Source organism: Anopheles marshallii, chromosome 3 (genome assembly GCF_943734725.1).
Source record: "Anopheles marshallii chromosome 3, idAnoMarsDA_429_01, whole genome shotgun sequence".
Lineage (NCBI taxonomy): Eukaryota > Metazoa > Arthropoda > Insecta > Diptera > Culicidae > Anopheles > Anopheles marshallii.
The window spans coordinates 57,853,393-57,925,481 of record NC_071327.1 but is presented as its reverse complement, the minus strand read 5'-3'; the positions used below and the strand labels follow the sequence as shown (position 1 = coordinate 57,925,481).

At 43.1% G+C, this 72,089-nt stretch overlaps 5 protein-coding genes across 5 annotated transcripts; 3 read left to right on the top strand and 2 right to left on the bottom strand.

The window, feature by feature from the left end:
* Positions 1-12,615: 12,615 nt before the first annotated feature.
* Positions 12,616-14,681, top strand: LOC128715249 (gram-negative bacteria-binding protein 1). The gene is made up of 6 exons (XM_053810130.1): positions 12,616-12,724; positions 12,809-13,239; positions 13,319-13,461; positions 13,778-13,947; positions 14,024-14,412; positions 14,478-14,681. Exons 1-6 carry the CDS (start codon positions 12,616-12,618, stop codon positions 14,679-14,681), a joined length of 1,446 nt encoding a protein of 481 aa, XP_053666105.1.
* Positions 14,682-15,020: 339 nt separating this feature from the next.
* On the top strand, positions 15,021-15,762 carry LOC128715189 (uncharacterized). The gene is made up of 4 exons (XM_053810071.1): positions 15,021-15,155; positions 15,230-15,391; positions 15,481-15,585; positions 15,658-15,762. Exons 1-4 carry the CDS (start codon positions 15,060-15,062, stop codon positions 15,760-15,762), a joined length of 468 nt encoding a protein of 155 aa, XP_053666046.1. The 5' UTR covers positions 15,021-15,059.
* A 2,407-nt stretch (positions 15,763-18,169) lies between these two features.
* On the bottom strand, positions 18,170-22,311 carry LOC128713814 (transcription factor Sp4-like). The gene is made up of 7 exons (XM_053808683.1): positions 22,171-22,311; positions 21,806-22,078; positions 21,153-21,676; positions 20,960-21,044; positions 19,239-20,824; positions 19,023-19,155; positions 18,170-18,766 (listed from the first exon to the last, which is right to left on the bottom strand). The coding sequence occupies exons 1-7, from the start codon at positions 22,309-22,311 to the stop codon at positions 18,170-18,172; spliced, it is 3,339 nt and encodes a 1,112-aa protein (XP_053664658.1).
* A 2,006-nt stretch (positions 22,312-24,317) lies between these two features.
* On the bottom strand, positions 24,318-39,912 carry LOC128714785 (uncharacterized). Its single transcript, XM_053809665.1, has 8 exons — positions 38,564-39,912; positions 30,302-30,482; positions 25,970-26,099; positions 25,547-25,687; positions 25,354-25,423; positions 25,121-25,278; positions 24,829-25,033; positions 24,318-24,495 (listed from the first exon to the last, which is right to left on the bottom strand). Exons 1-8 carry the CDS (start codon positions 39,910-39,912, stop codon positions 24,318-24,320), a joined length of 2,412 nt encoding a protein of 803 aa, XP_053665640.1.
* A 14,817-nt stretch (positions 39,913-54,729) lies between these two features.
* LOC128712904 (DE-cadherin-like) lies at positions 54,730-58,722 on the top strand. The gene is made up of 2 exons (XM_053807770.1): positions 54,730-58,519; positions 58,610-58,722. Exons 1-2 carry the CDS (start codon positions 54,730-54,732, stop codon positions 58,720-58,722), a joined length of 3,903 nt encoding a protein of 1,300 aa, XP_053663745.1.
* Positions 58,723-72,089: the final 13,367 nt, after the last annotated feature.

Below are 72,089 nucleotides of genomic sequence, written 5' to 3'. Positions count from 1 at the left end.
ACCAGTCGAGTTATCAGCTCGTTTTAAGTGACGGTAAACAATAAACACTGTCTGCAGTGTAGTAAAACCGGCGCGGTCTTTGCGTGGTTTCTTTTTTTTCCATGGGACACGAATCTCCACTTTATCTTGGCGTCCGACCCTCAAGATCAAGACGGTAAAAACTTGGCGCTCTAAAATGGGTGGAACTTTACATAATGTTTAGGACACTTTATAAGACTCCAAAATTACCTACCTTCTATTAGTTGCTGCTACGCTGGACAAACTTCCTTGAGTTATCCTCAATCGGATGGGAAGGAAGAACTTAAACTTTATAGCTGTCTACTGCGCTCCCAGCAGGTAAAGCTTCATGCGGGCCTGGCAACCACTAGCACGCTTTTCCACACGCAAAAATATCGGCCAGCAACCAGCGGGCTCATGGTTTGCCTCGACTACACGCGCTGAGCACACTTTGGCGAGGAAACTTTTCAAACAATAAATTGCACGAATCTTGCGCACACGGCATGAAATGGCTGCTGGGAAACTGGTCGGGAAATGCGCGCGGGGGTGCCAATTCTGGCCGACGTATGTCACAAACATCCATGCAACATTTACACACGCGCGGGGTCGCGCTCGTTTCTTTTTTTTAAAGCCACCAAAATACACTTCTTTTACCGGTGTTCCGGAATTTAGCCAATGTTTACTTTAACTCGTGGCGGTGTAGCCGTTGAAGTGAAATACTACACTGAAATGCTAGTGAAGAGATGGCGAAAGATGGAATATATAGAGAGCTAGAATGAACCAAAAACGATAATTGCATGCAGCATCGAGCTCGGGCTCGAGATAATCAAGTGTCAAATCATTCATCTCTAGTTTCTCCTTTTTGTCTTCTATTAATTTGCAGGCATTCGAAGTATTTTTGGCGCACTATCTCATGAAAATTGACCATTTTTTCGTAGATATTACTTAACGCAACTCCGTACGGAGAGGAGTTTTAATTTTACCCCGAAAAAGTTAGAGTGTTTGTGTTCGAACCGTTCGCGAAACTGGACACCGTTGATTTCATACGGGTCCCGGAGCACTTAAATACCGCGAAGGATTCGTTTGGGCAGAGGCGAGAAAAAAACAACACGGATGAGTAAGTAATCTGGTACGGGTAAGGAAACGCCCGAGCGCATTCGTGACGTCGCTGTTCCCGAGGTCAACCCTGGCAGGGTTCGGGATGATCGGGTTTTAGCTTACGGTACACGAAAGAAGAGGAAGAAAAAACCTCAACCCGATATAAACAATGTGTGAAACGGGTTAAATCGGGGTGTTGGAAAACCTTTCCCTATTTTCCCCACCGCGTTTTCCATCATTCGCGCTTCCACTCGAAAGCGGAGATGAAATATTGTCTGCTCTCACCCGATGCCCGAGACCACCATCGTTTGATGTTAGCTGTTCGATGCCGTAGCCATGGCGGCAACCATCATATTCGAAACGTTCGATTCGATCATGTTATACGGTAGCCCGTACTTTGGCACACTTGTTTTGCTTGTTTTACGGGGCACTTGGCCAATTCCGAGAACGGATGCGCATTCGGTTCACCGTATCACCGTAATACCATATCACAACGGCAACGATCATTCACGACGGAAGAGAGAGAGAGAGCGAGAAAAAGAACCCGCTTAAAAGAATTGTATGGATAGAGGTGTTGCGCCCCCAGCAAAAGGGTTGCGTTTGAAGCAATTGAAATGGAACACCTGATCCACGAGCTGCGAGATGGTGCGGTGGACGCCTACTAAGATGGATTGCATATTTTCATACCAACACAACACCGACCCGGTGTGATGCGTAGATGAAGAGCACAGCAGAATGGAAGAAGCAAGACGGAAGAAATGAAAGGTTAAAAACTACGGACGCGGTAGGCTTAAATCCGGCACGATCGGCGCTTCTGTGTTGCGTTGCGGGACGCGTTTGAGGGGCCGACACCAACACGCGCGTAGCGCGTATACACGGCGGCAACCAGAATGGTAGAATCAATCCATATGGTAACTGTCCCACACAGCGATACACTGGGGCCCGGCGTGAAGCGTAGCGCGTTGGTGTGCCGTTTGATCTGAAATTCGAGCAGCAAATCGGTTGCAGATGTTCCGTTCCGTGTACCACCGTCACCATAGACAACCATTGCCGGAATACACACATTAAAAAAAAAAATAGTTAAACACGCGCCAACGTACACATATGCACACTGTACAGATAGCAGAATGGAGTGAAGAGAAGTCGGTTTAATGTTAAAAAAAACACCTAAATTTGAAAAAAAATCCTTCGAACAATTAATAGATGAATTGTTTGCAAAAGGGCACCACCACCGAACACATTTGCACATATTGCAATCACGGCCGATTTGCTTGTAACGGTTGCCAAGCAAAACACAAGCACCAGTATTCCCTCTTTTTTATTTAGCAACAACACTACAAAAGACACCAATGTCTTGGGATCGTAACGATAGAGCAGGCCGTCCACCGTAGTACCGCACACGCAACACTAAACCAACCTGTCCCGGTTGACTGATGACGTGCGGTGGAACCGTGTTTTTTTCTGCCCTCTCCGTCGTAAGGACCCTGCCGCCGACGCGTACCACGGCACATCCGAAATTCCGTTCCACCGTGTGAATGCAGCGAAATCTATCCAACAAATGACCGGACACACGACGACACGACGCACCGCCCAGAAGCGCAACCGATCGCGGCAACCATTCGTAGTAAACTGGAAGAGCGAGAGCGTGGCACGGCTACTAGATTACTATACGCGGAGCGTTTCGCCAAAACTGCTCGAATGCCTCGAACTGCCCGAACGTGCGTTCTCCTCGTTTCACACCGAATGCTGCTCCGCTACAAAAGTGCGTGAGAATCGACGGCACACTTGCTCGCGCTCTCTCATACGCTCGCCCCATGTTGCCCGAGTCGGGTTTCGCTGGTGTGTACGTGTGAGTAACAACGTGAGGCAAAACACACATACCCGGTGTGGCATCGTGACGGTGCTTCCTGCCCAAGGATTCGGCAGTATCGGCCAGAATGGCGTATGGTTTGTTTGTCTGTTCCTGGGACGAGGCGTGAAACAAATCAACAACAAAAAAAACACACACACAAACGAATATCGGCGTGCGCGCGCGCTCTCACACATCCACCACGATATGCTCACCACGGTGAACTCTCGTACGCTTTCGGGATTTTCACGTGCTTCTCGACCGTCTGTTGTCGGTTTTTGTGTGTGCCACATTTCTGTTTACACACGCTGATATGATGGCGGAAACCGAACGTGACGCGCTTGGGGTGACCATTCAAGGCGGTTCCGGCTCGCGGTAGGTGGATCACCGGAGGGTGATACCAACCCGGCACGAAACCAATAGACGTACAGTGCCGCTTGGAGCTTATCAGTGACATACTGTACGTTCGATATCGGAACCAGTCCCTGCAGGGGGAAGATATTGGCTGCACGGTGTTGGGTGTATTTTTGGTGGATGTTGGACCGGGAGGGGGTAAATAATGGAGAGGAGAATTAAACAAAAATGTATGCAAAGTAGTTGTGCGCAGAGGTGTTTGCAAATGCCCTTACGGTAGCCGCCAGCAAAACCATCATTATCCACTTGAAGTGTGACAGAGCAAGATAGAGCCCCATGCGTCAATCTTTTTTTTTTTAATGAACAAAAAAGTAGATAAAATGTTTGATTTGTTATGCCATTACCAAAAGTATTATCAACTTAAAAAAAAATAATATTAATTTGTAGACTTTATAAGAATACTTACTATTTAGTGCAATTTTAATTTTCATATTAATTTATATTACTCCCAAAATTCGGTTCCTGTTAAAAGCGTTACGACACGTTACACCATGTAAATACTTACTACCAGCTCTCCCATATGGTACCGATTGTACAACCATAAGCAACCGAATTCAGGAACTTGAGGTTAGCCAAAACAAACCACAACTTTAACTCACCCGTTATTGGAACTTTTACGAGAATAATTCCCTGGTGCCAGCGTTTTGTGGCAGTTGCCACACCGATCCGCTAAGCGTCTATTACAACACACGCTAGTGACGTCATCGTCCTAGAAGCGTTACACGCCATTTCCGCGATCACCCCACTCGTATCGCACGCTTTTTCCATCGTTTCGCAATAAAATACACACAGACAGACACGGCGAGAGCGTACTGGTGTGAAGTTTGTACCGTGTCCGGAAGTTCCGCGTCAGGACATTCCGGTCCACCACACGAAACGTCCGCACATTTGCCATTTCCGACCACGTTCGACCACGATGGTTCCATTCGGGCCGTTCGGCGGTAGTGGCGCTGAACTGATGGCGTAATAAATTGTGCTTCCAGCGCGCCCCGCCGCTCCACGCCTTCCCCGATTGCAGTCCGCCGGTTTCATCCGCGGTGTGGCGCCTCCATCGGCAGCCCGGTGAGGGTGAAGCATGCTGGCGTCAATGTGTGTATGCATGTGGATGGCATAACGAACCGCCCGAAGGTAAATCGAATAGTGTACTAGAAAGGACACGATGGACCAAAAAAAAACGGTGCTTTGGGTAGATAATTTGGAAGGTTCTGTCTTTTACACATCAAACGATAGACGATGGTATGTGATGCAATAAAGAATAACGAGTGTTTTTAACATTTTGTGGAAGAAAATATAGTCAATATACTTTTTTAAATGATCAATAGCAGTTCCACAAATCTAACGCATTAAAGAACGAAGTAAGAACAGAAAATTTAGAAGACATTAACATTAAGTATTGGGAACATTATTAGCCAATTAAGGCGGATTAGTTGGATTACACTTAATGCATGTGGTTTTCTTTGATTAATGCATGGTCAATGTAATTTAATTCCCAAAATCATTTAAAAACCTAACTAAAATGTATAAAAAAAAATACTAAATGTTTAAAATTTATATTTAAAAATCAAAGTTTATCGCTTGCTTTTAATGGTAGAAGATATTTTAAGAGTGCCTTTAGTGTCAGAAACACTTCGTTGGTTAATTTTGGTCGTTTAGGTTTCGTTTTGTAGGGTGTAAAGCTCGGCAAATATTGAGTCAAAAAAGTGGGTATTCTAAATTTCAAAAATTTACAGCTAAGTGAATTTTATTCAGGCAAATCCCGAGATTCGCGGTTCCTCTTATACGCGGATTCGGAGATACGCGGCTATTGAAAATTTGAGAGCTAAGTTAGTTTATAGCACAAAATCTAAGCAATGGTAATCTAATCTAATCTAATCTAAGCAGGTGAATAATTGGTCGAAAATACCTTCCTTTGTCATACAAAACATTTGTTTTTGTAATTTATGTTAATGTATTCTTTCAAAAGTCGCCTAATTTGCTGAATAAATTAAGTACAGAGAAGGAAATCAACTATCTAACTTTGAAGTATAAACAATTTTACTCCCTTACTTTTCTTCGACTTACGCGGGAATTCGAGATCCGCGTATATTTCCTGGGTTATAGCGGTCCGCTGTACTCATCAAACTTGTGATAAAATGATAATAGACAAGCGTTAGAGTAGCGTTTTTGAACGAAATTCAAAGAAAATATGCAAAAATTGTAAAAAGTGTAAAATTGAATATTTGTTCTTCAGTTGTCTTGAGTTCTGAACCGGATTAATGATAATAATGTTTTAGCCCTCCATGGTGGTGTATTTCTCGATGAGTTAGAAAGTTGAATGTCCATTTGGATTAAGATTTTGTATCCCTGGGATGTAATGGTTTAAATTAAGTTTAAGTAACAAGTTAATTAAATCTTAATACAATAAAATCGCAGTAAATAAGAGTGATTAAACAGCATTGTTAGCTTTTTTATAAGAGTACGCTACACAAAGCATCCTAAGCTTCGGTCAAATTCCAACACAATGTCCACTCCATCCTTCAGCTGTCCGTGAGTTGCTTCCCTTACGATTCCGTTTAGTGACATCGCCATCAATAGGTAAGCTGCTTTCGGGTGAATAATTTACAGCAAGTAAGCAAACATAATTACCGCCACAAGTTGTTGAACAGCACTTGGCCGCGCTATTGCGTGCCTCGTGTCGCGTGCAGCCGGGTGAGAGTGAAAATACAATAGAGCGCCACGCGTGCACGAATCACGGCCGTCCATTTTCGACCCCGGCTGACAGCGACGATGACAGGTCCGGCCATGACGAGACGGATCCCGGGGTCGATTGGGTGGTACGGGTCATTAGCAGTAACCCACCGGCTGCACAGCATTTAGCAATCAGCCACTGTCAACGGGCCATCATATTGTGCGGGATGATTATAAAATACCTAAACTTATTCGGGGCACCCAAGCACGCCGTCACGATCTGTGTGCTGCCGCTTCGTGAAAGACACACTTCAATCGCACCGGGTTCGATTGGAACGGTTTGCCATGGTGCGGACCGCCCTCTCGGGCTGATAAGTTGTTTGAGATCGCGTTGAATGATCTCCGAGTACCGTGCCTAATGACTAGATTTCTTCATTATCCTCCCATCACGGTTCCCTTCCCGCACGCCATCCCTGCCCTGCTGGTGACACCCGCGAAAGTAAATCTGCCACCCCCACACCACCCAAAAGGACACCAATATGACAACGATTGCCAGGACCGCCTGCCATCGCGGAGCGATGGAGTTATCGATTTTTCCACAACCGCGTTCGCTCGTGAAACCGGACGGGCATTGATCGGATGGGCATCGGTGGGTCTATATCGCTGGTGCTTTGTTTGCTTGTTGCTGGCCCCGGGTTTCTGCCGCCCCGCTTGCGACCACCGCTTCTATAACGTCATTCGGTGACGGGCGCTGGTGATAGTGAAGTTTTGCTTTCAATGAAAGAAATTAGCATTTCTATGGAAGCTGCCTGTAGAAGCACGACGACGATGAAGAAGACGACGGCAACGATGGCCGTTGGTTGCGTCTAAATTGCCATCGCATCGTGGAGCGAAATGCCGGAAGCATTGTCCTTTGACCTTCGCCTCCGCCACTCGGAGTCGGAGCGTCGTTACGGAAGAGAACCCGAGGGGAGTTTCTACCAAAAGGGAGTGAGGAGAATGGGTTGGAGTGATTGAAATCGACAACCGACAGCTGGGAGGGTTCAAGTAAAGGGTGTGGACGGGTGCGAATTATAACACGCCTCGACTGTCTGCTGAAGGGATGGGCACGAAATCGATGGGTGTATCGTGTGGATAGACCAGACCGTAGATAACTAACATGCCTTCCCAAATATAAGCCATAATTTAGGGGTAGAAACGATACAGCGACAGTTTGTATGACAGGAAATGAAGACGAGCTGGATTTTTGAAAGCTCAAACCATATACAAGGAAAGGCACGGCCACTATAGGAATGTAACATTAAGAATACGTATTGAATAAAGGTTCGATTCTCGTAAAAGTGATAACGTTTTAGGCTAAATTGTTTGATGCGTTAATCATTTCTTCCTATATTAATTTAATCCGACTAAAAAAATCGAACCGACGGCTTCCCAAAGTCTTCTGGATTGTAACTAATTTTCACGTTGGTGAGATCTCTTTAGAGTATGATCTAAGCTGTTTCGTCGTATTAGAAGATGACAGCTTCCCCAGAGGTTTGACAGACCGACTAAACTGAGAGCTGAACATTGTCTGGTTCACACTAAAAGCATAAGTATCGTTCGGTAAAATCTAAAAGGTCGTTAGTACATATTGCTTTACTCTAGATCGACACAATTTAAAGAAAGTTCCGATCCTAGATCCTACAGTCTGAGGAAACTTCTCCACTCAAAACACCTGTCGCGATGAAGGAAGCTGGGACTATGTAAAACTTATATAGTTCCTTATATAATTACTTATATAGTACGGCGATCTTACTGTCGTACAGCGAATTATACTCGCCAGGCTCCGGTGGGCTGGTCACGTCATGAGAAAGACATAGGCCGACGACTAAGCCCGTAAAGTCCTTTTAGGTCGTCCACATGGACAGAGGAGACGTGATAGGCTCAAATAGCGTTGATGCATCCCCCAGAAAGGCCTAGGTAATATATTAACAGACAAAGGCGTTTAACCGTGAGCAGTTTAGAGGACTCCTGCAACAGGTCAAGACCTCAAAGCGGTTGTAGCGCCAGATAAGTAACTAAGTAAGTAAGAGGTTTTTGCGTCACTGCTCATTTAACGTCTTACTTCAGTATTACTAGCTATAAACGGATTACAGGTTTCCATATAATTCACATATTATTTAAAGTTCCCTTGCAACAAGCACGTAGAAGATGATATATATGAGGTGACATATAAATGCTAACATGACAATCCTTTAGCTCAAATAGACATTGCGTGCTTCAAACGAACCCTGAATCTAACGAAGATTCGTTATTCGTTTCTGTCGCTTGTCAATAATAAACCTGCAGCTGAATGACGTACTCGTCGAACTCGTCATTCTCGAATTAAAATATCCTTTTGCTGAAAAGAGTTAATGATTTAGATTATGATTTTCCAAATCACACATGGATTAAACACGGTTATAGATCAGGGTTTTTGTAATCTTCATATAGTAGTTCAAAGGATTTGATTTAAAGAATTCAACAATATTTGGGTAACGTTAAGAAAATTCCCTGATTTGTATATAATTTTTGTAGTAGGGGCTGTCACGTCTTGTTTAATCCATCATTTTATTTATTTTACCAGGAACCATTTTCAATCTGATTTCTTGTATCTACATGTTTTTTTCTAAATTTTTGAATGAATTTTTCAGAATACACACATTCAATGTAATACTTCCTTTATATACAAGGTCATTTCGATACGCCACGTTTGCACCGCTTCGATTAAGGCCGGCTATTAGCACTGTTAAACGACGACCATATTTATTTTGTTTTAAATTTTTTTTTCTAACTTACACAGTTAGACTAATCTTCTGAACAATTCTTTAAAGTGATTTGTACTAATCACCAGTCAGTCCTCTAAGGAAGCTGCTAACACCCAAGATGTTATCACAAAATAGCAGATATCACACATAATCAGGAACTCAAGAGTGAGGAGATTGCCATGCTCCAGAAGACCTTTAGTGGTTTTGGGACATTTTTATAGAAAGGTTAGTGTAAACGTATCTCAATTATTGTCAAATTCTTAAAATGTCATAGTTTGTATTATTTACAACTTATTTTATTTTGTGTCTAAATACTTTGTTATCCCATGCCGGAAGTAGTGAAAAGCATTAGACGAACCAAAGCTTCGTTGTGTACTTCTTCTATGCTTTGGTTGTAGTTTTCTCAAGAATTCTCTGTTGTATGATAATTTCTATTCTTTATTACAGCTACATATCGAAAAGTTTCTTTTGCGTTTATTTTAGTGTTTACCATCTCCCATATCAAGTCAAAACCATCGTGCCAGGGGTCTCGAAGTTAACCACACTTTCACTGCTTAAAAACGTTACCAGCCTAACCGAACAGAACAGAACAAAAACACACTGAGCATCGTAAACTTTTAACACACTGTTTCGTTACTTTGTCGAGAATTCCACGGCCAGCTTTTCAGCTAACACACGGTCACAGCAGGGCACGCTACTCATTTCCGGAAATTGGACCATGTCGGATCCGTACCTTTGGCCACGGCAAACCACCACAGCTGGGGTATAGAAGCAGGCGGTAGTCAGGAAAGGTGCCGGAAGTTTTGAGACCAGCTCGTCCAAAACATTTTGCCATTTCTCTCTCGACTAATTAACATCTTGTTTACTCAACGCAAACGTGGCCGTGGCGCTACCCAAACATTTCGACAGCAGTTAGCGCCATGCTTTAAGGTTGCCGAGAGTCGGAAGATTGTTCCTGGCGAATTGACGCTGCGATGGTTGTGTTTCAGGATTACTGCCGCCGGCTTCGACCTCCACCATTTGGCCATTTGTGTTTGCTTTGGTTTGTTGTTTGGTCCTCTGCGTGGCTGGCTGTGGGGTTTTTTTTTTTCCTAATCATCTCCACTTTTTCTGCTATCTTCGTGCGTTAGCTTCCGCTTTAGTACTGCACGTGTGTCCTCGGGGGTTCTACCTCACCGGCAGGTTTACCGTTCTGGTCATTGGTAGCGAAGGGCCGGCCGAATGGTGCAGCAAAATGGTATGTACACAAATTGCGGGTCAGACCACGACTCACTTTTCAGGCCCAATGTTTGTCGAAACTGGGGCGGTTTGAACGGTTCGCGTTTCGTTGGGTAATGAATTTATGGCTTAATTCTTCGAGGACGGAATACGTACGGGCTGATAGTATTAATAAATTATATCATTGCCATACGCTTGCCTGGCTACAACCATGGGTATAACATGGGCCCTTTTGCTAGTAACCTCACTACAACCGAAGGCTACAGACTTACCAGCAATGTTTGCAGACATGCTACACACAGTTTTGCTTTGCTGTTTGACTGACGCTCTGGTATTCTCTTTTCTTCGCTGTACTTTGTTTTCGATTAACTTATCTAGACGGAATGGCTATGGCTACGGCAGATAATTGCTTTATGAGGTGAGGCGCAGTTTGCTTTCCAATGAGGTCTTGCCGCAGCAAAACATTTGTTTTAATTAACGAAATGGACAGTTAAATTTTAACTATAAAGAAAGGCTGTATAAAGAATATGTGGTCTGCGGTGTACAATGTGCCAGTTTACGGAGTACGAGGAAGCTTTTTGTTTCTTAGTCCGTTGGCATGTATTAACTGTAACGAATAATCGTTTTTTTTTCATTTCATCAGCAGCGGCACAATGTTTATGAAAATATATAAACTGATGGATGCAAAACGGAACAAACGCAACTCGACGGCAGTAGAATATATCAAAACGATCGAATGAGACAACATCAAGATCTCGTACAAGCGAACTTGCCAAAGATTCGCCATGAATGCAGGGACCAAATAATTTCAAATAATAAATCAACATTTTTGGAAGTTCCAAAACAATTTTATTTAATTGATTTACTCTTAATAAAGCTGGATTTTTCGGTGATATTTTTATGACGTGTCAGGCACACCAGATCATGGCGTGATTTACACCTAAGACAATACATCTTGTCTCTGTTAGCTAGACTTAGTTGGCATGTCTAATAGTTTGGATATTATATCTGAACAATTTGCTGCGCTACTTTGTGTCACTATTTGAACTTAATAGGAAAATAGAAATCAAATATAACATTGAAACGATTTATTGGTTATAAGATGTTACTTATTCTATTATTTGCTTATTGAATTTATTTAAAGTGTCCGCCCTTAGCCTAAACTCATCATAGCTTTAAAGCTATACTGCAATAGGTTTAACTTCTAAAGAGCTGGACAACACAGAACAACAAACTACTGTGTCTTAAACCAAAAAAGTTCGCCTATGGTTGTCACAATATTCGATTTCTTACAAACATTCCAAATTGAATGAAATGGAAAACAGAAGGATAGGGAAAATAGACAATTTAGGTAAAGATTGTGAAGAGGTAGAAGAGCTATGACCAGCTCTAGAGAAATGATTAGTGCGTAGAGAACTTAGATGGAGGTTGAAATCAAAAGGCGTATAAAGAGTTAAAGTTTCGCATATTAACAAGAAAAGGTTCGTTATTGGTGATCGGAATCAAAACGGGTCATGAGACCGAAGGGGACGAGAAGGAACAAATACGGGATAAAAGATGTGCTGCGTCAGTCACTCCTGCAAGGAGAGCACTGATAAACAACATCTGAGATCTGCCTACTCCCGACAGTGTCAAGATATTTTGCATCGAATGTCGCACGCGGAGATCACACCCCCAGACCACCTGATCGCCAATCTAACGAAGTATCACTGAACTTTTTCCTCTCAAGTATGGAGCCCAGACCCACATTAACAGTTTCCAACGTGGAACGCACTAAACTACAGTAAACAGTTGTGGGGCCAATCGGATCGTTGAAATCGGAACAGATCCTATGAAGCGTCTTCCAGGTCCTATTCATGCAGCTCTCCATGTAGAGACCAAAGGAAAATTGCGGCTCAAAAATAACCTCCAGGTCTCGCACAACTGAAACGATTACGGGATCTGTAATAGAACACTTGTCAGGACAGAGGGTTAAAAAATTTGCATCCCTGAGAAACTCCGGACATGCTGGAGAAATCGTCATGTAGACATTTATATTTGTATTTCATATCTTTGAACTCTAAAGCACGTTTTAAGATGTTTTGAGCATGTCTTAAAGATGGATGTTAAGAAGCATCTGGAACGATTTGTGGCAATAAAAATCATTCTACCTTAAGAATGCATGCTTCTCTCTGTCGTGCTAAAGATGCTCCACAGCAAGCGTACGGGAATCCCCTTTCCAGTAAGACATACCCTTGGGAGCATTCTACTTTGCATGCGTAAAAGATGTAGAGAACTCGCTCACATCACGGTCAGCGTTAACGCATCCCATTCGAGAGCAATCTGATCTACAGCTGATCGCTGTTGAGAGCAGAGAGAATAATGGGCTTAGGGATTCAATTTTAAGAAACTTCTGAACCAACAGAACTGTACGGGAGCGAACGCGACCAGAAACCTGTTTGGTGCGCCGTATTGGAGAGCCGGTGTCAACCGTCAGTTCGTGGCACTTGCTCATGCAGAGGAGATTGTACAAGCTCTAGCTCGGTTGTCAAAATCTTCCCCATTCGTGTGCGGTGATTCCCAGCGCGGTGCGTTTCAAGCCGCACAATGAGGTGGACATTAATGTTGGTGTTTGTTGGTCAAACGATGGCCTACACAATTCCTGCGGTACGCTTCGACTATACCGCAGCGCGAGGATTCCGTGCCAGCATCCCGGGTATGTACACACACGCGCCTGGGGTTCTCATTGCCGATCACTGGCCACGTAATTTACGTAATCCATCGCTTTGCGCTTCCGTAGACACTCCCGGCTTGCAGATGGTTGCCTTCCATGCGCGTCTCAATAAACCGTTCGAACGGTTCGAGGAGGGTGATTATGCGGAAGATGTTACCGAACCGGACGGGAATGGGCAGTGGACGTACGAGACAAGCAAACCACTGCTCCAAAATGGCACCATCATCTACTACTGGGTGTACGTCCAGTTTGCCGACCAAGGTTATTGGCTGACGGACAAGAAACACACCGTCCTCCGGTCCAAGGGTGCGGTGGCACCGAAGACGACCACACCGAAACCAACGACCACAACGGTGCCGCCCTGTGCCCCCACGCTCACCACATACAACGGCGGTCAGTCGACCTGTGCCGGGATGGTAATCTTCGAGGATACGTTCGAGCAGGGCAGTTTCGCACCCAAGTGGCAGCACGAAGTGCGCATTCCACTGGATACAGATGTAAGTGAAAGAAAAAAGACAAGGTTTGCCGAAATGTTTTCAAAAAAAAAAACGTCAACGTTTTTCATCACGCTTTTAGTCGGCGGAATTTGTGTCGTACCAGAGCTTACCGGACAACAGCTACATCGCGGCGGGTCGTCTTGTCATCGTGCCGACGCTTGTTAACATGAACGCGGATTACACCGATGAACGCATCCGCACGGGAGATCTCATCTTACAAGGGTAGGTGAATGCTTCTACTACACGTTATCAGCCATCTGTTCGTTTTTTGTTTGTTTCGTGTTTCTGTACAGTCAAGGGCAGTCATCAAAAAGAGCGACTTGACAGGTTGAATAGGAATTGTTTTGAAATCAAAACACCCAAGTAAATGATCGTAAATAATTGTAGATGAAAGTTGTGTTGAAAAAGTTTGATCAGAACTAAGAAATATGTCTCAGAATAACATCCTTAAACTCTCTAAAGACTACGATTTGGCAGCTAATACCATTTGTTAGACGATAGTAATTCATCTTCGATTCAATCTCTTACCCATGCTAAGATGTACCTCGCCAACCAACAACCCGTACGAATGCCAACGAAAAGCTGCCCGCTCGACGATTCTACCGCCCGTGGTGTCGGCCAAATTGAACACCAAAAATTATTTCCGCTTCCGGTACGGGCGGGTCGAGATACGTGCCAAGCTACCGAAGGGAGATTGGATTTTCCCCCGTAAGGCTATTGTCCTTCCATTCCACGTGCGTTGTTGCTAGACATTTGTACCAATTCACCTTCCCCTTCTCGCCAGAACTGTTCCTGCAGCCGTACGAAAACTATTACGGCTACGCTGACTACGCGTCCGGACAAATGTGGATCGCCCACATCCTGGCGAACCGGATGCTGGTGGCGCACGATGGCAAACAGATCGATGGCCATCGGTTGCGTGGCGGTGTGCTGATCACCAACACCGGCCCGGTCCGAGCCGACTTTCTACGCTCGAACCTGAACGACGATCACTTTGGCGATCAGTTTCACACGTACGGGTTGGTATGGACACCGGAACAAATATTGCTCACCGTCGATGGGTTTCAGTACGGTGCGCTACGCACAAACTTCCGGCAGCACGCGCAACAGCACAACCTGACCCAGGCAAACCTGTGGAATGCGACGGCACCGCTGGCACCGTTCGATCGTGAGGTATGTGTGTCCCGCCGAGTAAGAAATTCATATGCTGTCACTAAAATGTTTTAATTACCTGCTAGTTCTATGTCTCACTCGGCGTTGGTGTTGGCGGGGTAAAGGATTTTCCGGACCACTCCCAAACAGGACCGTCGAAAAGTGCCAAACCGTGGAACAACACCAGCCCGAAGGCGGAATACTTTTTCTACCAGAACCGCAACACGTGGTATCGCACATGGACCGAACCGGAACTAACGATTGATTATGTGCGTGTTCACGCCTTGTAACAACACGCGCCGTTTGCGATTAAATGATGGAAAATAAAGCACGTTAATGGGTACGATTGTACACCTGATACAGTATTAATGAGAGTTTAATTTGGCACCGTGTCGTTACTCGGCCCGCAATGCTATTGTGGTCGGTTAGGCAAAGGCCACGGATCAGTCTACGGATCTCTGCTGAAAAATGGATCGTTTCCGTCTGGTCGGAATATTAATATCGTGCACTTTACCTCTGGCAGTGCTGCAGATAGTGGTAGTGTATAGTGAAGCTACGGCTAACCAAAAGAAATTCCTTTAAGAATTTGTCTCTTTTCTCCGAAATAGTACACCAACGGCTACTGCAAACAGCTGCTGGAAGATGTCAACTTTCAAGCGTGTTGCAATATGCCTCGTCTAATACCAGCAGATGTCCTCCAGCGGTGTCAAAACCATTCTCTTCCTCCCAGCCTGCCAGGCGAACCCGATCCACTGCCCGCGAATGTATAAAGAATTCGGTACAAACGAACCCACATCCGGAGTGACATTTTACCTTTACCTTCCCCTGGTGACACCAGTGCCACGCAGAGTGCGTTCTGAACGAAGCGGGCATCCTTGTGCACAACCAGTTTCTTGTAGAGCTAGCGGTCAAGGTGCTGCTTGGACAGGTCCCGAACGATACACTCTTGTGGAAGCAGGCGTTCGAGGTGGCAGCTAGGAAGTGCTACAATATGCAAGTGGTAACCCAGATGAAAACGGCGTAGAACAGCGTGTAATCCTCCCACCCCCCTGCACCAATGCTAATAATCCGTTTCTCCATTGCATACAGGCAAACACGTTCTATCTGCAAGATATGGCCAAAAACTTAATCTCATCTCAGTGTATTCCCTCTTCTCGGCGATTTCTCGAGTGTACATTCGCGATCGCGTACAGGGTAAATAGGCCAAACATACTCTACACGAAGCTGCTGTTTTATGGTGGTTACCAATTTTACCTCTACCCACAGGATTGTCCCGACGTCTTTTGGAACTACAGCAATGATCAATGTGGTTCCGTCGTATCCACCTTGAACAACTGCCGATATTTGTTTCTGCATGTATGGGAGATTTAAATTCCGCACACGTTTTTTTTTGCCATTTCAATAAAATACACGTTTCTTCCACTGGAAATGAAGCTGAAGCAAAGTAATTTGTATTACAATAAACAAAAATAACAAACCCCGGTATCGTTACCGCTTAGTTTAACGCATTAAAAATGCCGTCAGATTGCATGGCAAATAGAAGCAAACAAAATGGAAACATTCGTTAAAAAGCATTAAATGGTCGTTAAAACTCAATTCACTCATACTCAGTTTAGATTCCCATAAATAAGCCGAAGTTGTTCATTTAGCCTAATTCACTCAAAATGTTTTATTGTCGAGCGCACTTCACTGGAACTGGCTTTATAGCAAGCGGGTACGAAACGTTGTCCTTATTTTTCGTTAGATCAGCCTGGCTGTATCGACTTATTTTACCACGTAGCCGGATAGCCAGTCCTTGCTATGGGGGATGGAATTTGGGTCCGGTTCGTTCGTGTGAAGACCGGCGCCGCCTACCATCATGTCAGTGGGCCGCCCGGAAGAAGGTAGTTCTGTTGAAAGGTTGTTCTATCGTACAGTGGAATGTTGCAACCTAATCGTTCCACCTAACTGCTGCAACAAACCCTATCTTCTCGAACCGTATTTTTTGGATCTGAAAAATTCCACTGCCTCCCGTGGCATTGACACGTGAAAATGTGAATCGTGCATGAGACATTCGGGTACGAAAGTTTATTCCAATAAGTACAACTTTATTACATCGTTTTACATGTTCCACCAAACTCCAGATTAGCGATCCAGTTTTAGCAACCGAAAGATGTTCAAAACAACCTAAATTTAATAAAGAACATCCTCCTTACTTTGACAGTTAATAGTAGCTGTATTGTCTAGAATTGTAGAATATAAAACATTTGTTAAAACTAAACTTATATACTGTAGTGTCGACTTAGATCGTCCGTGAAGCGTACTAAAATAACTTTCACATAGAGACTGCGATGAGTCAACTCACCAGTCATCATCAGTACATATAGCTAGTTTACTGAGCACATTCAGCACCCCTTCATCAAATGTGTATGGTAACCGAATGCCGCTACTTCCGGGTGTCCTCTGTGACAATGTTAAATCACCTACACCCAGACCACATTTCGGACCGTCCCGACCGTTTTTACGAACAACAAAAAATTTTGCACATTTTAATTACATGTATTTGGTTTGACTTACAAGTAATAATTATAATTTTTTTAACGCACATGGTGACCAGCCCGGTCATGCAGCATCATACACTGGGTGCTAGGGCAAGGTGTAAAGAGAATAAGCAAATGAGCACGAAACCGTGGTTCAAAGATTCACGTCACTGCAGGTTTCGTACGGTCATTTCCTGGCAATGAAACAGGCATTACGCCGATTACGGCTATAACATGTGTGACAATAAATTAATTCTACTACGTCAATTACTACCGCTGATCTTGCACCTTGTCGATCGTACGGTGATCGAGTATATTACAAAGAAATATGAGCGTACATGTTTAATAAATTACGTATTACATACAGAGAGGTTGGACTATACACGCATTCGATAAGGGGAAGCAAATATACAGTGAATGAACTAAAAACCTAAAGTAAAAGTAAATAAAATCGTTAAAATTATATTCAATAGGTATGAGCATACGTCAGTGATTTGTTAATGTTGATCTCTTATTGTACGATTCTATCCTTTTCGATACAAATTTACACACTAATGCTATTAACTGAAACAGCACACCCTACGCTTAAGCTCTTAAAATCTTGGAGGAATTTTACAACTCCAATTACTATTACACACATTATACGTACATGCTTTACGTACATTAACACGTAACACATAACGTATAACACATACATTTAAGTAAGACAAAGCCATAGGTTTTAAATGTCGAACAAAGCAATTAAGAAACTTCCGCTTGTTACTACTATGGCGTACCGATGACGGTTCATTCATGCCACTTTTGTACGCTAATGATGGCAAAAAGGTGTCGCTACTCGTTGCAAAAGAAGCTTAAGCATGGAGGCAACATCAGGTTGTTTAAAAATCCACTCAAAACATGATGGAATCCGGGTTTGAGAACCCGCTGAATATCTGCTATACTGGTATTATTATTTTATCTTTCCCTGACCAAATGCTAATGTGAAATCTTTAAAATCTCTTTGCAACTACAGCAATCTTACAAATAGTACAATAATTACAATCATTCATCGTCGAGTCGCGTACCTCAACAGCACTAGCCACATATGTTTATACCTTTTAAAACTAAAAGAAATCTATATAATATATCTATAAATAGAGAGAGAGAGCGAGCGAGCACACTCCCGTCCTAATTCATGTGCAGCGAATGCCAATTTGAGCATCAGTGTAGTAATGTGGGTCACCGTCTATTTAAACTCTGCTACAACCCGAATCGAGAAATTATGACTGACGGCTGGTGGTGATGATTTGCGACGCGTCGAAGATAAAGTTCGACGGCAGCGTAAATACCGTATTACCATCCACCGAATTGATAATCGTTGCTCGACCCAAGCTTGCCAACGTAGCACCCTGCGCATTGGTTATCGTCTGTACGGTTCCGCTGTTGGATGCGGAAGAGGACGTAGCCAGCGTTTGACCGCTGACATTGTTTGGAAGCGCTATTTGGAGATGCTGAATGATGGGTTTCCCATTAGCGGTCGGTATTTGGGCGGGGATGGTGAAAATCTGCTGCTGTGTGGTTGTGCCATTTTGATGCTGGGGTTGCTGCTGCTGTTGGATGAGCTGATGAACCTGCTGCTGAATTGGTAACTGTATGGTTGTGGTGTTAGTCGGCACATGGGTGATGGTTAGTGGTAAGGATTGCACATTTGACGGTTGCGATGGTTCCGAAGTTACCGGGTTCGGAGCAATAGCGTGAGTTAAAGGTGGAGGCTGCGAAGGTTTCGATACAACGGTCGACTCAAGGACGGTGATCGTATTTCCTGGCTCCTGTTTCGTTTCCACCTTGATCGGATGTGGTTGTTTTTTCACCGTTGGCTGCAAAAAAAAAAACATATTCTATTGGACACCTTCGAACGTTTGTTCTCGTATTGATAACATTTATACGTCTTTCGTATTGCAATTAAGTTGAAGACTAACACAACAACTGGATACAGTAACATATCCTTTGAATGTGTCGAACAATGGTTACTTCTGACTATATTAACAAAAGTGTTGTCCCTACGTGCGTACTCAACATAGCCTAAACTTCAATTGTGAATTACGACAAAATAGCTCTTATGCACATATTTACCTTTGGTGTGTCCGCGTCCTCTTCGTAACAGCCATGCGTGTCCTTATGTTTCAAAAATTGGTTCTTTGACGAAAAATCCTTGTTGCAAATGTTGCAACTGTACGGTGAAGCATTCGCCTGATCCGTGTGCGTTCTTGAAAAGAGACACATCCAAATAAATGTTCAGTAAAATCGATAGCAACACAAAATGTTACCAAATAAGGAAAAAGTACATACTTCCTGTGCTTGTTGAGATTATCCTTGCGCGAGAATAGCTTTTGGCACTTGTCGCAGTTGAACATCTTCTGCCCGGTATGTGAAACCGTGTGCCGTATCAGATGCTCCTTACGGCTAAAACTCTTATTGCAATCTGGCGCCTCACATTTAAACGGACGCAGCCCGATATGGGACTTGAGATGCTGCACCAAATGTTCCTTGCGGCCAAACGTTTTCCGACAGACATCGCACGTCGTAATGCTGACTTCGCCACCCGTACGTCCACCAGCACTCGTTCCTCTATCGCCAGGACGGCCGCCGGATGATTTCGTTTGCTGATCGGACGCAACCGAATCTTGCTTACTTGACATGGCGGAGATAGCACTCATCTGCTGCGAAGCAACCAGCGACTGGGCGGTTCTGTTTGCTTCCGACTCTGAGTTCTCGTTGCCGCTGCTATCATGATCGCTGAAGGAGCGATTCTCGGATGTGCTATTGTTGCCTAGTGATGAAACGTTGTTTCCATTCGACGACGCTACGACATGTCCAGCACGACCGGTCGTCGAGGAAGATTTAGCACCGGATGAACCGCCGGAGCCCTTGCCCTGATTGTTACTACCCTGTCCATTAATTACGATCGTTTGTTTCGGGGCCGTAGCAGCATGTGCCAGCTTCGTTGGAGTTGTTGTCGGCTGACGAGCAGGAATAACTTTGCGTGGTACGGTAACGACTCGTTGTTCTGCCTTTTGCACTGCACCGCCGGTGGAAAGCGCTACAATGGCACGTTGTTGGTTTTGTTGAATTGAAGCAGTGGAAGTCTGTTGCACCTTTTTGACGTTTTGTGGTTGTATTTGTTGCTGCTGCTGTTGTTGTTGCTGTACTGGCTGAAGCGTCGCTTGTGGAACTTGTGCCGTTGCCATGACAACGCTCGCTTGTTGCCCACTGTTATCGGCGATCGTTTGCGTTTGTGATGTTGTTTTACCCACCAACGTTACGTAGTTGCCAGCCCCAACCTGAGCCTGTACCATCGGTTGGTTTTGACCCAAAATGGTCATCGGTGGAATGGTGGTTACTGGCTGCGCAGTAGTAGCAATAGTCGCCATACCATACTGTGGCACTGCCGTTTGCTGCATCGCCAACGGTGGATGTTGAACCGGTGCTATACGCACCACACCATCTGTTCCAGTTTCGAACTTGACAAACAGCTGAACCGGCTGGTTCTGCGGTGCATTACTCACCATTGGCTGACCTACTACCGATATGTTGGGTGTACTTGTGTTGTTATTAGCACTATCATCCGTTGAGTTATCGTTTTTCAACACGATTGGTACGAGACATCTGTTATTACCGGGGATTAGCTTCACATCCGGCCCAACGGTGTACGTCTTCTGCGGTGTGGAAGTGTAGACGGTGCCTGCATTGGATACGATCATGCCAGCCGATGAAACAGGCGCAGCGTTTGTAGCGGCAGAGACGGGCGATGTCATGGTGGGACTTTCAACCGTAAAATTACCAACATTCGATGTCTTTGGCGGTGTAGTTAGGGACACACCGGGATGTTGTACGATTTGAATATACCGTTTCCGTTTCGCTTCCGTCGCATCAGTCTAAAAGATAGAATTAACAGAAATGTTTGAAGAAAATTGCAATGAATCTTAAATCATCTTGCTTCAAAATTTTGTAATCACCATCGCAGTATTGCAAATTAAACAAAGTTCATACTTTGAATATCTTCACCGTACCTTAGCATTTTGTGCAGAGTCTCGTTTAACCGCTTTTGGTGGACTCGACTTAATCTTGATAAACTCATCAACTTGCGTAAAAGTCCTGTAAAAAATAATAACAACACATTCGAGGTAAGACATATTATGAATCAACTAAACTCCTTCTTCTTCAACTGTGAAGCCCCAATCAGTTCGACAAGATCCGACTTACGTTTGTGGTTGCGATTCGGTTGGTTTCGAGATGACCGGAACGATCATGTTGTGTACCTTTCGCGCAGCCGAGGCATCGAACGTGATCGTATATTGCTGGTTTGGTTGCTGTTGATTTTGGATGGTCAGTATTTGCGGTTGGTTCATTTGCTGCTGTCCCACTGTTTGGTTCATGTCACCTTCTGTCTTTATGCCAACTGCCTGTATGATGGAGCTGAGAAAGTCTCCGCCGGTGGTATTCGCTCTTAGGGCGGGAGGTGCAGCTGCGAGCGAAACGGTTGGCGTGACATTAGCACCTGAACTGACCGTACTTATCGTACCACCATTGATCGTATGAACCACACTTTTTGGAATAGTATTGATAAGAATGGGTGTAGTACTGATTTGCTGTTGTCGCTGTTGCTGCTGCTGTTGTTGCTGCTGCTGCTGCTGCTGTTGCAGCTGCTGCTGATGCTGTTGCTGCTGCTGTTGCTGTTGCTGCTGCTGCTGCTGTTGCTGCTGCTGCAGCTGTAGCTGTTGCTGTTGCTGTTGCTGCTGCTGTTGCTGCTGCTGCATCTGCTGCTGTTGTTGTTGCTGCTGTTGTTGTTGTTGTTGTTGTTGCTGCTGCTGCTGTTGCTGCTGCTGTTGCTGTCGTTGTTGCTGTTGCGCTGATACAGATTTTCCTTGCACAGTGCGATTGGTTATCGTCGGTGCTGTGGGAGAAATGTGCACCACACTAGTCTGCGTACGATTCACTATCTGTGGCGGTTCTTTCACCTTTACATCGCGTATGTAAACTTTGCCGCCGTTCTCTACACTACGAGAATTAAGACAGCTTTCCAGCATGCTCTGCGCCTTCACAGCAGATTCGCGAAATTCTTCATGTGTTTCGACCTGTTTCAAGCAGGCCGCACATACCGATTTCGGCAAACGATCCGATTCTTTGACCTAAAAATTAACAGCAGTTACAAAATAAAGCGTCAAAATAAAGCATTAACTTCATACCGTGACTGGTTGCATATTTTCCCGCAAACACTTACATTTATTCCGAGCGATTCTGTAATCTTGCGGTGTATTCGCTTCTTACGGCCCTCGTCCGAGTAGATGCCCACCCGTGGCCCATTACTGCTCGCGCACAGGCGGCACAGTTCGGAAAAGTTCACGCACTTATACTCCGTCATTGCTGTCTGGAAATGGGTTTGACGGGGAGAGGGGCAAATGTGTGTCCTTTTCGATTCACAAACGGTAACGTGTATAGCTGCAGGCCCGATCACACAGCTCGTGTCCCTTCACTAGGAGCACGGTACTAATTCACAGTTTTCCCGCGCTAGCTCAACCTCTTTTCGCTTTGTTGTTTATCATCTTTTGCACAATTTGTACATCAACACATGCTTTTGGCGACTACCACCCCTCCGCATTTAACACACTCTCGCACACGCATGCACACACACTCTGAAAGTGGTTACTGTGGTGGAAACCTGCCGCCCGCCATCCATCAACACAGCATAGGAGTTTCCCCTATTTTCTTCGTACACAATAATCATTGGTGGATATTGTGTACTTTTCTAAGTTGATACAGAACACAAAACGGTCGATATGGTTCACTTGTGGTAGATGCCATGTTCAGTTAAAACCTTACCGTACCCAACAACAAACCACCCCCACCTTAAAAAACGGAAGCGTCTAATCAATTGCACTGCCACCGACTATTGTCCATTGACCTGTACGGATAGGAAGCTATATTTCTGCAACACTCTATCAAACACAGCTTCCGCACAGCGCACATCACACACAGTGCATGATTGCAACAATCATTACATTTTATTATCCATACAGAAATGGAAAAACTCCCGCACCGAGACGCTGATTCGCATTTTATTTGACTTTTTTTGTTTTTAATTTTACCCCGTTCTGACAAAACAGCTAGTTTACACGCACACAACCATGCAGAATGTTTCGTTCGATATGGATCTTTGATGGCAAGGTAAATATATGCGAGATGTTAGACAACTTGACAGTTCAGGTGCGACATGAAGTTTGAGCTGTGAAATATTTCCGTAGAGTTGAAACATTTCAAACCAACATCAATGATATCTTTCTTGCACGGAAAAGAGACTTAAAGTGTAAACAAATCGATCGTCTGTGGGTAAAAACTAGGATGTTCAATAATCGTTACAACGTTAGGCATCCTTTTGGGTTGTAAGTATATGCAAATAAAGTCCGCTAGTTATGTTTCGACGGAATTAGTTGTTTCAAGACGGTGGACACATCGTCGTTCAACGCCAGCAAAAACTTGAAGTGGAATGTATAAATCTTGATTTACATCCAATTCTCAATTAAACCATCAAGTGATCGCGCGGATGACCATTGGTTCAAAACAGATGCATCATATGATAATGGATGGTCCAATAGAATGAATTTGATAGAATATGATTACATTTAATAAAATCTGTTGAATAACCGTTGAGGTTTTCAGGTATAATGAACCTTCGTTGGAATATTTCTCATCAACATATTCTAATACCGTGTATGCAATATTCTAGCTCTAAAACCCTTATAACAATATAGCGTTTGAATGGATTCTCTTTCCAATTGCAACAACCGTACATCATAGCGGAAACTAACCACTTCGAAAATCCATTAATAAAATAACATCACGTTTCGACCTTCAACTTTAGTTAAAAATATACTTTATTACACTGTTCAATGTGTGCCACTTTTTCTAATGGAACTACTGCTTAACGCTGCTAAGAAAGACTTTTGCTGCGTGTGTTCTGTACTGCATACTTAGTTTACTGATACATGTACGATAATGCTTACGTTCACAATGACTATTATTCTTTAAATATTCCAAACCGGGTTGGTTGAATACTTATCTTCTAGGATTTAACTCTAAACATGTATTGCACAAGCGATTTTACTATAATTTCACCTTAAATACAACAAAACTGAACTACGACAGTCTGTTGAGGAGGGGATATGTTGTCCATGAAGGTAAGCACCAAAAACGGATCCATGATGGATAGAGAGCGTGTGCTAATCTTGCAGTTATGTCTGCAACTTCAACTCCACCTTGTGTCTACGCTATAGCTTAAACAATTAATCCATCAATTCTCCCATGTTTGTAACTCCCCTGTACAGCTTCCCAGCTCCGTGGTAATCCGAACACAAGGAGATGAATATCCGTTTAGTTCCGTACCTTGGCCCTGACTGGGGTTGGAGAGTGGGTCGGTGTCGCGTTCCGACTATCACCGATGTTTCCATCCACCGAATTACGTCGCACGGGGTCCGCTGTTCCGTTCGATTCCATCGACGCTTCGTACTTTTTGATGAGCGCATTATTGTTCGCATAGGTTACCTCAAGTCTACGGGGGAAGCAGTGAATGGGAAGTTGAAAAGAAGGTAATTCTTTAAACAGTTTCGAAATCGTCTATTCAACGACAATCCGCACATGCAGCAATTCTATGCGTCTTTTTGTTTCTGCGTGTGAGCCCATTTTCGGTTGGATCGCACTTTTGGCGCGTGAGGAAAGCGAAATTTTAAAACATGCAGGTTCCCTGCAGCCCATGGGAGGATGGAGCATTTAGTCAATTAGGTTAGCTTGCGTTCGGATGGAGATGTAGGTTGGCTTGTGGTGTATTTGTTAGCAGTTCGGTTACAACCAACCACCCAGCGAATTTCCCGCTTCGCGAGCTTACTTTGGCACTTCCAGCGGTCGAATCAAGCTCTGTATGATCTTCCGGTTGGCCGATAGCGCTGGCCCACTCACGCACAGCGTGGCCGACTTAAGGTAGTTGACCAGTTCCTTCGTGTAGTTTTCCTCGCCCTCCTTGCTGACCGCCTTCGTGTCCTTCGAGGAGTTGAAGTTGAACGGAAATACTTTGCGGAACTTGGAGCGAAAACCTACGAATGAAAGTGTTTCCAATTGAATGGAACCCTGAACGGTAATAATTGCGCTTGGGCCGTTGTGATTCACACCCTGTTGCATACCGTTTTGTGTTGGTTGTGGCGTGATGCTGCAGCTGCGTGCCTTGAGCGCATTCTTGTCCACCGGTAGATTAATGTCGTGCGACCATCTACCGCAGGGTGTCGATTTGTCCAGCAGCCGTGCCCGGGCGCACTGTTCTATCGTTTCCGCACAGGTGTGTCTGAAAGTGTCGAAAGCAGACTTCGTCCTTAACAACATTTGTTGGCAAAAGGGGTAACAATGCGATTGCACCTACCTGCCACAAAAGCGTGCCCACTGTTCCGCCCTAAATCCTCGTCCGGTATCGGTTTCGACTGGCGATGCCCCTGTCCGAGGGAGGGGAAAACGAATGACGAAGTACCGGAGACACCACGTGGAGGGATAATAAGGAAAAATGGAAAATATCTACACCGAAAACAAGAAAAAAAACCGAAGCGTGTAACACTTACCAGCAAAGAGCAGCAGCTTAGCGCACCGTGTCCTGCCCTGAAGGGCGGCCTTCATCAGTGGCGTGAAGCCCAGGTTGTTCTTCGGATCAATGGTCAGGCTGCGACATTTGGTGATGAGCATGTTCACCACGTCCGAGAGACCTGTGCGAATTATGTCAGAATTTTATAACAATAAAACAACTGGTGAGGAGCTCAAATACAATGAAGAATTCAGAGCCTCAAGTGTCCTTGTACTACCCAACACTCAAGCGCGAGTTGTTGACCTGCAAGAAGGTTTCACACCGTACGCACTTGCATGCATTATAAACTAAGTCCATAGACATACATATAAATAGCACCGTGGAAGAAGCCCCACATGGACTCATAAAACAATCCCCTCCCGCACTCCGTGAGCAAATATGCCAGCACCCACATTCCACTTACCGGCCTGGGCTGCAAAATGCAGCGGTGTGTTACCCTCGTTGTCCGGTTTGTTGACATCGATGCCGGGCAGTTGTAAAAACAGCTCCAAAAAGTTGGTTAAGTTCGTCGAGCAGATGTACGAGATGGCCGTCTGGAAGGAGAGCGCAAAAGAAGCAACGGGTTACTGAGGTGTGGTGTGTGGATTCGGGCGGTGCAATTCGTCACGCACACGTTGTACTGCATGTGATGAATTTATTATTTCAACGACTGTCAAACAAGCGGTAGGAAGTGGCCACAGTTTTGACCATCGGGCAGGAGGTTGAAGATTTTCGATTGCAGTTCAAACCCCGTAGGAAGTTTGTCAATACTGGTGGAATGTGATCGGATATTCGAACTAGCGGAATAGGAAGTTGACGGTAGTCACGTACTTCACGCGGAAGGTTAAGCAAATTCAATTCGGAAACGATCACAAAGCATCGTGATCAAATTGATTCGTTTCATGTAAATTTGTAAAGTTGAAAAACTTTTGAACTGCAATAGCTAGAGATTTTAAATGTTTATATATAGAGTTGGAAGGTGTAAGCATTTAGAGATATTAGGTCAACGTTAATGAAGTAATATCAACAAAGTACTCAAGCTATTTATCGCCTGTTTAAGGTCATTGGTGTGTGCAATGCTATCAAACACTATAAATAGCATCAAATAAGTGGTTTGTTTATCACATTCATATCATACATCACACACTCAACCTAATAAAACGTCATGCAAAACACACCAATCCTGAATTACTTGATCGCTCATGGTCATTGCTAACCTTTGTGCAATAACTCACAACCCAATTATTAATCATGCTCAAATTGCGAACACAGTATCACACCATTAAAGCTTACATCAAACCGTATGTTTCGACACGTACCGCCGGTACATTCCTAGTGCCATTGTTTGTTGCTAATAAATCAGCCACCAGAAAGGCCATCCACCGGTCTAAAACCTTTCTTCATCTAACGGGCACGAAATCGAACACAATTATTGCCCCCTTTCCGCTACACCCCGGCAAGTGTGAAAAAAGGCCAACGGGGAGGCACGTTAGTCGATGACAGCGTAAACAAATTGCGCCGTCCGCAAACGAGATGAACCATTTTCCGATCGCACATGCTTTTGTTCTTTTTTTTTCTTAGGCGACTTACTACTTTTTTCTTGGCTTCTGAATGTGTGGTACACGTTTGAGTGAATTTCCTTTTAGGTGTTTGTTTTTGTTTCAGAATGGTACTAAATACAGCAGAACGTCGATTATCCGGGGCCTGATTTACGGACAGGCGGATTATCCGTGAGCTTAGCAATGACAACTAGTAAAAGTGTTTTGATTTTGTTTTCCCCGTTTATCGTTTTGGCCGAGAGGAACTCCAAAGATTTCTATAAAGAATTTGTTTACAATACAAGATTCTACAAGAAATTTTGTATGAGTTAATAGTTACGATTTTAAGCTACAGTGATCAACTATTATAAAAATAAAAACATCTTTGGGATTATAAAGAAGACGCTACAACCGCTATGAGGTCTTGATCAACTGCAGGAATCTGCTAAACTCCTGCTGCACTCACGGCAGAGCCTCATTTCCTGGAAAAACATCATCCCAACCTGTCTGTCTGACGCATCAACGTCTTCACACCTCCTCAACGGCTCCTTAATATGAATTTATATCTATAAGTCCATATGAAGGACTCAAAAAGACTTATATAGTCGTAGTATATATATAGCATAGTAGACGAATCTCTATGGTGATGACATATTATAGCCATAATTGGGTCTCCTTATGCTAAACGATAGTAAAACGCATATACTATCGTCTTCATCGTCAAATATTGCACACACAAAGCTGTCCCTTTTATCCGTGAAAACCGATTAACCGACATGCGGCCGGTCCGTAGTTGCTCGGATAATCGACGTTATGCTGTAGTGTTTGGAAAGTTCCACTTCCAACGATTTTCTCTGACAAAATTAGATGTGAGTGTGGAAAAGGTATTATAACTTCAACCAACCGTGTTCGAATAATACAACATTCCAAACGTGTAACAATGAGTTGAGCGCTAACGTTTACACTTTATTGTCGCACCTTTTTTCCCTCCATTAGAAGTTTCACGTTCCCCTCCGAGGCCTGCTTTGCAAAGAATAGTTTACAAATCACTGTTTGAGAGTGACCAGACGGAAAAACAACCTTACAAGCGCGGAAATGTTCCAAGTGTAAACCACGCTATTGTACGCATTGTTGTCCCGACCATTTTCCTTCCATTTCCCTATTTGCGTGTGTATTGTTTGTGTACTGCAACTTTTAATAGTCCACCGTTCCCGGAACACTGTAGCCAAGCGTGGTCAGCAGGTTTCCCACGAGTTCGCTCCGCAACGTTCGATCAGCAACAACGTACCGGAAAATTATTTACTTCCAACGGGATTCTTACGCGATGCATTCGCGTTCCACGCTTACGGGGTCCCGGTCCCGTTTGTGGGTGGGTGGTTTCCGTGTGTTTACTTCGGTGTGCCGGGAAATGGATGCTTTTGGTAAGGTTTTTCAAACCCCCTTTAACCCCAGAAAAATGGAACTGGCCGGGGAAGGTAAGACACATTGCCCGATGGACTGTCATGCGAGCAGACATCGACGGTGGTGAATCAGTGTGCTGCGGTTGCTGCTCGGCAATAACACGGGTTGTGGCGTGTGTTTAAATTGACTTACGATCCCGAAACCCCCCCTCGGATCACAATGCGTCCGAAACGATTAAGCCGAACCAATTGAGTTTGCGAGATTTACTTGGCTGTGTCGATCACGTCAGTACTGTAAATAGATCAACCAGAACCCGCCCCCGATATATTTAAAGCCTAATTAATTATGAACAAATCTTCCGGCATATGATCCTCGTTTGGAAATGGGGGAAAACAGAATTATCCCAATGTTAGTTGCAATATTTATCATCAATATCGAGGCAAAGCTACCCGATACTAGATAGCGTTTCATAAGCCAAGCAATAGCCTTCTACGCTTTAAAAAAACAAACCAAACATTCCAATCGGCACTGACAAGCCCTTGCACAGACTATCAATGTACACAAAGCCTTGTCAGTCTGGGCCCAATGACACGCTCCAATTAGTTTAATCTATTCTCATTTTATGCTTTGTCTCATCCCCAATCGTACAACAGCACTATGGCACTGGTTTCCGAACAGTCGAAGGACCAAAGGAGCTGTCTGCCGTGGGTGTTTATAAATACTATCGCAATTATTTAACAGCAGTTTGTACATTCATTCAACCATACGTAAAACACGTCCTACTAGCGTAAAATACTTCGCAGAAGACTATTAAACGACATCTATTTATTCATTTATCTAATTGCAATACACTGAAACATATTCAATATATTCGAACCTGTACTTATATTGTTATTATTTACTGTCGTAAATAGGAAGTTTTTACAAATGTTTGTTGCAACAATTTCTTAGTTCAAGTAAAGAAATGGAAAGTTTTCTAAACGACAAAGTATCCAAAAAAAAGGGCTTTTTACTAAATCAACTTCCTTATCGGCATAACAACCTCAAAAGGCCTAGGCCTGTCATACTCAGTCATGTGCACGGACGATTGGTCCGGATGGGATTTTGGACCAGTCCTGTTGTGTGGAAACTGGTACCGCCACCAATATAATACTGGGTCGCCCCATATATTCAAAATTCATAATATTAAAAGTAGAATAATATAACATACAGTTTTTTACCGAGTTACGCGAAAAATGCGTACCAGGGAAAATAATACAATTTTCTTGTCACGTTACGAAGCACATTATTAATTGACATTTAACGATTATTTCGACAATTAGGGTAAATTTGTTGCCAAAATTTATGGTTTTAATATTGAAATGTAACGTATTTTTGGGAAAATTTGACAAAAGAAAGTATTTCCACGCACAAAATTCCAATTAGAACTGTCAAAATTTTTAGATTTGCGTATCTGAAAATCGTATAACTCGGGAAATGACTGTACCGTAATATTCAAAAATAAATGTGGAATGATGTAGGCGAATCAGTTAAATCATTGTTATTGTAAATTACAAGAATTGTTCATTCCCCAATAAACCACCACTGTTACTATTACAACAACTTGTGCTTCTACTACTACTACTTCTACTACTACTATAATATAATACTATTTAATATTAACATAAATAAACCATATGGTTTAATATTTACAAGCCCGAAATATCAAGTGCTCAAGATAGTGTATTGCATAACGAACTCCCATTAGAACTTGCGTAAGAGTTAAGACCAGCCTCGCAGATCAAAGTATCATTTGAAAACACATTACAAAAACATACCCTTCCGCTGCGATCAGTAGAATTGAGGTTCTCCTTCGAGATGCCATTCTCCAGAATGTCTCGGAACACTTCCTTCAGCAGATACTCGTTTGCATCGCGGGATGCACGCAGCAGTGTCGTCACCGTCGGTACCTGTTCAAGACTCATCCTGAGGGCACGTATCCGTGAGCTAAGTGTTGGACTGAAAGTAATGCAGAATAATGTTGGATTTAGATAATTTATAACTAAAAAAAAAGCTTAATATCGCTATTATTTTTTTCCACTAGTTACTGACGTCATTGGTTTCGGTTGGTGGCCGCACGGTATACACCAATCAAGTGGTGTGTTCTTTTATTCTAAACGACCTAAACGATGCCGTTTACGTTCCACGGAGTTGGTTGTTTCGTTTCCAAATGTCTCGTGTCACTTAACGCTCGGGATTTGTAAAACGTTCCCGATGATGCATGGTAAAAGGAGCGAAAAGTTGCATCAGCATCAGTGCCCGGCCTGTAATGCTGTATGCATTCTGCTGCACGGGCCGCATTGCACAATTTCTTCGTATTTTGGGAGGATTCACACGCTGCCACGGTGCCGTTGACCGAGGAATGTGTGCGGGTCCATCCCTGTGTCCAACTCGCCCGTAGTTGAACGTCTCTGGGAACTGTTGGGTAGCTGGGCAGGAACGCGATGAAGCAAGACTGACACACACACCCCCGGCACGGTGTTTATGCTGGTGAGGGCAGTAAAGTAGTACAACATTTCCCACATGGGGCCTTACCAGTGTTTCCACATTCCCGAACTACCCAATCCGATGGTGTGTGTGCGTGTATGCTTACGCCAGTTTCTTGCCCTCGATCAATCGATATAAATAGAGTAGCGTCTTGAGTGCCGCATGGCACCATGCAGTGTGCAGCACAGGGTGTCTCTCGTGCGGGTTGTCCGTGCGATGCCCCAACTAAATCACGGGCTTAATCACGTTTGCATGTCACCTCCCGGGAGGGAGCATATTCGTCCCGCCGTACTATGATGGCTGACGTAACGTCCGTTCGATGCCTGATGTGGCTTTCTTTCGCCTCATGGAAGTACACTTCCGGAGCTAGAACGTTACGTTCGCTCTGGGTCTACTGGCGAGCTTCTTCGAATTGCTCAACTGCACCCTGCCATCCGGCCACAGTCCAGTGATCCGCTGATGAGTGTTTTGTGTTTTAATAGGCTCATTAATCGCCACTGAGCATTACGCTAAGGCGCACTGTGATGCATACAACGCAGTGAACAATGCTACCAGAACGGAGTAATCAGAAATACACGACATAAGCGATGGCGCGTAAGCCACTTTGACTGAGGTCGTGTACTCAAATGCATACTAATGAGCGATAGGAAGGCTAAATGGCTGTCTGACGACCGAACGCTTCTAGTTTTATGAAAATTATGTCGTCGGTGAGGAAGACGCTCTACCTTGGGGTGAAGTTTAACAAGTTGCTGGTATTTTGCAATCAACTTGTGATATTAAACACGATACCCATTTATCCATTTATATATAATATATATATATATATATTTCCATTTATCATTATCCTATATGCGTTCTCTAATAAGTACTCTATAATAGTATCCTTTTTGTAATTTCTCTTATTCGATCACTTCTCGTTTCTCCTCACATGCTGTCTATCAGTTCTTTTTATTCATTTTTTCCGCGTTTTGGTTTTCTTTGTTAGGGTTAGAACTTTAGTTAAATAAGCTGACTGTTGTACAGTATTAAAGGCAAACAATAAATAAATCAAACAGTTATAAAAAAAAACAGTAAATGTGTGCAGTTCTTAATCTATATTCTTCCTTTCCTTTGGTACGGGGGTCCCCAAACTTTTCGGCTTATTTGCGGGACATTTACACAGATATTGCGCTCCAGATATATTTTTGTTTACTTAATATAGGTATTTGCATTTAATTAACTAAAACAATAATTGTTATTTGAACTGTTAGAAAATAATACAAATTTATGTAAATAATGTAGTTCTATAACAACTAAAGTTTAGCAACAGTGTCGCGGGCCGCACTGGCGGCCTTCGAAGGCCGTAGTTTGGGGACCCCTGCTTTAGTACAAAGCAACGATTTTTAGTAGCTTTTAGTACAAAGCATATGCTGCATATATCTATCAGCAGTTCAAACAGATGTCTATCGCCACTGACACGTTCCATAGTCATTTCTTTGAAGTTTTCTGAAGTTTGAAGTGAGGAGCAGAGAATAAACTCACACACAACATCAGCAGCCAATCTCTCGCCAATCTCGCGGTGCGAAGACGCATAGTATCCTAGCAGGGTACTATTGAAAAAGTGCGAACGACTGAAGGAATTTTTATTTTTAATTCCCCAATCCAAACGACCGAACACGCACGCTGTATCAACCACAGATGATATGAAACGATGCCGAGCACAAGTGCTCACAGTAACAAAGAAGGATGAAAGGATTAGTTGAGGGAAATTTTACACAAACAGATGGTCTTCTTTGATCGTCCTCTACTAAGACTATACGTGCCACTAACGTTACGAAGCTGATCTCAGCTACCGAAAGGTGCGAAACGATATAGCTTACATTAAATTCTAACGAGAACAATTCATCATACCGTACATCTGCGTTTGTTTGGATTATTTCGTATGAGAGTTCCACGGGTACAGCTGCGTGTCCCAGACCCTTAACCAACCGCGGTACCTCTCAATCGATCAGGCCCGATCGTCCGCAGATGTCTGCCGGCCAACAACAGTGCAGCCCGATGATGGATACAGTTTATGTGATGCTGCGTCGTCTAACGCCAGACTTGTACAGCTTTCGCGATAGAACACGGCGTGCTAGTTTCATCTCTCGAGGAGGAAATTTTGGACACTGCCACATCACTCTCAAGTGTGATTTGAAACGGACGGATTCGGGGTGACGCAGTGCGGTAAAATCCACGAATCTCAGAATTAAAGAACATTCATCCCACTTTGCGTCGAACCGTGTCCGTCAGGGGTCACGATTTGGCGCAGACGAATGCTCAAAGCGTACCACAGATCCAGTTCTGGCTGTGCCGCGAATTACGTCTTACTTCCTATCAACTTACTACTATGCCGAAGAATAACACCAACATGGCAAAACAAAACAAAAATCAAGGGAAACGCTTAAAATTAACTGGTTTCGGCGGAGATGTCATAACCGCCCGATGCTTTACAGATACTGTACAATCGCGACTGACCTCCACCGTGACCAGAGGACCGTTGTTTACGTGTTGGCATTGGGTTTGGTATTTATTTATTTATTTTCTTTCCTTTCCCTCGCTCTTGTCCACTCGAATGACGTCTTGTTCGAACAGTGAAAGTTATGCCGCATGACCCATGGGGCTTAGCAAGGTTGATAAGGAAGACAGCAAACGTTATCAAACTCTGAGCATGTGTAAGTTTATTCGCTTTTTTTTTCTTGCATTGCCGATAGCCGAATTACGATTATTTAATCGCACATGTGCAGGAGAGTACATGTGCCCCCAGAGCAGGAATGATGGATGTGTGAATTTGATGCAGTGATTGACGTTTAATTAGCATTTCTGGACAAGAAACCATTAAACTGTGCACCATCTTCCCAGAAACGGTTTTCCATCGTGCCGTGTAAATAAAAGTCGACAGTTTGCCTTCCGACCGGTTTGCTAAATGCGCTATGATAAATTATCGCACGTTTAAACCCCTTTTGCTGTACAGTTCTAGACACCGGGAAACATGCGTTCTGGGTGGTTAAAATTTTGAAATTGAGGAGCTTCGCTGTACCAGCGCAGGGGGAGCGAGCGTGAAAGTTTGCACAGTGCTGGGGCGCATCCATTTTTCATCTTCATTTGCGGGCGTAAATGTATAGCCAGAGTCCTGTACAAATAGACCATCCGTCCATACGCGTACCAACGGTGGGAAAGAACCACCGTGAGCATGAAAAAAAAAACCATCCCCATATCATCCATTGCAGCGAAAATCTGCGAAACACGTCAGCACTTGGAATGGTTGGTGCGATCACTGGTTCGATCCAGACCGGTCGGGATGGGGCAGGGTAGCGAAGGAAGCGATACATTCATCTCTTTGGTGGATAAATATTTATCCTACAACTTTTGCGGCCGGTAGGATGCCGTTTGGTTTGGCTGCTGGAGGCTGGCGGCAATTCTTCGCCAACATATTCGCCGACCACATCATACACCCGTGTGCAGGCGATCATGGGATGGGTTAGAGGCGTTAACTAACTACTAGGAAATGGAAAGAAATAATCACTGAACGGTTTGAGTATGACTAGACGCAAGATCCATGGCGTTACCATCACCGAACGAGCAATGTCTGGAGACTTGCTCTACGTAAAAATTAGTGTCCCACTAGTAGCAGCTGTACGGGTCAATTGGTTGGATTTAATTTGTGTGACACATCTGCAGCACCCCTGCGCACAATCAATTGATTGTACCTTGTGGGCGAATCTGTCGCTCGATCTGATCAGTCTAGTGCACTGATTTTGCTTGCACGGCAGACATTCACTGTCACCATCACCGCGCTACCGTTAAACGCTCCGGGAAGCTATTAATAAACGGGCGAGGTGGCACCTATTGGCATGGGCCATAAATCACACCTTTACCAAAAACCACTGCTGCTCACCGCCGAAGAGGTTGCTGAAGATCACTACTAGCAAAATGCAGCTACTGATAAAACCTTCCTGCTTGTGGTGTGGCGATCCCGGAGATAATGCATCATAAAGCTGTCTTACACTTACTAAAACAAAAACAGGGTTTGTTTATTTTAGTACACGGTCCGTTTGTTTCACTCCTTCGAGGTGGTGTTCCTTACCAAGCCGCACTTGGCGTGCACTTGGGCCACTTGCTAGATATTAGTATTTATCTATTCGGCAAAAGGTGGGAACAAATCTTTCTCCGAACCGTTTCAGATGAATGTGTTTAGCAGTGGCGCTCCGTATAAATACACCTCGCTGAGAAATGATGTGCGATCGGTATGGTGCGAACGTGTTCCGAACATTGCAAAACTGCTCGAACAAACTCCCTCGGTTAAAATCCACGGTTGTTTGTTTGATCGCATCCGACACCTTTTTGATTTACGGCCCACCACCACCGCTCAACCCGAAATCTTCGCTCGCAAGCGTATTATCACCTGTCAATTACCGGGCATGTGCAGGTGTGGTGTGTGGCGAGTCAATTTAGATACCGATCAGCCCATTATTTATCGCCCCCAAGTCCGAGCTAATTATTGTGTGTGTGTGTGTGTCTGTATGTCTTTAACTTTTAACGAGCGTTTGTATTTCACCCAACCGTGAACTCTGGCGAACGTATGATGCCGGCTGTGGAATTGTGTTGACATATCTTCGTTCTACGATCGCGAGCACTGTACATCTTCATTTTTGCATCCTTCACCCCTGCATTAACACCAATACGTCGAATGATGCTCCGCTGTTGGTGAAATGCTAGTTCTCACTGTGATAAACATTTTCTTCCATCGATCTTGTCGACCACCCTTCCGGATACAGTTGCAACCCTTGGTTTTCTCGCATCAAACAAACGTGCAACACTGTATGTCACGTCTAAACGCAATCGCAATATTGCAATAGTCCCCGTTCAATCGGACAATTACGACGCAGATAGCAAAGCAAAAAGACAAGCCGAATGCATACGATGCAATATCTGCATCCGCTGCACAGTGTTTGATTTATTCTAATTGTTGTTTAGCTGTCAATGGTCGCGTTGCGTTGCAATTTTTGCAAGGTTTTTACGCCGGCATCGACAAACCTTGCCTTGGCGAGGGGGAGGGGATCTCACCATGCCGGATGATGCTATCGTTCGGTGGTTATTCCTTTCCGCTTTTAATTGCCGCCGGCCACCACCGGCATAAATAATATGGACCGCAAGCGTGTATGCGGATGTGTGTGCTTTAGCTCATCACCGCCAATTCGCGTTTGAAAATCGATCGAAATGCCAAACGGTGTCGGAGCTGTTAACAACGCCGTTTTTTACGAAGCGTTTTTTTTTTGTTTTTTTCATGCGATGTTGAGTTTCTTTTTTTATTTTCAATTTGTGTGATGACAGTTTTTCCGACCCTTTCCCGCGTCTCACCAAACGGTACAGTTTGCCCCAGTTTTTCGATTCTCGATATAGCGACCCTCTGGTGAGCCGGGGTTGCATTTGGCGCTGGGGTGAGGTTGCGTTTTCGTTGCCGATCGTTAATGTCAAACGCCATACTGTCTCAGGTCGGCTCAACAACATCCGTTTCGACGGAACCGGGGGCCTTTATTTCCACCCTCTACCCCTGTTTTTTTTTTTTTTTTTTTGGTGCTGTCTACCACACCCTTCCCGATTGGAACGGTTCGATGCTGGATTGATATTTTTAACGGACAGCGTGTAGTCGAATGTTTGTTTACCTATTCATTTCCGCGCCCAATAAGTGGCGTTTAATTATATTTATGTGGTGTTTTCTTTTTGCTTTTTGGTTTCACTACCCAAAGAGGGGGTTTTAACTCTTCGTTTTACGTATAGGTGAACATCTCACACACAACAAAAAAATACAGCATAAAAGAACATTTGCACCCGGATTTCACATTTCCAAATCGATCTCTATCTGCTTTCATTGGTTCGGTTGAATAATTGAGCAGGAATTTGGACAGAGAAATTCACTTTATCAACAGCACGCGAGTGCAGCGATAAACGTGTCACTCGATAGGGTGGCTCGATGCAGGCAGCCATTTGCATTGAGCGTTGGCCGTGTAATTACATCGCATTGCGAATGGAAAATCAAACGATTAATCCGTTCGTGCTGTCACGCACCAAATTGTGATTGGGTGGCAAAATGGTGGGATTATGATGCTCTGGTCCAGTATTTAATGTAACATTTATAGCATGCAATTTTGTTTCGCTGAGATATTGCTAGGATAGACAAACGGCCTGGCCTTTCTCCCATCAATAACAACTAGATATTAATAGAGTGTTGCTGTCATAAAAAAAGGTGTCTATCCGTTATGACGGTCTGTAAGTAACGAGAACATAACACCCAAAGGTTCCCTTGTTGCGATCAACCGGCCAGCTAGTGATCGATCGACAGGTACGCACTCGAACATTTCACTCAAACATCACCATCAAATTAATGCAAACCGTGTACCAGCTTGGTGGCGCAGTAGAGCATTGCAGTTTAAAATAAATATAACTCACGATTTATAGCGACGCCGTGTTGTTTTTTCACCGCTGCCTTTCCACGCAAAACCGTGACGCGCGTGTTTCACTCAACTGGAGGGCAGGGAACCGGATGGGAAGCTACCGTTCTGACGAACGCACTCACCACGGGGTGGAGGAATTATGTATCGGTTTAGAAACAATTCGCAACAAGAAACAAACCACCCCACGGAACCTCCACTACCCGCCTTCAACCCGACTATTGATTATTCGCTTGCACTATATTTTTGTTCGCCCCGAATTGGTTCTGATTGGCGGTGGAACAGAGTTTGAAACACAAAAAATTAAACCGTCACTTTTGGAAAAGCTGGAATCAAACGATGGGAGCTGCCGGACGACCGACCGTATACTACGAGCTGCCGGGTGGTAAATGAACAGTTTAGCTCAGCTGCCGGTTTAAAAACACGCAGAAAGAAAAGCAAAGTTGCTGGCGCGCGTTTATGCGGTAGGATTGAAAGCGCCAGCGCGTGATGGTGAAATATTTCACGCCTTGCGAAAGTTTGCGAGCTTTGAAATGTGTGAAATATTTCACTAGTGTTTGCGTGTACAGGAAATTTTCCGAGATACGCTACCGAACCGTAGCCATACCCCCCGTAACGAACCGCAAAAGATACGTGTGTCTCGAAATTTCGCGTATGTCGAAACATGGTGCAGTATCATTTATGCTTCAAAGTTACAAAGTCGACTTCCTTCTCTGTACTTTATTTGCTCAGCAATGCAAACGACTTTTTGAATGAAAACATTAACAGAATTAAAAAAATAATTGTTTTATATGAAAACGGGAGGTATTTTCGATCAATTGTTCACCTGTTTGCTTAGATTTTGTGCTATAATCTAACTCGGAACTAGTTGCTTTTAACGGTTTCAAGTTAATTTAAAGCCCTTGACTAGACCCGATTGTCTTTAAACCTTAACAAACCTTTTAGAAGATTCTTAAAATTTTTCCTAAAATAAGAAGTTGATTTATAAATGTTATTTTAATTTTTAACCTGGTATTCAAAATTTAGTTATAAATTTACTGCATCGATTATTATATTTACTGGCAATGGAAGTTATACTCTTACCTTTTCGTTTCCGACTTGCCCCGGTCCGAACCGATCAGTACCGTCGTGCTGACAGGTGCGCTCGGTTCATGGTTGGCACTTTCTAGCTTTTTGAGCGCGCGATTCGTGCGCCACCTTTCGACAAAGTCCCAAAACTGGGCGGTGTTCCGGTCCCGACCGAGGTTCGTGTCCCGTGCGCATCGAAACTTTCCATCGTCCCCCGCAACACCCTTCAGCGGATCGTTCCCATTGCCTGCCGGATCGTGGGATGTTCCATTCCGCTCGTCAGCATTTCCACTGCTACCGTTTCCATCCTGCTCACTGTCTTCAAACTCATCTTCCTCCTCATCGTTCAGCGTTGCTGAGACGGCCGTCTCCATGCCTTCGTACCGATCGGTGTATTCTGGGACGGCTAGATATTGGCCACTTTTCCCGTACATGGAACGATGGTTACCGCCGTTGGGTGTGCTGGTTTGTCGGATAATACTAGACACGTTAATCTCTTCCACACGTCGATCCTTAGGCTCAACTGCTCCGGGCAATTCGACCGATTTGTTGGATGTTTCCTGCACCCTCACCACCATCCCATCCATCGGTGCTAGGTGCGGCGAGATTAGAGACTTCGAATGCCGTCCGCCAGCACCGACACTTGTCTGCAATTTTCCAACCGATTTCGCACGAGTTCGTGCTGCCATTGGTGCCTTCGACGGGTGCGTCTGCGAACCACTGTTTGAGATCGTACGCAGCATGATGGTTGGCTTCTTTGTCGGATGGTTCCAAAGACCGCCAGCAATCGTCCCGAGATCCTCACTCGGTCTGGTACGGTTCACCTGCCCGACGTTATTGTTGACGTCCTCGGAGCTGGGAAATTTTTGATTAATTTGAGGCAACGTTTTCAGTGATCGCGCGGAACCACCGGTCCCAGCACCAGTGGAAGCACACCCATTGCCGGAACCTGATTTTTGCAAGTAAGCCTTCTGTCTGGCCGGTTTCCCATCGGTGGAGGCGCCCGGTGATCCTTTCGGCGAGGATAGTTCGCTTCCACTATCGAGCGAATTGACGGAGGGACGCAGGTGAAGCACGATCTTGTTGTTCAGTTCCTTTGGTTTGTAGGCTCCAGTGCTACCGATCGTGGACGAGGTGGCAGATGTCGGTGTCGGTGTGATCTGTAACGATTGATGGGCACGCGTTTGCGCCGAAGATGGCGTCTGCTGCGACTGACTGATGAGCGTCCCATTCACGTACTGCATTGTTCCGTGTGCCATACGTTGCTTCTGGACGGGGATTGTGGAGGGAACGGCCGGTACGGCCGGTTCGGGCAGGGAGAAACGTACTTTCCGGCTGGTTTTCGGTGGCGACCCGTCCATCATGGGCTGAAACACATCATAAACGGATGCTAGATTAAATGTTGTATTTATTGCTCTTCCGTGCGCATAAATTACGATCAAAGATAGAGAAGTATACGGTGAAAAAGAAGGAGAAAGAGAGAGATATATATAGTGACAGAAAGAGAGATTAAGCAATTTTATTACTATAGAATGTTTTCGTTCCTCGCGATCGCCCTAATAACATCTGTCACGAACTTTGTTTACGATGTTTGGCTGCTGCTGCTGCTGCTGGTGGTTGTTTGTATGAATTCCTTTGCACCACACGTGCACGCTTCGCTACGAACCGCGGTAACCAAATCTCGTAAATCAAACCCAACCAGAAAAGTGTGGCAACAGGGAAAACAATAACCAGATGGGCACTGATTAAGCATTGCATTGCAGTGGGGATCTGCATCGGAAAGTTTTGTTTTTTAACCCTGTCTCGTCTTAGTCATATTAAAGGCCGAAGAAATATGAAGGCAAACAAGCAAGATCGCGTCCGATTCGTTGGCCCAGCTGTTTAACATCAGCGTGGTAAAGCAAATGGTAATTTTTATTGGTGAAAGCACGCATGTGGTTCGCATTATTTTCGTTCACCGAGCAAAACAAACATAAGCAAAAAAGCGTTGAATGATGACCTGGGGCACAATATGGTATTTGGGTGTGAGTTACTCAGTAGTAACAAAACAAAACAAAAGTCTACACCTTAAAATGTTCCATTAATAGTATAATTATTGCTACTAAAAATCATAAAACCGATATGAAAGTTTAAGCAAATATCTCAAAATGAAACAAAATTGCTCACAGGCGTGTTGAATGATGTGTAATGCATTATTAAAAAGGATTGCACCTGAAACTAGCGCTTTCATCAGTCAGCATTCATTATTACATATTTAACACCAATAATCATAAATTCCCGATCGGACGGATCGTAAATTGGTCCATTTTTATTTCGATTACGCTCTGTGTTTTTATGGGCATAGAGGAATTAGACCACAATGAAAACGAACCGTATGGAATAATAAAGAGCACGTAGAACGACCACCAAAACAACCAATTTGTTGCCTTTCTCCAGTGCTTTTTTTTAAATCCTGTTCGCTTCAGTTTTTCGTACACTAAATGTGATAGTTAAACATTTGGAACAATAAACTTTCACTCTGACTGTCACTGAACTGGCCCGATAAAACGATGTGTACGTAAACACATGCAAAGTAGGCTAGGTACAGAGTGTGTTGTCAAATTTGAGGAAAAACAACGTATTGATAATCTCACGAATGTCTCCTATCGTTCAACTTCCCATACACTTCCCAAAATTAAAGCAAACAGTGCCGGTACCGCTGATGCAACGGAACTACTGCCACACTAGAGCGCTCCCTCCCTCCCTTTCCACACCTCCATCAGCTACCCACCCCCAGCTCCAGTCCTCGATAAGAGGAAAAGTGGATCGAGCAGCAGCAGCATTGCTTCGATCGAGATTGTGTGTTTTTGCACATTCCCGGCAAACGGACGTATGACGTACGCCAAAGCGAGGGGAATGACGCATGTATGCCGCCGGGGCGTTCGATTCGAACGAAAGCCGAAACACTCGCGCACCCAAAAATGCCTAGGATCCGGTTTTAATCCCCGATGGAGTTTTTGTTTTGTTTCCCGGTTATGGTTTTTTTTTTCTCGTACTCCAGCAAAACTGGCCAACGCGAGTTGTTTTCCATCGTCGTCCATCGGTATGCGAGATCCGCCTCGCGTCGTTATTTATACCGCCACCTGCGTCCAGCGAGCGTGAATTGCCAGAAAATCGGGCGGCACACCCTAACCGACTGGACCTAAAAAAAAAACTCTGCACGGGCAGGGTAATTTTCCACTAAGGAAGTGTTGCGTTACCATTGCCTGTTCCGTTTTTTCCTGCCTCAACGTTCATTCTCTCGCGTGCATTCGTGTTTGCCCCGGACACAGCGGAACGGGCTGGAAACGGTGGTTATTGATCGCAATGGCCGTTGTTGTCTGTCGTGTGAACAGCGACTAGCAAATAATGAAAACACTCTTTCGGGTTTCTTTTTTTTTTTCGTTTCTTTTCGCCTCCCGATTTAACCGTTTCGCGTACTGTTTTCCGTGTGTCCTCAAAAGGTGCAGGTGCGATTTGCCCCTGCAATGGCTAGTGAACACGCTACCGTGAGCATAATTGTTGGTGAAGTCATTGAACCGTAGCAGATCTATCAACTGAAGTAGGGAAAGGGACGATCCAGTACAGAGAACATAATTTTCACACATATGCAATGTGCTACAATTAAGCACAACCAGGCGCCTCCATCGAAAGGTGATCGTGTAAATTAAATTATGCATGAACGGCTCCTTCTACGATCCTGCGTAATGTAAAGACCAATATTAATTATTATGAATTATAAATTATTGTTTTACTACAATATTTTATTTTTAATTATTATGTTTGTATAAATACAATCATTATTATTAATTATTATACAATTACATCCGATGTTAAAAGAGTTAAGATTAAATATTTTAGAAAATAATGAAATGGTTCAACGTTTTTAATGTTTGGAAATGTGTTCAATGATGTGTCCAAAAATTGTTTCAATATTGCGTAAAAGGGATTATCCCAAAAGTAATAAGCCTCATTTTCAAACAAGTTAATTTATATCCGGGCGCCGATTCGCCGCTTATTGCAGATGGGGCTACACTTTGACGAGCGCTAGACTTCATTCGGTTTTGAGTCCCTACACTTTTAGAAATTACCTTATCTTATTAATCTTATCAATCATCGTGAGCGTTTGATTTTATGGCCATTTTGATTTTACGGCACGGTGTAATGGAGACGTACGGTATACCAAGTTTCTCGTGAATAATGTTGGGCAATGAGCAGCTGAGGGTCTCACACACTCAGCACATCAGTGTGAGTGAGCGAGCATTTCCTACTCTGTTGGATGATGTTGGAAACTCTTTGTTATCTTGCTTTTTATGACGAGTTTTTTTTACAAAAAAAACGTAACCTTTGGTTACGCTAGATAACAAAAAATGATTAGAACAAATCCATAACTGAGCACTTATCGAAAGAGCCTCACAGAAGATAAGGCGGCTAACGACACCATCTCACACAGTGAGCAAAAGAGGTACCTCATTACTCAACTCATTCAATTGAGGTTTTTGCTCAGCTCTACTCACCTAATTGAGGTAGTTAGGCATCGTGGGCCTCGACAACACTACTCGTGAACGACTACCTAGTACGTATGCATCACAGTGTGGTTCCTCAGCCTCCCTACAGTGCAGAATTATCTTCGCCTCTCTTCAGTTTAGTTTCTACGGTTGAAAAGATCGCTAAAATGGAAACCATGGGACTCGATTGAGGACATCCAAAAGAATGTCACAGCACCTCTTTTAAATCCTCCCAACAGAAACGAAAACATCTTCACGGCTTGGAATACCCGTCCCCATACATGTATTGATGCATGAGATGCCTTGTATGAAGATTATTAAGTTTATGCTATTTTTGTTATCAAAAAATCTCCTTACTTTCAGCATGAACCCTGTAATTACATTTGCAACCTAGTCAGTGTATTTAGCAAAATCTCAAGGTTTGCACAGCAGCATTGCTTTTTTGCAATAATTTGTACCTAAATTGTAGCCACACACGATCAGTTATCCATGATTTCGTTGTAATATTGCTGTACACAGGCAATCAATCAACCGTTTTTTTTCTGTTTGCCACGGCACACGCGACACACTGCTGATTTGCATGATTGGCAACGTTCAAGGTGAACATCCGCCAAACTAAAGGTAACACTTTGAAGGTTCCTCGCTTCCCAATCTGGCATCGACCGGATGCCGTGAAGCGCTAGCCATAGCGTGACTCAGTACGTAAGTCGTAATCGAATTCGCTACACTTTGCTCACATTACTATCCTGATGCGGCAATGGCTGACGCCTGGAAGGATTGCCGTAACGGCACGCCTTACTATATTGCGATGGATAGTGTTGCTGGAAGCTATCCCTCCGCACGCTACAAGGCTTCCCAAGCAGCGAAGAAAAGGAGGAAAAAATTGCAAGCAACGCGCGACACAAAGTGGCTTCATTATTCGGTGGAGAGTTTTTATGACGAGGCGATATTCACACCGTAGCGAAACTTTCACGGCAAACGGAGCACTCCCAAGTGTCGCACTGAGGGTCCGATTAATAGCTCATTGAATGGGTTTTCGCGGGTGTCTTTTCGTTGGTGCGTTAAACATAAGTTTCCTTTCTTTGCCGCAGAGAGTCGTAGCGAATGTGGCCTAGTCTAGTTTCTTCGTTGGGGCCTAAACAAGACAGACGAACGTCATTTTCCATTACACGGCAAAGAAAGCACGCTGACACGAGGGAATTAATGTGAGGGTGTAATTTATGTAGCGCGTCAGAAAAACTCGCCTGAAGTCGAGAATCGCGTGAGCGTTTAACTCATTCCGTAGTACCACCGCTGGAAGTTACGTTGGAGTAGGTAATGGTTCGTGATTCGTTTGCTACCATTCCCAAAAACGGCGCCAACGAGTACGAGTAAATTGGAAGGAAACTTGATTTGCAATCCAGACCACATAAACCAGGTCACACTAACCGCCAGCGTGTGGTGGTTGCTTGTGTCCCAAAGGATTGCTCGAGCATTATTGTTCTAATGCTCCTGAGCGATCGGAGTGCTTCGTATCACACCTGCATTGTATCACGCTGGACGGGGTAAAGACTCCGCGTTGGAGTAGGTTCCCCACCCGGAGGTCACGTGTAGTATGCCCCGGATACTATGCACTTGTAAGGAACCCACCACCGTCTTCTGGAACTAGGTGGCGTAGTGCCCCCCACCCTAACAAAACCACGTGACCTTCGCCGATGCAAAAACGGGTGCAAATGGTGTTGCGACCGTAGGGATGACCTGAAACTACCCACCATGCTTCCCGATTCCCATGCACATTTAAGCGTTCGCCATTTTCCGTAAAAAAAATTCGATTTTCCGCTACAATTCCCGTACCGCACTTTCGGCACGGCCGATTTCTTCCTGAAAGTTAAACAATTTTCCGGTGCATTCTTTGCTTTGTGCTTTAAAAAAATGCTTTATTCTTTGCTTCACACTTTTTTTTACAAGAAAACCCATCACTTTACCGTGCAACGAGTGTACATGCAGACGGACACGAGGTGATAAGGAAATGGTGGTGGCAAAAAATTAGCAAAATCCAATCTATTTTTGCACGGGTGTAATGGTCACTTGTCGCACGCACCCGTGGGGAGGGCGAAAATGGTGTTTTGCACACATGACCTATTAAAAGACCGACACAAATCAACCGATTGTCACACGGCTACGAAGGTTTTGTTTATTTTTTAACTGCAAACGATGTTTGTTAAGGTGTTTGTTTTTCGGGGTTCGTTTGTGAATAATGAATGCAAAAAGAAACAGACAACGACGCCGTGTAAAACCAGTTGTCTAAGATTATTTGTTGATTGCGGAACCAAAACAGTGATCGGACTGATTCTGTTACTGTATCATAATTTAGAAATGGCTAGTTGTTTGTTAGTAATAATGATACTGTGCATTTTAAAATACGATTAAAATACGAAAACTAGAGGATGTTTTTATTTTGCATAAGAAATGTATCCGTAATTTGTGAATTTCCGTCTTGACCTTGTCCAAATCGTTGTATTCGCATCCATTACTGTATTATTTGAGAATCGATATCGATATCAAGCGATACAGCACGAAACAAAATGTCGAAAGGATCGATCGAGGAGGATTTAAATTGGGTTGCTTACATAGCTGTCTCAAAAAATCGATCAACTATTGACCAGCTTTGGAGTAAATTCCCGTAAGCTGTGGTCGACAATGCTGGACGACAGTGTGGACGACACGTATCCTACTGAAAATGCTTATCTTTGTAGAGGAGGTAGCGTAATTTCGAAGGCTAGCGACAACCGCCTTCGACAACCAAAGGCGACAATCTACATCATTATCGAAAGTGTAAAAGTCGGCGTATGAATTTGGCGTCGGTTAAGTTGGTGTTTGGCGCGGCCGCGTTTGGACACTGTCTCCCGATAAGAAAATGTTGGATAAGGATCGCTTATCTTTGTGTTAGTCACAAGAAAGAATCCCGCAATTTTCGCAACTAGTGCGCAAGATATCAAAAGATACGTGGTGCTTTAAGATAAGACGTACTTGCCATTACGTATACAACGGCTACGGGAGCACAAACATAGAAACACGGGCTTACATAAAGAGAAACATAGATATACTCAAAACCAGCGATGATAAGCGTGTGGCAAGGTGGCCAGTTGGATGATAAGCGTATGGCACTGACCCGCGCAACGAAGCCCGAGTTATTTATCTTTTCGCCCGGACCATCGCACAGATAATAAACATTTTCCTACGCAGAGGATCCACTACCACATCCACCAACACCCAGGAAACATTGTTAGTATGTAAGCAATGACATTTTTGATCAATAATGGCCGGAATCATACTCTAAGCCAGTTTTTTTTGTAGTTAAGCCTAGGAAAGTGTTTTGCCAAGTTAAGCCTAGGAAAGAAGGATTAGATTGGTTTCCCATTGAACGTAGCTAACCCAAGTTCGACAAATGTCACAACAAAGAATTTTGCTAGCTGGTCTGAGCCAGGTTAGGCCATGTTTCCCGCGTGCGAAAAATGTAAACAATTTGTTTCTAGCACATACAACTGGAAAAAGATTATTTTAATAATCAGACTTGTATATTATTTCAAGTGATTTGAAATTGTATTGTACACTGCACCAAATAATGTTGCAATCAAATATATTCTTCTACTACTACTACTACTACTACTACTACTACTACTACTACTACTACTACTACTACTACTACTACTACTACTACTTCAGAAACCCAAATCTCATCCATTTGCGGCTGAACTATGGACTTGAAGGACTTTTGTTTGCGAGGCTTATTTTATACCGTCAACATCTACAGACCCGTTTCTTTAGGGAGTTTGAGGTACTTTGTTGTGTTTTCGTCAGAAACAAATTATCGTTGCAAAAAATTGCCAGAATTCAAAAATGTTAACATAATACTAAAAAATGAATACCTGAATAGGTCTGATGTTTTTAAATACTGAGTATTTGTTCGATAAAAATACAACAAAAAACAAACACCAATTTAGCAATTATAGAATTAAACCTCTTGTAAAGTTTTGTGATAAAAAATGGAACTTAACTCGACGCGCTAAAATCAGATTTTCGTATGTTTCTGGATAGCAATTTGGAAAAGTTGTTGTGATATTCGATGTCACATCGATATTCGAAAGACTGTATTCTTTTCGACTGTAGTTTCATAGTTGATAAATAAAGTGCAATTCAAAAACTCTGTTTTCTTCCATTCTGAAAACTCTCACTTGTTTCTCGTCTCAAGTGCGTCCAATACCATGAAATAGTTTGACTTCAAACGGCACTAATCGATACGATTGTCTAAAACATAAAACGGACCAACGGTAAACTACCATCAGCTGGCAGTAGCAGCGACTGATTGCACGCATTAGGGGCTGAATTTACCAAACGCCATCCCTGTTTACCTTTGAACGAGGTCAAATAGCACGCTAAACACGCACCATCTTACCCACCTCCAATCCATTCACACCTAACCAGGCGCACACCAGTGCGCCCTCCAATCACCCAACGAAGATCGATCTATTTTCGTACCAATATCGCAGTCATCCCACGCCTCTTCCGCTACATCGTCCACAGCTGCAGATCCAGAAGGGTGCAGCATGGACTGGTGTGCCCGTTGATGGTTGACCGTAGGGATGAAGCGCACGAATCGTGTGGGATTCGCCAACCGGCGTTCGATTGGTTTAGCGATCCGAAATTGTTTCTCTCTCGCTTGGCACTACTTTGTACCGCTGTGTATCCGCATCGAGCTCGGTCGAACGAGCCTAATGAGCTATGAATTAACCTTTTTGCCACATTTCCTCCGTGCGGTAATGAGATGGATGGTATGGAAGCATTTATTTTTACGCCAAAAGCGGTCCCCTTCAACCGGCGAAGGTTGTCCGGCTAATAATAACCTTGACACTAAGTTGTAAGCATAACGCAAGCGGAAAAAGGCACCGTTATGAAAAAGAAAATAGAAACGCGGATGATTGTGGAGCGATTTATTTGGCAGTTTGGATGGCCCTTGTGTATGTTTAGTTTGCCTTGATAGGGCGGTTTTTGATAGAAAATTAACTGAATTTCACATTATCCTTACCGGTTTTTAAATGGGGAAGTTTCCGTTTCTACACGATGTACTGGTTGAAGTAGACCTGATTTATTTCATGACTACTGCTCGATGTCGGAGAATTGCTTAAAAAACAGCTTCAAGCACTTAACGATCACTGATCTCCGGTGATCACCTTGTACAACACAACACAAATCACGGTTAGCATTCGATAGCGTCATTTCCAAAAACTCCCATTAAACTGCCATTATTGTGTAGTGTTCTGTTCCTCGAACTATAACATCTTGCCACCACTGCAATCATTCAGTACAATTATCACCAGACTGATATCATTAGAGACGAAGTGCGCCACCGGCAAGCAACAGACTCAAACGCCAACAGAATGGCTACTGTGTGCCCCACCGCAGGTTCAACCACCTTTTCCCAGTGCTCCTGTTTGCAATCCCGCAACACAAAAGGGTGATTCCCCTTCACTTCCGCGACGACTGACGGGTGTCAAACTGAGGGCCCCTCAGAAAACATTCACTCCAAAAACGCCAGACACTCGCTGTGTGAGCACCGATACCGATGACGAGTTGGGAGGGACGCGCGAAAAACGCTTTTCCACCCTTGCTTGCACAGATTAGAGCCCGAACGCGCTGCCGGTTTGATAGACTGTTTTTGGACGATGAGGTTCGTTATTGTTGTAGTAGTTGCGTTCAGCTTTGTTTATTTCATTCCTTCATTTTTGACACACTTCGCAACTTGTCACGACACTCACGGAATGGCGACGGCAAAACACGGGCTGTCGGAAAATTTCACCCCCTTTGCAGAGCGAGTACAACACAGAACGGAAGAATGGAAAGCCGAAAAAACAACCCGCGAACCAACTAAAGCACACGCTCGTGGTACGTGGCACAAATGCCAGGCCAACAACAACGACTACGGCTTGCGCTCCCGTCGACGGTTGGACGGAAAATGAGGGAAAATTGCAAAGTGCTGCAACGTTTTTATACGCAAGCGAAAAGGCGCACAGTGAGCGGACGCTATAACCAACCGCCCGTCAGGGGTGCAGCGTGTCCAGAAGGATGGGAAAAAGTTGCATGGGTGTACGGGTGTGTCGCTGTATGTGTGTTGATCATTGCAAAGCAGACCACCTTAGTCGCCGGCTGACTGTGTACTGTGGGGAGTTGGTTTTTGATGAGCGGGAAAATGGCTTGTAGCGTAATGGGTAGCGCCGCACGGTTAGTAAAACAGCTGTTCTCAGGATATTTTCAAGCGCTTTGAGGTAGGTCTATGGAAACAAAACTATAATTAGATACTAAACTAAACTCTGTATTAATAGTGGTTGAGGTCAGTGTGTTTTTCTGTGATGGTAGAGTATACTATTGGTTAGTGAGTGATTAAATATTAATTATTTTATATCTTCAGTGCCTTTACAGTATGAGTTAGGTTGGACATACACTTTTTAATGAAATGTAGCCAATTATTGTGAAGCTTTATGTAACGCGAGCGACGTTTGGTGTTACGATCTGTTACTCGTTCGTTTGTTCACTGTTTGACTTACTTCCTTGCTAAATGCTGTTTACAGTTTTCGCTCAAGATATTATTTTTATGACTTTGGTTAAATAACTTGATCGTAAAATTTTCAAACGAATTGAGAAAATTTGTTGGCCTGTAAATGAATGAAAATTACCGTTCGGTGACTGTTTATATACTCGTTTGAGATGTTTGCTTAGTCAGGCTGTATCATTCACTCGCGTGCTGTGGAGACAGTGTGATGGCGTCTTACAATGCATCTAATAAAACAGTGTTTTATGCCAGTCATGCTTTTGAAATGGTTTTAATACGTTAATAGGAAAAGCACAATTTTAACAGCGCAGCGCAACAGGCTGTACTAAAGCAAGTGTCAGAATCTAGTCGGATCATCATGTTTCAAGAAAATAAAAAAATGAAACTGATGAAAATGAAAAAACAGTGTAAACATATTTTATACAACGCTATTCCGGGGTTTTTATAGTACCCATGGTACATGATATTGAATTTTTTTTAGTATTTTTTACTGGCATTGTTTATGTCTTTGTCTGTCTTAAAATTTTCGATAAAAGATCCTTTGCTCAATGGATCCTTTAAACTTCATACATATACTATCTAATCATATTAAGTATCAACACACACCCTCAACACTTACCACTTACACTTACACACCTAAGAATACCCTGAAGCTGCTACGGGTATAGCAATGCTTCGGTCGTGTTTCACACTTGAAGATGACTCAGGAAGACATGAATAATAAAGAAATATTGAGTGTTAGAAAAACCATATTAGAAATGATCCTACAAGCTATTCAAACTGTATCTGTGGCGGAGATACAGGTGCTAATATGCATATAATAAATTATAATTATAAAACCTCCCAGCCGTGCTTTGGGAAGTATCTAATTGCTATTTAATTGCCTACAACCGTTAGAATGATTACGCAATACAAAAAATAGCTGCTGTGCAGTAAAAAATCTGGTCAGGTCGTAGGTTCATTTAAAATGTGTTCGATGACAAAACACTCTGCATACAATATACAATATTGAGCTTTTGCTCAATGTACGATTTCTGTAGGCGGGCGGGTAAGAAGCTTTCAGACCGACTAACATTCCATTGGTTATGAAGATATGATCAAAACATTGTGTTCATAAACGGTGCTCACAGATGAGACATATTTGGTGTCGATGTTAAGCCACAAGAAATACATTTGAAAATGTGTGTTTTTGAAAGTGCTTCCACATTTTTCAGCTCGAATAATACAAGTATATTAGTGTATCCCACCATCTTCAAGATTCCTCATGAATCATGTTGGTATTTTAGTGCACTGTTGGTATATGCAATAAGATATTTTAAATAATACGTTTCTACAAATAACATTGAAAAGCAATGCTTTTTGAATCTCGGTCCTTAACAACTCTCTCTCTCTATTTTCGCCTCTTTCCATGCGTTTCTCGTAGTGCCGTCCATAAAGAATACACTGGTAGATACTGTTTTGTCCTTCTGCGCCAGAAACTGTCTACCATGTACTGCGCCAATTTCCAAGTACTTCTCAGCGTTGCCCTATAGTCTGTTGAATGAAGCTCTGGTTGTTTAACTGCGTTCGAATTTCCCTTCGAAAAATGTTTCGGTGTTAAAACTTCCTGTTCCTCGGATTCTAGCGGCATGTATTCCATTCCATGGCACTGTCTGTACACATGCTGTACACTGCCACTAGTGCCTGCTAATCTTTCGGTAAAAACATTGTACAAAAAATTGTACCTAATTATAGATTATGCGATAACGCTACATTGAAGACTGTGCAGCATAACGGTGAAACACATTAAATTTTGTGGGTTAGCTTATCTTTACTCAGATACTAGCAACAATTATTATTCGTCATGTTACCTGCTCAAATGATTTCACTGTAAATCTACATTTAGATATAAGGATAAAAGACCGATTATAAGCGAGCGATAACCACCACAAGAGACTCACTGATAATAATTCTTCTTCAAGACATTTACCAAGACATCGTATATAAGCTATCGCAATGCAACGAGAATCCACAGTTCAATAAAGTTACCCTTCCATGTCGGTGCTTTTCAATTGATATCATTATTTTCCTGTGTCACGGCTGAAACCCTCCAAAAATTATTAGGCAGTTAAGCAAAACTGTGAGCGTGTTGATGAGAAAAATTGTGTTTTGTGTGTTTAAAATAAAAGATACAGGTTTCGTTTAAAAGGAGAATCGTTGAACACCCCGAAAGCGAAAGAGCGTAAACCGTTCAGTGAGTTTGAGTTCGACTACCCAAAATAGTGCATGTTCCTAGTGTCGTGATTTTCAGTCATATTTTAAAAAATTTCTTTATTATCTGATGCCTGTAATCGTTCTTCCCTCTTTCCTTAAAGCGTTCAATCTCAAGACTGATGTTTCGCTGCTTGCTTCGACGCGCTGTCGCATTTGGTTTTGCCCCGATACTTCTTTCGCTCTCACTTTCTCTTTCTTCTCGGTTAGTCTTTTCGCCTAATGGGCTTTTTGAGTTTAGCGTTACGTTATGTTCAAGTCAAAACTTTTATTTGCGTAACTAATTGCGTCTTTTTATTTTACGCTTCTCCAATCGTCTAATCACTTGGCTTCCTTACCAGTCTTAATCCCTACACATAGTAGTATTGTAGCCAGTAGGTTTAGGTGTATGGCTATCGTATACTTTATTTACGATCTATATTACAGTAATGTGTATCCTGGAATTAGTGTAGTTTCGTATTCGCGTGTTAGTGCAGTACTGCTTTTCACAGGAACGTGTCTGTGTGTGTGTGTGTTTTTTTTTTTCAACTGCTTGCGCTGAAGCCTTGCAGGACGGGAAACTGAAGTCAGGAAATTGCTGCTCGGGTGGCTGATGATTGTTCCTCCTGGAAACGTTTTTCCCGCACATTTCTTACCAGTGGGTAATAAGGTACACTCGCGTCACATTTTCCGGGGTGTTGGCTGTACGATAATATTGTACGATCGAATGGAAGAACTTCGATCGTTAAGGTGGTTCGTCAGAACTTTACTGTTGGAGACATTGAGGCCTTAACTTGGGTAGGGGGACACTCAAAGCTCTTGAAATGAGAAGACGAAAGGTTTGGTTGAGTAATATCTAGCTCAGACGGTCCAAACGATTCTGTCTGTTCTGAGCTGAGGCATCTTTATTTATACTCAGTTTTACATTTTGGTTTTACTCTATTTGTTAAACTATGTGAACGGAAATGACCTAAATATAATTGCTTATTGCTCAAAGTTGGCGTTGAGTTCACTCGGGTTTGTAAGAATGCTTACTTTGCTTAACACATCACCTGTGCGTTCTTCAGCGCCTCATATTGCTTATATTTTCATTTGCGCTGGTCACTAGCTCCGCGCAATTGCTGATTTTGTTATTTCTTTCAGGGGTTTGCTATACGTGGGTCACTGTCCCAGACCGGGTTGTTGTTATGTTGGTTTAAAATGTACTATGGTATAACGTTTGATGTGAGGTGGTCAAAATCTTTTCTGTATCCAAATGTAAGCTGTTTAGATGATGGACTCTTAGTGCCAACCCAGGAATGGTTCGAATCGGTTGTTGGATTACAAGTCAAGTTTATTAAAAATTTCCTGCTTATATACTAACAACGTGTTTTGATATTCGTGAGTGAAATTGAGATGAAGGAGTTAAATGGAGACCGTATGGTTTTAGTTTGTGGCGTCCAAGGCAAATAGCCAGGACACAGAAAAGCGCCACCTAGGCAAAAAAGAGGGTACTAACCAAATTGCTAGTTGGGAAGTTTTGCCTGGACAAGACGAATGCAATGAGTTTGTGGCGACCAGAGCATCGCAAATAGCCAAGACACAAAATAGCGCCACCTAGGTAAAAAAGAGGGTACTAAACAAATTGCTAGGAAGACCTTCTGCGAGTTATCGCTCCGGTACCCGACGAGGAAGACCTTCTGCGAGTTATCGCTCCGGTACCCGACGAGGAAGACCTTCTGCGAGTAATCGCTCCGACATTCGACAAGAAAATCCTTCTGCCAGTAATCGTGTAGTAGGGAAGCAAAGTTGTCTGGATCCTAACTCCCAGCAGTTGGAAGGAAGAATAAAAATAGGACCCAACTTCGGTTGGACAACTCCTAAAAGTTCTTTGTTCCTAGGTGAACCCAAACTAGACAACCGGTAAGGCTATAACAATAAGATCCTTGTTTGTAGGAGAGAAACGAAAGAATAGGCGAACAAACGAAAAACAGACAGCATCAAACACTAATTGTAAGGAGACAGGAAAGTTCGAGACATGGCCAGCACAGTATAAAAGCGGTGGCCGTCAACCGACGAACATCTCGCTGCAACCCCAAGGAGGACCGAATAGTGGCTAAGTTCCAACAAAGAAGGAAGGAGGAATAAAAGAAGGGCTCCAAACTACGGAACAACCCCCTAACGGTTCCTTCTAGCGATAATGACACAGTGATCAGCGCGCCCTTTGGAGCACTAATCGCACAGCGCTCTTCGGCACAGTGAATTTGCAATTTGCACAGTGAAGAACTACTTGATTTTAAATACGGAGCGCATTGACCTCAGTTGGATGAGCCGAGCTACTTGGGTAGCTTTTTCGCTCACGACCCAACACTATGTACCGCTATGACTTGCTGCGAGAGACTTGCAGCTTTGGGAGACAAACACACTTGGTTGGTGTACCATTTATGTATGGCAAAAATCTTCAAGCATACTCTGTAAACGAAGCCAAGAGGAGCTGTCATTGCCAAACACCAAAACACGGCTACCTTAGAGAGACATTGGTGTATAAACATCATGTGCAGCTTAGAGAATTCCATGTTAGGGAGACTTTGCAGCTTTGAGAGACAAAAAATGTATTGAAAATGAAGGGACTGTCAAAAATGTTCATCTTAGGGAGATTTGCTATCTTTGAGAGACACTACCTTAGAGAGACTTGACTGTACTATGTATTTGTTGTAATGAAGGAAAGGTATTAAGAAAAATGAAAATCGATTTTATCGTTTTCCATTCCAGGACACCCGCATACCAACACAACTTTAGTATCACCACTTCATGACTACAACATCCTCATACATGGAACAATCGATAACACCTTGACCACAATGGCAGATTCCACAATGACAAATCGAGGATGCTGGTCAATTCTGGTCTTCCTGCTCTTGTTAGCTTCGTGCAACTCTAGCAGTGTACCGCGGGTCCAAGCAGTAAATGACATAAGTACAAACCATAAGCCGAGATTCCAAGATTGTACACACTATGAGCCAACGTTGAGAAAAGAACAGCCAACGGGTACACCTGTACTACGTGTAACAGCCTCCGATCCCGATCAAGGACAAACGTTAGAATACAGCATTGCCACCATGCCAGAGGACCAGAATTATTTCAATATTGATAAAACCACAGGGCAAATCGTGTCGGCCCATGTTTTCGATCGAGATGCACCAATAAGAGATCGAGAAATTAATCTTACGGTACGGGCGACCGACAACGGATCGCCTACTCTGGCAGATATTTGTACTATCAAGGTGACTATTCTGGACATCAACGACGATCCACCGATATTTCAGGAATGTGTCTATCAAGTGTCAGTGACGAAAGATCTGCCACTTAACCAGTCCCTGGCCACCATCTCAGCAATGGATCTAGATGATGGTGATAACAACCGCATTAAGTATGAGATCGTACAAGAACTCGAAGATAGCAGCTATTTCGACATCGATGAGAGTAATGGCTTGCTCACACTAGCTAAACCAATCAACCGCAGTCCAGGACAGTTTTATACAATTCATGTTCGGGCGTATAGTGAAGGCTCAATGGAAAACCAAACACAGCAAACAAAAGTAATGGTCCGTGTACTTGACCCTAACGATCATGCACCGTACTTCATCAAGATGCCAATGGTCCCTGTGATGCTCAAAGAAACGTTCCAACACTACAACATGGTTTTAGCGGAGTATGAAGCTGTTTCAAACGTAAAGAAAGATGATTTTGTAGATTTCCAGATAGTGCAAGGTAATACTGACTTAACATTTTTACTGGACCAAATCAACAATACGGTGGCTTACATTAAATTGCGAAGCAGCCTTGACTACGAAAGGACAACGAATTATACGCTGGTAATAAGGGCAACGAACTCTCTTAAAGAATATGCAGAAGTATGTTTGACGATCATGATTGTGGATGAAAACGACAACTACCCCGTATTTGACGACGACACGGGAACTATCCTAGAGTACGAGTTGCCTGGTACATTTGTAATGCAAGTCCATGCCCGGGACGATGATGGCACGGCTCCCAACAACATTGTGTCCTATCGGTTGGCGGACACGGATAGGCAATATTTCCAAATTGATAGTCAAACGGGCATCATTACATCGATGGTGAAATTCGATAGGGAAAAGGAGGAAGCCTACGTGGTGAGAGTAACTGCGGAGGACAACGCGCCGTCTGTGGAATTTAAAAACGGAAGCCCAAATAGCGTTACAAAGCACTTTTTGATTCAAGTTTTGCCCAGAAACTATTACAATCCGCAGTTCGAGAAGAGAATATATAGGTTCAATTATCTATCAGAAGACACCGCCATCGGCACAAAACTGATTCAAGTGAAGGCCCACGACAAAGGTAAACATTCCAGCATCAAGTATAGCATTCTCAAGAACAACGTGGGAGATGCGTTCAAAATCGACGAGAATACAGGTGTGATTTCGGTAAATAATCAGTTAGACTACGAAGCGATGTCAGATTATAAACTGTACGTAAAGGCGCATAATGGTCTATTTCATAATTCAGTGATCGTACGGTTCGGAATAGTAAACGTTAATGATAACGCACCGATATTCATTGATTTGCCAAATGTCACGATCCCAGAAGAAACTATCTCTCCCGATTGTATTGCGATTGTGAAGGCTTACGATCCTGACACACAGAACTCTGAAATACCTCAAGGCATACAATACACACTCGAGAAGGAACTTGAGCAGCTACTGGAAATTGACGACAGTGGATGCGTTCGGTTATTGAAGCCACTTGATCGTGATCCTCCTGATGGTTCAAAATTACGGCACATCAAAATTACTGCGACGGATGAAAATGGTAAAGGACAAGATTCAACGGGCACACTAAACATCACATTGGAAGACATTAACGACAACGCACCCTATTTAACAAACACGCAACCTATTGCATGGGGTAAAAATCGTACTCCGGGTAGGATAACTAAGCTAACAGCGCAAGATGCGGACGAAGATCAAAATGGCCCTCCGTTCGTTTACAGCATCGATCCAGAAGCCCCACTGGAGATAAGGCAACGATTTCAAATTGTAGGAGACGAATTGCATGCATTAAATAAGTTTGATCGCTACGACCCAAAAGAATACAGCGTTCCTATCTTGGTGAGAGATTCGGGAGATCCGCCGATGAGCGCTATTAGCACTCTGCAGATAGTGATCGGAGACGAGAATGATAATAAAAAGCAACAGAGTAAGAGCGATATAGTGGTCTACAAATACAACGGAAAGACATCTGATATAGACATTGGACGAGCACATGTGAACGATCCAGATGGTTTGGATTTGTCTAACAAAACATTTCTCTGGGACGAGGTAACAAGTGAAGAATCTTTGAAGCTTTTCCAACTGAACTTCAGCACCGGTATGATAACAATGTTGGAAGCTACACCTTGCGGACAGTATGATCTTCGTTTTCAAGTAGTTCAAAATTCGGACCATCGTTCTCGACACAATGTCTCAGCCCGAGCAACGGTGTTGGTGAAGGAGGTTTCGGAACAATCAATAGACCAGAGCGGATCAATTCGATTCTACAATGTAACGGCAGATGAATTTATATCTCAAACACCGGAGCATCGCAGCACACCACTGCATCGACTTCAAACGAGTATTGCAACTGTTCTAAACGTCAGTTCAACCGATGTGGACATATTCACGGTCAACAATCGAAAGCTCCCAAAACTATCTTTTCTGGACGTGTTCTTTGCGGTCAACGGTAGTGTTTACTCAACGTCTGAGGTGCTCAACGGTGTACTGAGTTACCAGCTGCATCAACTGGAGGAAGACGTCGGATTTCCGATCGAGATGGTTGGCATCGATGAATGCGAGTTGCAAAGCAGTACTTGTGAGCAGTCATGCAGGAATAAGGTTCACAAATCACCCAAACCGATCGTCGTCTACGGCAACGCAACTTCCTTTATAGGAATAACCACATTCGTAGAGGCGGAATGTGTCTCAGATACTCCGTTGATCATGTGCTTGAACGGAGGCACGCTTGAGAGTAACAGCTGCATATGTCCAAATGGCTTCGAGGGTCCACAGTGTGAATTAATCGACATCAGTTTCGATGGCAACGGGTATGCCATTTATACATCGATCATTGGTGGCACAATTTCAAACATCAGCATTGAGATGTTACCCCAACGGACAGATGGTTTGGTGTTGTACATTGGACCCATGAGGTACAATCCGCGTGTAAAGACACAACCGTTTCTTGCATTGGAGATAATCGACAGTATGGCGGTACTGCTATTAGACTACGGAACTGGAACGTTCCGTATCCAGGATCAACAGATATTTTCTCAATACGATTTATTGAGAGTGGATATTTCATTAAAGCCCGAAACGATTGAGATGAATACATTGATAAATAAGGTTGCAATTAGCAACAGCCGATACAAAAATAAGGATTTTGGTGGCAGCATTAAGACTCATGGACCTGTTCAGTTGGGCGGTACAATCGTCGATTTCACAAAGCTTGGGTCACTATACAACTGGACGTACATACCACAGACAAAGGGGTTCAATGGCAGCTTGCGGACCCTGACAATAAATGGGCGCACGATAGATTTTCAGCAGCATAATTTGGCACAGAACCTTCATAGCAGTCAGTGGCCATTTAAAAGGGTCACAACGATATTTGCGGTTTTGTTCACTATAATTATTATTTTAGGGGTACTTTTATGTATCCACATAGGCATTGTAGTTAGCAAAAAAAACAACAACAAGGGCGTAAAGAAAACAACAAGCCAAAGTTCACAGCCATTACTGAATAATAATAAAACCAGTATTGGCGTTCCCGAAAAGTAAGTAATAAGATATTTTTCACGACTACCATCACTCTATCGTTCAAGATAATTACCTGTTTCTTAAAGTTAACCGCTTTAATCTGAAGCTTTGAAAATTCGAAATAAACGATAAAACGGTCTGGAAAAACATCCAAGTATTTTTATTTGTAAGAAAAGGGAAGCAAATTTGGTCATACGCAAACTTGGAACGCAAATTGCACCCATATGCATTGTTTTTAGTAGCTGCGAATCGAATATAAGTAGTTGAAAATGAATGAATAAGTTAATGCAAACGCTTGGATTTATAAAAAAAACATAAGTTAAAATTTATAAAAATTAACTTGACGAATTTAAATTTAGCATCAACAACAAATTTAAAATATAAACCCTAATATAATATTTGATCGCCATATCAATTCATCGGTGATTCCGAAACGGTAAGGATTACAATCCCCATACAAGGAATCATATTTTCTATACTAATAAGATCCCGGATCGCTAGGGATCACCATTCCCTTTCAAATGCACATCACTACATCAAAGGAGTGTTTGCACACACTAATGAATGTTTAGTTAGGGATTAATCACACATACTATGTTATTTAACGCTTCCCACAAGGAACACGTCTGCTCTTGTCGAGTGGTTGATAAAAAAACGTCTGAACACATCCAGTATTGGACTTGTACCGCCCGTTCTTTGTTACCCCTTTTATAATTTCTTTTGCTGCTCATTTACTACTACTAGACGTTGATCTGTCCTAATTTGATTGTGCGACATTAATCAACAAGAGAAGTATCAAATGGATCGTAATCAGTTTTTTCAAAAACTGTGTGCAAGTGTAGCGAAAGCTTATCCTTCAAAGAACAAAAAGCTAGTTCAAGATTTAGCAGTGGCACAATGGAACGAAATAAAAAAGCAGGATGCAAAAGAATTCACCTCATTGATTTTGGCAAAAATTTTTGGCCATGAAAAGAAAAGCATGGACCAGAAAGGAAAACTTCTGCAGTACGAATAAACCGATTGAAAAGACTGTTAACAGTACAGTACAAGCACAGGTAACAACGGATGCAGGATCTAATCGAAATGATAATTCAGTTGCAACTGCAACAAGTTCCGGTGTCAAGCGTCCTGCCTCGTTAATAGCCGTAGCCCAGTTTCAGCTAAAAAAAGATCTGGCACGAATCTACGACGACTTTGTAAGTAAAGTTTTGATTATATTTATTTAAAAAGATAGTGACATTAGAATTCTCTACAGGTCAAGCTACGCGACCGTGAAAATAGTGGTTTGATCTCTGAAGAAAATGAGGCTCTTTTGAACAGGCTAATGTTGGAACGCAAGGAAAAGGAAAAGGAACTCCGTATGAAAATTAAGGCACAAGAAAGGCAGAAAAAATTCCGTATTGAAAAAAAGAAAACATTGCAAGCTTTGTTTGGGAATATTCCCAAAGCGAGTGAATATTTAAATGTACATTCAAATGTGGGAAGACCATCGATTGAGGAGAAGCAGCCTGATCTACTAACAACAATTATTTCGATTTCGCTACTGCTGCCTGCTAGATCTGCTGCCGAAGAAAAACGTCACGATGAAAGTATCCGAACAGTAAAAACACTTTCGGAACTCAATGAGGCTTTGCAACTACGTGGATATCAGATCAGCCGTTCTGCAACGTATTTGAGGTTGATTCCCCGCCGGTCAAATACGCATGAAGGAAAGCGACATATCACAACAGTTCCTGTTAAGCTTCTTCGCGCTATGAATGACAAACATACGAAACACCAAGACGGTGAATTCTGTACAACAACAACTTACATGTTGGAAGAAATGTCTTCATTGCTTGGACCTAATGAAGTTGCATTTGTTAGCCAGGATGACAAAGCACGAGTTGCCATCGGAGTTACTGCAGCAAACAAATAAGCTCCTCTTCTTATGCATGTAGAATATCGTGTGAAACTATCAGACCATGGCTGGGTGGTGGCGAATCGTCACAAATTATTTCCTTCGGTGTACGCTGGAATTAAAATAACACCAAACGGCGTTGGTCAGCGAGAACCAGTTGGTTATAGTGGTCCTACATACGTTGCTATTCGATCAGGTTAGTATAATGTACTTTGTATTTTCATCTCTAGGGAAACATTCTTCTTCAACGGCTCTTTCGCATGGTCTGGATTATGAAAGATTAGTAGAACTTCCTGAGTTCGACAATATCATGAAATACGAAGGAAACGTAAAGCCAATCCACGTAGTGATTGTTGACGGAGGACCTGACGAAAATCCTCGATACAGAAAGGTAATCGACGTGGCAATTTTCGGAAATACGAGTTGGGCGCTTTTTTTTGGCTACTAATGCACCTGGTCGAAGCGCGTTTAATCGCGTGGAAAGAATAATGGCGCTATTGTCTCGAGAATTGTAAGGCCTTGTTCTACCTTATGATCATTACGGAACCCATCTTGATTAAAGACTTCGAACTATTGATTTGGAATTAGAGAAAAAGAATTTTAAGTATGCAGGTGAAACGGCTGCAGAAATATGGAACGATATAACATTCGATGGATTCCTCGTAGTTTCGGATTATATTGACCCAAGTTCCTCCGAGTTATCGTTTGATTTCATACTTAGCTGTGATGCAGAATGGTGTTCAGCACATGTACGCACTTCACAGTACTTTCTGCAAATAGTGAAATGTTCAAACTGCAAATGTTGCAACACACCCAGAAGCAGCTATTTCGATATAATGCCAACGCAATTTATGTCTGCTCCGATTCGCATCAATCAAACTGCAGATGGGATTAAAGCCGTGTACCCAAGTTTGTCCGAAACGAGTGGATCGTTTGTTTCACTCTTCCTTAATAACTCGATAAACACTGCAAAGATCCCACCTAAATCTCTTCCATCATCAACAAGAGCTGCCATATGACCTATATTGCCCTTCATTACAGAAGGTTCACATGTTATGCTGAACCAACATAATCAAATTCATTCCACAAAAGATCGGTTGTTAGAATCGTCATCAGTGTCCAAACACGACGTAAATTAAAGTAAAAAGAAGTTGATTACGATCAAGGATCAGGAGGATATATGGTTGGGTTCAGATGATGAAGATTTGAGATTTGGGTTGTAAACAATGATGCTGTTCCAATCGTCAGCATTGACCAACTTATGCAGCCACTTGGCAAAACTTGTAATCTAAAAGTAAAACGTTTAAAAATCTGTAGCTTGGTGTTTTTTTTTTTCATTATTATGTTCAAAATAAAAATTGAAGTTAAAAAGACGTAGTTTTTTTTGTAAAATAAAAAAATAACTGGTTATTAGGGGTGGGGAGGGGTGGGGGGTGGATTAAAAAAATATTATGTAATTAATTGAGGGGGTTTCATTCCAGCGTTACGTTTTGTTACAATGGGGAGGGTTGGGGGTCCAAAATTCTCAATTTTTGCGTTACGTAATAATTGAATGGCCCCTTACTAAAAACGATCAACAACGGGGTATCAAGGATGAGTGAGTAGCAGTATATGTTATATAGTAGTATATGAACTTGAGTGTTAACAGCATTCTTCTTCTTCCTTTTGTGGCGCCTGCACATTAGGCAATGATAATATTGTAGTCAAATAAAATATTGGTATATTATAGTAGAATTATAGTAGAATTACGAAAGTTAGGATTATAGAATTATTATAGCAGAACTATGGTAATATGTACTTGGAACGAAGCAGTTGTAATTGGTTGAAGAAAAGCAGCATAGGTTAGAATAGGATAAATAAATAGTTAAAGATAAGGATAGGATTAATTAACATTAGAAGCTACTGTTGCGCCTTACGATAGGCAACTCGCGCTACAGTGTCGGAGGAACCGGTACGACACGAGTATTGGCGAACGCGGGTCCAAGAAAGGTGAAAGTGTAGAGGGATAAAAATTTAAGTTTATTAGTAATAAAGCTCGAATGTGCGAAGGTCACAAAAGAACCTAAGTCGAGTTAGTTCAGTTGCAATTATAACGGATCCGAACCGGCCCTTCGTGCGAAAGCGTACAGCTACATATGAAGTAAATAAGGTAAGCTAGGATTAGATGGTTAAGCAATTGATATAAATAGCGGTTTAGGATAAAGCTAAGGCCAGATTAATTTTATCGTACTAAGGGGAAACGCTGCCCGAGAAACATATTAAGGGAAAACGCTGCGCTAGTAAAAACGTGAAATATAAAAGAATACAAGTGAAAAGCTAAACTGGTGACTCTTTTTAGTTTAGCTTTTAATACGTAATATCACACTTTTCTTTTTAGCCCAATTGAACACATCGTGTTCAATTCAATGTTCAGAATCGCCAGGTCACCAATCTGTAGCCAGAAAACCCGATTAAGAGCTGCTGTCTTCTGCCCCTTCGTTTATCGGATCGGAGTTTCCATTGAATGATAAGATGAATTTTGGATTCAGAGCATGTTTAAGCATGCATATATCGAACAGGCTTACATTCCATTTCTGTTACGCTCAAACGGACTCTCTAGAGTGTGTATGGGTGAAAATTTCTCTAAGCCAAGGGTTTCTCTATGTTGGGAATGTTTACCTACCACCGGATAAAAGTGCAGATTTAAATACGTTATCACGTTTATCGTCATCGATCGACAGTATTGCTGACCTAATAAGACCGGATGACAAAATGATTTTACTCGATGATTTTAACCAGCCACACATCTGCACATGGTCTGATTTCCATCCGAACGACACACATGCACACAAAACATTCGTGAACATAGCTAATCTGTATCTTCTGCTGCAATTGAATAGAGGATCTAGTGCTTGTTTATCAAAATGCGGCTAACTCGACAACTGTATCTGTTACGAACGCGAATAGAAATCATGAGCGAGCATGTCGATACCCGGGCCAGTTTGTAACAATCAATATAGTTTACTTTAAATGGCATACACGCGCAAAGATCCTAAACAATCATAATTCAACGTTTAGCTTAAAACGAAGCCACAACAAATGTATGTACACCACTGACGATAAATACACATAAATAAACCGTTAACATCCAGGACCCAAAGCGAGGGCATAAGGCATGTAAACGCAAGTAAGGAATAAACAATACGTAACCTTCCAAAAGGCCTAAAATGCGACAAAGATGCAATGCACGGAATAAACAGAACGGACGGGTGGTAAAATAAAAAAAAACCCATGGCTTTATAACACTACAGAATAAGTTTTAGAAAAGTACAGCTTCCAAACATAAATAACGAACAAAGTATGTGTACACACGACGATGTAAAATGTTGGAAAAATTGTTCTATCTCACTGCGATCTTTTCTCTCATTTCCACCCACAAACCTTAAGACACTCTGTTAGTATATAAGCACGAAAAATTGTTAATAAACTTCACTTGTACTTCAAACCTTAACCTGGTATCTTCAAGTCATTGGGTTGGCAATCGAGTTGAACGGAGGTCCACATTTAGATACTTGTTCTGATTTTATTCAGAAGAAAAGGCTAATTGTGCGACCCGAACAATTTCGAGCGCCTTCACTTCCGTAGACGTTCCAGTGAAAGCAAAGGTCCACCGTTAGAAACACGCCCTGGAAAACCAGGGAAATGCCTAACGTCCGATCCGAGTTGATCTGAAAGGTCAAACGAGACTTGCGCGAGAGTTTCAATGTAGACCAATCTTCGCGTGGTCGATCCTACCAACGGCGGATCTCGTATCCGTTTTGTTCCCGCAGCAACAGTATCTGAACCTGTGCCTGAAAAGTTTTTACTCGCTGCTGACTCACATCATCCACCGTTTGTGGTGCATTTGCTTTCCTCGCAGCCTTTGAGATCCAACACACCAGCACACTCATTCGGCAGATTGAATTTCAGACAGGCTAATTTTGACAACATAACTGATGCTATAGGCTGGGCACGCACGTACGTCCACTGGACGTCCGAAATCCACGCATCCACAAGGCGTCCACAAAGCACGAAGTGAAAGAGGAATCAGAAATAATTCTCACGAGAGCAGATCAGAGGAACGTTACGTTTACGCAGCCTTGCTGTTGTTGAGTAAAACGGATGAATAGCAAAAATATGGGTTATGATCGAACCGTCGTGAGAACTAGGAAGAAAAGCATGTTTTTTTGTGACGGAATATTTAAACACCACGAACATATTGCGAAGCGGTTCCCGATATTTTGAAACAATATTATTTTTTTTATTAACCGATTATTTACATTGGTTTATCTTAAACCTATATTAAAATATAATTATTTGAACAAATTTTAGACTAGGCGAAATAAGCACACGAAAATGCTCGGTAGTACTGTTTTTTAACATGTACCGGTAGAAATAGAAGGTATTAGTTTGTTCATTATCATAAACCATTTCCAAAACAACCATTAGTTTTACGGAAAAATGTTTATCGATTTCTACAACTCTGTTTTGTCTGACGTCAGAATATAAACGTATTCGTTTAGTTCAAAACGCAAAGAAAATGTTTATGAAAGGAACTAGGGTGTAAGAACCTAGATCCTCTCTGAATTTTACGCATGCTTCTATTAGAATGACGCGTACGGAGCATACGGGTTGATCGTGCGACAACCGCTGTCTCGCTTGCGCGTATGGTAAAGGATAGGCGTTTATGTTCGGATTTGCACGAAGTTTGATGTGGACGTGGGCAGGACGTGGACGTCCCGTGTGTGTCCAGCCGTACGGTTCACCTGCCCGACGTTATTGTTGACGTCCTCGGAGCTGGGAAATTTTTGATTAATTTGAGGCAACATTTTCAGTGATCGTGCGGAACCACCGGTCCCAGCACCAGTGGAAGCACACCCATTGCCGGAACCTGATTTTTGCAAGTAAGCCTTCTGTCTGGCCGGTTTCCCATCGGTGGAGGCGCCCGGTGATCCTTTCGGCGAGGATAGTTCGCTTCCACTATCGAGCGAATTGACGGAGGGACGCAGGTGAAGCACGATCTTGTTGTTCAGTTCCTTTGGTTTGTAGGCTCCAGAGCTACCGATCGTGGACGAGTTGGCAGATGTCGGTGTCGGTGTGATCTGTAACGATTGATGGGCACGCGTTTGCGCCGAAGATGGCGTCTGCTGCGTCTGACTGATGAGCGTCCCATTCACGTACTGCATTGTTCCGTGTGCCATACGTTGCTTCTGGACGGGGATTGTGGAGGGAACTGGGAGAAACGTACTTTCCGGCTGGTTTTCGGTGGCGACCCGTCCATCATGGGCTGAAACACATCATAAACGGATGCTAGATTAAATGTTGTATTTATTGCTCTTCCGTGCGCATAAATTACGATCAAAGATAGAGAAGTATACGGTGAAAAAGAAGGAGAAAGAGAGAGATATATATAGTGACAGAAAGAGAGATTAAGCAATTTTATTACTATAGAATGTTTTCGTTCCTCGCGATCGCCCTAATAACATCTGTCACGTACTTTGTTTACGATGTTTGGCTGCCTCTGCTGCTGCTGGTGGTTGTTTGTATGAATTCCTTTACACCACACGTGCACGCTTCGCTACGAACCGCGGTAACCAAATCTCGTAAATCAAACCCAACCAGAAAAGTGTGGCAAAAGGGAAAACAATAACCAGATGGGCACTGATTAAGCATTGCACTGCAGTGGGGATCTGCATCAGAAAGTTTTGTTTTTTAACCCTGTCTCGTCTTAGTCATATTAAAGGCCGAAGAAATATGAAGGCAAACAAGCAAGATCGCGTCCGATTCGTTGGCCCAGCTGTTTAACATCAGCGTGGTAAAGCAAATGGTAATTTTTATTGGTGAAAGCACGCATGTGGTTCGCATTATTTTCGTTCACCGAGCAAAACAAACATAAGCAAAAAAGCGTTGAATGATGACCTGGGGCACAATATGGTATTTGGGTGTGAGTTATTCAATAGTAGCAAAACAAAAAAAAATCTAAACCTTAAAATGTTCCATTAATAGTATAATTATTGCTACTAAAAATCATAAAACCGATATGAAAGTTTAAGCAAATATCTCAAAATGAAACAAAATTGCTCACAGGCGTGTTGAATGATGTGTAATGCATTATTAAAAAGGATTGCACCAGAAACTAGCGCTTTCAACAGTCAGCATTCATTATTACATATTTAACACCAATAATCATAAATTCCCGATCGGACGGATCGTAAATTGGTCTATTTTTATTTCGATTACGCTCTGTGTTTCTATGGGCATAGAGGAATTAGACTACAATGAAAACGAACCGTATGGAATAATAAAGAGCACGTAGAACGACCACCAAAACAACCAATTTGTTGCCTTTCTCCAGTGCTTTTTTTTTAAATCCTGTTCCCTTCAGTTTTTCGTACACTCAATGTGATAGTTAAACATTTGGAACAATAAACTTTCACTCTGACTGTCACTGAACTGGCCCGAAAAAACGATGTGTACGTAGACACATGCAAAGTAGGCTAGGTACAGAGTGTGTTGTCAAATTTGAGGAAAAACAACGTATTGATAATCTCACGATTGTCTCCTATCGTTCAACTTCCCATACACTTCCCAAAATTAAAGCAAACAGTGCCGGTACCGCTGATGCAACGGAACTACTGCCACACTAGAGCGCTCCCTCCCTCCCTTTCCCTACCACCATCAGCCACCCACCCCCAGCTCCAGTCCTCGATAAGAGGAAAAGTGGATCGAGCAGCAGCAGCATTGCTTCGATCGAGATTGTGTGTTTTTGCACATTCCCGGCAAACGGACGTATGACGTACGCCAAAGCGAGGGGAATGACGCATGTATGCCGCCGGGGCGTTCGATTCGAACGAAAGCCGAAACACTCGCGCACCCAAAAATGCCTAGGATCCGGTTTTAATCCCCGATGGAGTTTTTGTTTTGTTTCCCGGTTATGGTTTTTTTTTCTCGTACTCCAGCAAAACTGGCCAACGCGAGTTGTTTTCCATCGTCGTCCATCGGTATGCGAGATCCGCCTCGCGTCGTTATTTATACCGCCACCTGCGTCCAGCGAGCGTGAATTGCCAGAAAATCGGGCGGCACACCCTAACCGACTGGACCTAAAAAAAAAAAAAAACTCTGCACGGGCAGGGTAATTTTCCACTAAGGAAGTGTTGCGTTACCATTGCCTGTTCCGTTTTTTCCTGCCTCAACGTTCATTCTCTCGCGTGCATTCGTGTTTGCCCCGGACACAGCGGAACGGGCTGGAAACGGTGGTTATTGATCGCAATGGCCGTTGTTGTCTGTCGTGTGAACAGCGACTAGCAAATAATGAAAACACTCTTTCGGGTTTCTTTTTTTTTTTCGTTTCTTTTCGCCTCCCGATTTAACCGTTTCGCGTACTGTTTTCCGTGTGTCCTCAAAAGGTGCAGGTGCGATTTGCCCCTGCAATGGCTAGTGAACACGCTACCGTGAGCATAATTGTTGGTGAAGTCATTGAACCGTAGCAGATCTATCAACTGAAGTAGGGAAAGGGACGATCCAGTACAGAGAACATAATTTTCACACACATGCAATGTGCTACAATTAAGCACAACCAGGCGCCTCCATCGAAAGGTGATCGTGTAAATTAAATTATGCATGAACGGATCGTTCTACGATCCTGCGTAATGTAAAGACCAATATTAATTATTATGAATTATAAATTATTGTTTTACTACAATATTTTATTTTTAATTAATATGTTTGTATAATTACAATTATTATTATTAATTATTGTACAATAACATCCGATGCTAAAAGAGTAAAGATTCAATATTTTAGAAAATAATGAAATGGTTCAACGTTTTTAATGTTTGGAAATGTGTTCAATGATGTGTCTAAAAATTGTTTCAATATTTCGTAAAAGGGATTATCCCAAAAGTAATAAGGCTCATTTTCAAACAAGTTAATTTATATCCGGGCGCCGATTCGCCGTTTATTGCAGATAGGGCTATACTTAGACGAGCACTAGACGTCATACGGTTTTGAGTCCACACACTGTTAGAAATTATCTTATCTCATTAATCTTATTAATTATCGTGAGCATCCGTTTTGATTGTATAGCACGGCGAAATGGAGATTTCCGGCATACCAAGTTTCTCGTGAATAGTGTTGGGCAATGAGCAGCTGAGGGTCTCACACACTCAGCACATCAGTGTGAGTGAGCGAGCATTTCCCTCTCCTCATTGTGGAACCTCATTGTGTGACGAATTTTTATCAAAATTTCGCCTTTGGTTACGCTAGATAACAAAAAATGATTAGAACAAATCCATAACTGAGCCTCAGCACTTCTCTAAAGAGCCTCACAGAAGATAAGGTGGCTGATGACACCATCTCACACATTCACAAACAAACAAATGTAATAAGTAAAACATCCAATAAATAAACAGTAAACAACAACAACCATCTCACACAGTGAGCAAAAGAGGTACCTCATTACTCAACTCAATCAATTGAAGTTTTTGCTCAGCTCTACTCACCTTATTAAGGTAATTAGGCATCGTGGGTCTCGACAACGCTACTCGTGAACGACTACCTAGTACGTATGCATCACAGTGTGGTTCCTCAGCCTCCCTACAGTGCAGAATTATCTTCGCCTCTCTTCAGTTTAGTTTCTACGGTTGAAAAGATCGCTAAAATGGAAACCATGGGACTCGATTGAGGACATCCAAAAGAATGTCACAGCACCTCTTTTAAATCCTCCCAACAGAAACGAAAACATCTTCACGGCTTGGAATACCCGTCCCCATACATGTATTGATGCATGAGATGCCTTGTATGAAGATTATTAAGTTTATGCTATTTTTGTTATCAAAAAATCTCCTTACTTTCAGCATGAACCCTGTAATTACATTTGCAACCTAGTCAGTGTATTTAGCAAAATCTCAAGGTTTGCACAGCAGCATTGCTTTTTTGCAATAATTTGTACCTAAATTGTAGCCACACACGATCAGTTATCCATGATTTCGTTGTAATATTGCTGTACACAGGCAATCAATCAACCGTTTTTTTCTGTTTGCCACGGCACACGCGACACACTGCTGATTTGCATGATTGGCAACGTTCAAGGTGAACATCCGCCAAACTAAAGGTAACACTTTGAAGGTTCCTCGCTTCCCAATCTGGCATCGACCGGATGCCGTGAAGCGCTAGCCATAGCGTGACTCAGTACGTAAGTCGTAATCGAATTCGCTACACTTTGCTCACATTACTATCCTGATGCGGCAATGGCTGACGCCTGGAAGGATTGCCGTAACGGCACGCCTTACTATATTGCGATGGATAGTGTTGCTGGAAGCTATCCCTCCGCACGCTACAAGGCTTCCCAAGCAGCGAAGAAAAGGAGGAAAAAATTGCAAGCAACGCGCGACACAAAGTGGCTTCATTATTCGGTGGAGAGTTTTTATGACGAGGCGATATTCACACCGTAGCGAAACTTTCACGGCAAACGGAGCACTCCCAAGGGTCGCACTGAGGGTCCGATTAATAGCTCATTGAATGGGTTTTCGCGGGTGTCTTTTCGTTGGTGCGTTAAACATAAGTTTCCTTTCTTTGTCGCAGAGAGTCGTAGCGAATGTGGCCTAGTCTAGTTTCTTCGTTGGGGCCTAAACAAGACAGACGAACGTCATTTTCCATTACACGGCAAAGAAAGGACGCTGACACGAGGGAATTAATGTGAGGGTGTAATTTATGTAGCGCGTCAGAAAAACTCGCCTGAAGTCGAGAATCGCGTGAGCGTTTAACTCATTCCGTAGTACCACCGCTGGAAGTTACGTTGGAGTAGGTAATGGTTCGTGATTCGTTTGCTACCATTCCCAAAAACGGCGCCAACGAGTACGAGTAAATGGGAAGGAAACTTGATTTGCAATCCAGACCACATAAACCAGGTCACACTAACCGCCAGCGTGTGGTGGTTGCTTGTGTCCCAAAGGATTGCTCGAGCATTATTGTTCTAATGCTCCTGAGCAATCGGAGTGCTTCGTATCACACCTGCACTGTTTCACGCTGGACGGGGTAAAGACTCCGCGTTGGAGTAGGTTCCCCACCCGGAGGTCACGTGTAGTATGCCCCGGATACTATGCGCTTGTAAGGAACCCACCACCGTCTTCTGGAACTAGGTGGCGTAGTGCCCCCCACCCTAACAAAACCACGTGACCTTCGCCAATGCAAAACCGGGTGCAAATGGTGTTGCGACCGTAGGGATGACCTGAAACTACCCACCATGCTTCCCGATTGCCATGCACATTTAAGCGTTCGCCATTTTCCGTAAAAAAAATCGATTTTCCGCTACAATTCCCGTACCGCACTTTCGGCACGGTCGATTTCTTCCTGAAAGTTAAACAATTTTCCGGTGCATTCTTTGCTTTGTGCTTTAAAAAAATGCTTTATTCTATGCTTCACACTTTTTTTTACAAGAAAACCCATCACTTGACCGAGCAACGAGTGGACATGCGGACGGACACGAGGTGATAAGGGAATGGTGGTGGCAAAAAATTAGCAAAATCCAATCTATTTTTGCACGGGTGTAATGGTCACTTGTCGCACGCACCCGTGGGGACGGCGAAAATGGTGTTTTGCACACATGACCTATTAAAAGACCGACACAAATCAACCGATTGTCACACGGGTACGAAGGTTTTGTTTATTTTTTAACTGCAAACGATGTTTGTTTAGGCGTTTGTTTTTCGGGGTTCGTTTGTGAATAATGAATGCAAAAAAAAACAGACAACGACGCCGTGTAAAACCAGTTGTCTAAGATTATTTGTTGATTGCGGAACCATAACAGTGATCGGATTGATTCTGTTACTGTATGATAATTTAGATATGGCTAGTTGTTTGTTACTAATAATGATACTGTGCATTTTAAAATACGATTAAAATACGAAAACTAGATGATGTTTTTATTTTGCATAAGAAATTTATCCGTAATTTGTGAATTTCCGTCTTGACCTTGTCCAAATCGTTGTATTCGCATCCATTACTGTATTATTTGCGAATCGATATCGATATCAATCAATACAGCACTAAACAAAATGTCGAAAGGATCGATCGAGGAGGATTTAAATGGGGTTGCTTACATAGCTGTCTCAAAAAATCGATCAACTATTGACCAGCTTTGGAGTAAATTCCCGTAAGCTGTGGTCGACAATCCTGGACGACAGTGTGGACGACACGTATCCTACTGAAAATGCTTATCTTTGTAGAGGAGGTAGCGTAATCTCGAAGGCTAGCGGTGACAACCTACATCATTATCGAAAGTGTAAAAGTACCCAGCGTTAAATTTGGCGTCGGTTAAGTCGTGTTTGGCGCGGCCGCGTTTGGACACTGTCTCCCGATAAGAAAATGTTGGATAAGGATCGCTTATCTTTGTGGTAGTCGCAAGAAAGAATCCCGCAATTTGTGCAACTTGCATACTTATCAAAAGATACTAAAAGGTGCTTTAAGATAAGAC

Coding starts and splice junctions, on each gene's coding strand:
- LOC128715249 (XM_053810130.1), top strand. CDS start 12,616: ATGAGGTGGACATTAATGTTGGTGTTTGTTGGTCAAACGATGGCCTAC. Junction 12,725..12,808: donor ATTCCGTGCCAGCATCCCGG/GTATGTACACAC, acceptor GCGCTTCCGTAG/ACACTCCCGGCTTGCAGATG. Junction 14,413..14,477: donor TGGCACCGTTCGATCGTGAG/GTATGTGTGTCC, acceptor ATTACCTGCTAG/TTCTATGTCTCACTCGGCGT.
- LOC128715189 (XM_053810071.1), top strand. CDS start 15,060: ATGCCTCGTCTAATACCAGCAGATGTCCTCCAGCGGTGTCAAAACCAT. Junction 15,156..15,229: donor CCGATCCACTGCCCGCGAAT/GTATAAAGAATT, acceptor TGGTGACACCAG/TGCCACGCAGAGTGCGTTCT. Junction 15,392..15,480: donor AGTGCTACAATATGCAAGTG/GTAACCCAGATG, acceptor CATTGCATACAG/GCAAACACGTTCTATCTGCA.
- LOC128713814 (XM_053808683.1), bottom strand. CDS start 22,311: ATGACGGAGTATAAGTGCGTGAACTTTTCCGAACTGTGCCGCCTGTGC. Junction 22,079..22,170: donor CAGAATCGCTCGGAATAAAT/GTAAGTGTTTGC, acceptor GTTAATTTTTAG/GTCAAAGAATCGGATCGTTT. Junction 18,767..19,022: donor AGGACGCGGACACACCAAAG/GTAAATATGTGC, acceptor TTTTTTTTGCAG/CCAACGGTGAAAAAACAACC.
- LOC128714785 (XM_053809665.1), bottom strand. CDS start 39,912: ATGATGGACGGGTCGCCACCGAAAACCAGCCGGAAAGTACGTTTCTCC. Junction 26,100..30,301: donor CTACTGATCGCAGCGGAAGG/GTATGTTTTTGT, acceptor CTCTCCTTCCAG/ACGGCCATCTCGTACATCTG. Junction 25,034..25,120: donor GCCACAACCAACACAAAACG/GTATGCAACAGG, acceptor TTTCATTCGTAG/GTTTTCGCTCCAAGTTCCGC.
- LOC128712904 (XM_053807770.1), top strand. CDS start 54,730: ATGGCAGATTCCACAATGACAAATCGAGGATGCTGGTCAATTCTGGTC. Junction 58,520..58,609: donor GGCACAGAACCTTCATAGCA/GTCAGTGGCCAT, acceptor GTATCCACATAG/GCATTGTAGTTAGCAAAAAA.